We start from the raw sequence: 72,089 nt of genomic DNA, 5'->3' as shown, positions 1-72,089 counted from the left end.
TTCTCTGCAGATTCTCACTTTCGCTTCCCTTGGGCAGAGAAGAAGGCCCATTAACATCTTTGCACAGGGGTAAACCTGTCGTTGGAGAGATCTGGACTGAAGCACAGGACTCAAGGGGAAAGGTTGAACGTTTCTCCATTACAGTCCAATTTACGGTAAATTACTATACATTACGGTAACTGAAAAGCACAGAACCGTTCATGTTCTATGTCTCATGTCAGAAGCATACGGAAGAGGACTAGGGCCACCATAAAAATATTATTTGAATTCTGACTTTAATCTCAGAATTCTGACTTTTTTCTCAGAATTCTGACTTTAATCTCAGAATTCTGACTTTAGAAAAAAAAATCAGAATTCTGAGATTAAAGTCAGAATTCTGAAGTCAGAATTCAAATAATATTTTCATAGTGGCCCTAATCCTCTTCCGTAGAAGCAGAACTCTATACAGCTTGCGTTTTTTTTCCGACGTGAATAATGCGCTTGTAGAACGTTGTTGTGGAAAAGCGCCCCACCTTGTGGCCACCACACAACAGCGCAGCATAAATAATAATGACATTGCCCGTTCAAATTTGTCAGGATTTTCAATACCTAACTATGTGTAACCAATGAAAATACTGGCTTATGTTATCAGCCATACTCAAAATTAATTAAAGGTAGCTGGGCTGTGACTAATTATTGTTTTAGGGATCATCTGACCCTGATTCTCAATTACACTGCTTTGGATAAAAGTGTCTCATAAAAATGTACTGTGGACATGTAATGTGACATACTGAGGGTAGGGCTGCATTCAAAATGCATTGTGTATAGCGGGGGGATGCCTTAAAACTTAGCATATAGTAAACATGATACTTCAGGAACATTATACACTAAACAGCATCTGAAGCTTGTTTACAGGGACTGGATCTCACATCTTTTTTCCCGCTTGGCTGGAGCTAAAGCAGTGCTGAATTACGTGAACTTTGAAGGCTGCTAGCTCAAGTTTCAGGAAGAGCCTTGTTGTTGCCTCCTCGGGCTACGTACTTAACCCAAATGGCTCTGCTAAAATATCCAGTTATATAAATGGAGAAATATATGTAATTCACTGAGGACAAAGAGATACACAAAGCAGATAAATACTTCCTGTATTGCAAGGAAAGCCATTCAGTGACAGTATCCATGGTGACAAGTAGATGTCTGTGAAGAAGGTCTGAGATCTTCTGGATCTGCATCCAGGCCGGCTGTGTGTCAGTGGACCAGGCAGTGAGTGTAGGCGGTCTGTGCAGAGATACAAACAGCCTTCTTGAGGATGGATGTCTTTGGTACATCTGGAAACTTAAACCTAAACCTTGGTGCTAACCAAGACAAAATTGACCCCTCGTAAGATCAGACAGCTCACCGAGCAGTTGCTGCTGGTGGGGAAGTATTTTACTGGTTGGTTGCGTAATTGCCTTAAAAAAAATCCACGAGTGTCCTTTAGGGGGCGATATGTCCTCACATTTCTTTCTTGGCTTTCCTTATGTAGGTCAGTTTGGCTCAGGAGGCAACATTAATTTCCTGCTGCAAATTCATAAATAATTGGGCAGACTCCACGGAGTATTTTGGGATTATATCCACAAGAATCAACATTCCTTGAAGTCCTTAAAACCTGGACTCGGGGAAAATAAAGTTTGCATGTTGTCTGCTGCACAAGACGGCTGCAGCTGAGAAACAGAGCGAAGTTTAAAGCATCACACCGTACTTTTGTTGCAGGATGTCTCCATTCAGTTATTAGATGAAAATATGAGCTTTCAAAATGGATTGTAGATAAAAGGAAATTCATGAGAAGTACTTGTTAGGGAGAAGTATTTTATGTGTTGTAACATCTGTAACATTTATGATGCTTTGTGATATTGGACTGCTTGGTTTTGTTCTTTTACGTGACACACATTGACTTGCTGTTGGCAGCGTCAAACCTCCGCCTGACGGATCCACTTTGTACTGATGGGTTTTAGCACAAAAAAGCCTTTAAGGAACACCCGCTGTGAGTTACCATCACTGGAGTTTGAGCCAATGGCGATTGTCCTGGTGACATCCAATAATACTCTAAACCGAAATGTCCACAGAATCTGAGGAGATTCGAGGATAGATCCAGCACAGCCTGATACTTTCCAGAACAGCGGCGGCATGAAGAACAATGGCTAACAAAGACCAACCACAGTCACTATGCTGACAACGAAGCTGCATAAAGAGGCTTCCGGGCTTCTTGATAGTCAAACTCAAATCTGAGCAGTGTTGAACTACAATATTTTGATATAAGACAAAATAGAGCCTAAGAGACCTGATTTTTTTTTATCAAATTTACAGATACTCTGTTTAGCCTCCTTTCAGCAGACAGCAAGTTACTGCAAACTCACTTCACGTTTGACTCATCTGATCTCTGCGTTACGTTTTCCTGAGACTGACAAACTATGTACAGTATAATGTGCTCGAGATCTGAGTGACGATTCGATGTTTTCACACGCGAAATACAGACAGGATAGCAATTTTCAGTTTACATGCAACATTTGCTGTAGTGAGGTTAACTTTCACACCCTGTTACAGAAACACTTGATAGCTCAGTGTAATGAAGACGAGTGACCACACACCTGTTTACACTTTATTTACTCTGTACTTACAAAACGCCTTTACCATTTTTATGCAGTCATTACGAATAATCTTCAAACGAGATGATACTTTTAGCTCAAAAGCTAGTAAATTGCAATGTTGCTCTTGGTTTCTGAAGATTAAGTTGTTTTTTTGTACTAAACTTGGTCTCAAACCATTTTTCTTCGCTTGTGGTCAGTTGTGTTCAAATAAAATGCTGCACGCACAAGAAGCAAAGACCCCAGACGTGTCAAATGGAATCTCACTCTCGATTTCCAGTAGAGGTTGTGGACATGTCGTTGGACCGGATGTCAGACACGGTGCTCCCAAAGCCAACTTCCACACATGCCGGGGGTCTTGATGGAAAAAGCTTGATGGTCTTGGCAAAAAGGTGGCGGATCAGACACTGGAGCAGTGCTGGCAGAAATTCCAGTGCTTTCTTTTTAAAGGTCACCATTACAGTCATCATAAATAGTAATCCATAAACAGTTAGTAACTATTGGCTGTGTCGTTTATTAAACGTGATGAAATGGTCTGGGGCAATTTTTTTGTGCGATAAAAATTTCTTAAGCAAAGTGTTCCTTGTTTCTACGGTCAGTACTTTGGAAATGATTAAGCCTGTTATTAAATTGCTTAGTTATTAGGTCATAAGGCCGTTAGTCATCGTTGAGTCTTCAGTCAAGGGTTAGGAGCTCCTGATTAGGTCACTGACCATACAACAGACGACCTGCAGACCCACAGAAGGTCCTTTGTAATCTGATGAGTGCCGAGAGGGTCTCGCGTCAATATTAGAGGCGAAACGGGCCCAAGGGTGACGGAATGCGCAGATCTGCAGAACCGGAGTCCTGTGTTGGTTTTTATCCCTGACAGAGGATCGCGTGAGCCTGTGTTCCAGAACACGGCGTCAAAGTAAACGCAGCATTTTCAAAAGAAAGACCAGTTTATGATTCTGCGGAATCCGTCCTCCCAGTCCTGCCTCAGTGGCTTCTTGAACATTTGTATCTTTTACATATATACACGTCCAATATATTTATATTATAAACATGCAGTTTTGTTTGTTCAGAAGATACCACTACCCATGCTGTGAGAGCCATTGTGTCATCCTGGAACTGTGATATTCAAAAGACCTAAGAATTTATCACCAACAAGTATTTAACAAGGAATAAGGCCACCTGTTACCATCTGAACACCTTCAGTCCTACCTGCAATTCTGATATGTAAGTCCTGATCTGTGTGTCATGGGACATTGGGACATAGCAGCTATACTGTGAAAGGTACATCTAACCCAGAAGGTGAGCATCAACTTGTGACCACTGTTCCTCTATGTTCATGCTGTTCGCACATGAATGCTGTTATTTTTCAGACTGTTCCTCCTGACAGATAATTGTACAGTTTTTGTGACTGAGGAACCTGCAAGCCAAGCACTGATTGCATGGCCTATCTAGAGCTCTGTTAGTTGTCTCAAGTGCTGATTGTCAGACATTTAGATTGTCTGACAGATATTGCTAATTGGCAATCAATCTAACATGACTCTGCTTTGTAGCTTTTTATCTCTGATTTTGTCACTGGTAAGTTGAAGTTGCTTTAATGTGCTGTCTTCATTATCTTGTCCACCCTCTGTATGTGTGTGTGTGTGTGTGTGGTCCAGGTATATCTTACCTTATGGGGACTAGTTTCCTGGTTATGGACCAGTTTCCTGGCCCCCATAAGGGAAAACTCCATTTTATAAAAATCCATCACTGCAATGACAAAACTAAAAATGCAAAAACTCTCGTATTTTGTTTGGTTACTTATGGTCATGGTTATGGCTGGGTGGGGGTTAAGGTTGTCATAGTTAGCGTTAGCATTTTTCCCATAGAAATGAATGAGCGGCCCCCATAAAGATATGATTACACGACTGTTTGTGTGTGTGTGTGTGTGTGTGTGTGTATATATATGATTAATGTTCACGTTTTGCTGTTCCATTTTTCTTGTTCACAGTGATGGGTCTTGGCAGTGCTTTGTCCCCAGAGTAAACGATGCTGAAAAGCAGCCACCCCTGACCTTATTGAAACTGACTCATAAATCTACAGGCACAAATTAAGAGGGCATCCCATGCTACTTGATCTTCACCCATAACCTCCTGGGCTATTTATTTTCATCAAACGGCCACTGGAACGTTAACTCCATAATCTGGCGGTTAGGATGAGCAGGCCGAACTCCACTAAAGCATAAATGAATGGAAACAGTAACAGTAAAAGTGTGCGCAAAGTAACTAATTCATCCCCAAAACATTTTTAAAGCATCACTATCCTAAAACCCACCACAGAAAAAAAATTAACAGCAAAGATGCATGTTAATTATGACATGAGGTTGTTGCTTGTGATGGTGATTCTGATGATATTATTCAGTACACGTTTTTTACTATTTATGTAAAAGCAGATTAACAAAAAAAGTCAATCTTAAGAAGACTGTAAGACAGACCGGGGGTGGGGGGGGCAGTCCCTCAGGACATGACTTCTTTCACTGATGTTCCAAGAGGGCAACTATCAATTATGTGGGTCAAAGAAGACCTACAGTGAGACTAATGATGTCATTTCCTTTAGGCTGCTGACCCCTGATGACCTCTGACCCCTAATTACATTGCTCCCCAATGCGGCTGTAGTGTGCACGGCAGCGCATGGCCCTACTGGGGTGATGGGTGGGGACGAAATCCAGCTGGGTTTTGGGGGGGGAGGATCTCCGGGGGGGGGGGGGGGGGGGGGCTGCGAGCCCCCGTACCACCTCATTCTGTTCAGCTGAAGTGAGGACACAGCGTCACTCCCCTCAATCGATAAACTCCGCAGTACTCAACAAGGATGACATCAGGCTAAAGGAGGGGAAGCATTAGTGCAGACAGAAGGAGTAATGTTAACACTGTGCAATGGTGAGTAATGTTAACACTGTGCAATGGTGAGTAATGTTAACACTGTGCAATGGTGAGTAATGTTAACACTGTGCAATGGTGAGTAATGTTAACACTGTGCAATGGTGAGTAATGTTAACACTGTGCAATGGTATGGGCATCGCTCGACCTGTATTACCCCAAGCAGGGATCCACTGCCTTTGTCCAGGTGCTGAAGTATGAGTACAATGGAATTCATACACGGTTCAGTTAAAGTTTAAAACAACAACAATGAAAACTACGATATATAAAAGATGCATCAGAGTTATTACTATAATATTAAATAAGCATGAATAAATGAAAAGATAAACAAGATGCTTGGAGGAGAGTTAAAGAAGGTGCCGCAAGTGTGAGAGACGTTTAAGAGACCGGGAGAGGTGACGATGTTCATAATAGGATGACAGTAAAGTGTCCTGAATGTAAATTCCGCTCTTTTAAGGGACTTTTTTGTTATCTGAAAGGCATTATTTTAACTGATCTGATGGTTTGCCCTATATATTGCCATATAATTTCATATTATATTTTCATATCTTTTACTTGGATGTTTGTTCATTTTTTGATTTGTATGATAAAACTCTGTTTGTAGATACGTATGACTACTGTATGAATAAGTCGTTTGAGAACAAAGAATTAACTGATACTGCCATAAGCCAATCACCCATTAGTTTAATTATACTCATTAGAGTTTAATGACAATATTAATTAGTCAGCAGTTTTAGATACCATGAGACAAAATTTGGAGTGATTGTCCATTAAAAATGTAGACTTTGCAGTCCAGTATCTGTCATCTTAAGCTTTAACCTGCCTAAAAACTTAACTGGTTCAGTGTAAACAGTGAAACAAATCAGTAAGATACAGGGTTTCTGAACAGAAATTACTGCTTGAGTGGAAATCCTAAAATAGTACCTTTGGATTACTCACACAGAGACTGATAACATCTGTTTTCACTTTCCCTCTTCCATTAAAAAAAAAAAAAAACACAGCATCCACGTTATTTCACAAGCCAGGATTTCGCCTGTAATCTGACCCCCTCTTTGCGCCAGCGGCCCAAAACACGCAGACCAACTAATCATTGTAATACGGCCACTGGCCATCAGGGGGCAGTACTGAGACAGCAGTGCTTAGTCTGGAACTTCACAGTCGTGCCTATCCTAAACTAATACAGCTGTCTCTGTCTGGTACAATTGTAATTATAATTATAGTTTATAAATCTGCAGCAGCCTGGCACTGTCCATTCTATACTGGGGAGAAGCCGATGCGATTTGCGGCGAATGTTTCCTGCGGCCTGCCACGTTTGGGAGGTAATCCTGTGACGTCTCTGTTTATTTTACATGTGTCACCCGGGATGAGCAAGCTTGATCCACATCCTTAAAATGTACATGCGAGATGGGGAATAGGGATTCCTTTTAAAGTGAGGTTTCACAATTTAGTCTGCTATTTGATTGCAAGGAACAGGAAATCGTACTATGAATTTCTGCCAAACAATCCATGGGAAGCGGTTTATAGGCGTAGTCTTCAATTTATTTATTTTCAAGCTGCATTTGATATTTTTTTTTTATGTTCAGGAGAAGTATATTAGGCCCAGGATGGTACAGTGTCTGAGGCCCAAAACCTTCCGGCCCGATTCAATTCTGCGGACTCAGGTTCTGGAAAGTGGGCATCAGGTCACGGTGCACAAAACAGTCCGTGTCAATATTGCCTGACTCCACCAATTAGGATAAAGCAGTTGAGCACGCTCAGAGAATCCGCCCTGCTGATTGGCTGTGTGGGACGGGTGGGTGGGGAAGCGAAGCGTCCTATTTACTCCACGGTGTCATCTCACAGGTTTCCGCACGGCGGGTCATCTCAGCCTAACGCGGGCTCCACACGCGAGGACTGACAGGCTCTATGCGGGAACCGTGGTCTGATAACACATCCTGTCACTCCCTCGCTACACTAAAACAGGGACGGGCTTTTATACATGCCCTTTGATGTGTGTTCTAGCAGGCAAATGGCTCCCGTTTCCTTCCTCGGAGAAAGACGCGTGCGGCAGCCAAGACATTGTCTTCATTTCATACTTTCCTCCTGAATACTCAATCGCCATTTCGTTTCATTTCTATTTTCAATTTTTTTTGCTCCCCCAAAGAGAAAATAAAAACCTTATACGCACACAGGCTCACTGAGATTATTATTATATAGTTTACCTGTTGCTTTTTCACAGTAATTCTTGCCACTGAATGCAGACACAATAGAGGAGCCCAAAAATGTAAATGCGAGTAGGATGAGATGAATCCATTTATTCTGGAACTATTCTAGTATCAGTGTGCTCTAAGATCAAAGTCACACTTGGTACATACAGCATCATGCTGGACACTGCATCTCTAACTTTGAAAAAGGGTTATTATTAGCCAGAGTGAAAGACCAAAAGGAAAACTCAGAGACGAGTGAAGGAAAGAATTATTACTGGTTTAAAGTAGCGGCTAAGTGTCTTATCGAGGCTAAAGTGGCAGGAAATGATGGTTATCAGTCCACCTCTAAGGCACGTAATACTTGTTTTCAGACACGGAGATGGAGGCGATAGTGGCAGCGAACTGCCCAGCAAGGTGTCATTTAGCCCCAGCAGGTTCTGTTCGTGTCGGGGCATGACTCCCCGCCGCTGTCTTCTGAAGGGCCCGCCGGAACACAACAAACAAGGAAACTTAAGTGCTTTCACACGACGACATTTCATCAAGCGCGGAAGAGATCACAGCCCGACCATTAAAGCGGCTTTTGTGCAAAGCGACCGGCTATCCAGATAACATGCTTCCAGGTCTGCTGAAGCAACACATGGTCCAGATTTCAGTCCCGATTGCTAACCTCTTCCTATTACCTGCATGTGCTTAAAGGAGGCCGGTTTTAGCACGGCATTGTCTAATCTCATTACACCAGTGCAGTGTCAGACAACTGGGTTTTGCCCAAACAGAACACGTCTTAACAATCGAACACTCCTGGAGGTCACAGTGGCTGAAACACCAGTTCGTTATGTGTTTCAGATTCTGGGTAAACTCTATCTAACGATTTAAGTCAATTTACATTTCATTTATTTAGTTAATGCTTTTATCCAAAGCGACGTGCAATTGAAAAGTCAAGATCAGACAGTCATTGAAGCAATTGGGCCGTATTCAGGGGCCCAACAGTGAAGTCAATCTGCCGACCCTGGGATTCGAACCAACAACCTTCCGACCACAGGTACAGAATCCTAACCCGCTGAGCCTCACGCTGCCCCCATTTAAATATGGTCTTTCACTCCACTGCCTTACTGCTAATAAGATTCTATTTTGCTGATAAAATGCACCCAGACCATAATACTTCACACCATGCTGCACCCTGTTCCACGATTTGCTGCTTGTTTGTGTCTCCGCTTGTTTTTGGCTGCCTCCTGTTTTCATGCCTTCCTGCTATTTTTGTTAATCCTCTCCCCTCTCCACATACAGCCGCCATCCCAGCATCATGCGGCTCTGCTCGCCACATTGCCAGGGGCCACACCAAGCGTTACAGCTACCGTATTTTACTGCATTTCATGTCATCCTGCACCTAGTTACAACTTCAAAAAGCCGCACGTGCTGCAAAGCGCTGAATATATTACAGCGCGTACAGCGGCATTACTATAAGAGCAGTGTGTAATTTTGACAGGAAGATAAATGTTTGTACGCAAACGCTAAGATAAATATCTCGGCCATTTTGGAAAACCACTTCCGCTTGGCCGACGTCATGTTTCCGAGGTGCAGCCGTGCCAGTCGAGCCGCGCTGGAGTTTTCCTGGAGGATTTAAGTGCTTCTCCGCATGATTTGTGGGAGGGGCGGCGGCTGGGAATCAGAGGCGCCCTGCCTACGATGGAAGCTTCGGAATTAGCCATAGATTCCATGCCCCTGGCAGGAAAAAGATGAGATGTGCTGTTGTTAATGATGCATATGGCTACCATATATTTTAAACGCGCTGTCCAGAGCGACCACATGTGCCAGTCAGTGAGGCCTCCACGGAAATCCACTCTTCCCCCCCCCCCCCATCCATTACGTCCCACTGTTGGAACTGGGCCAAGGATGAAGTTCATGGAAAGAAAACAAACATTGGGACGGATGCTATGGACGGACAATTGTGGCCTCGCATGTGGGCAGTCGGCAGGAACGTCTGCTAAGGCTATAACCGATGGCCCTCAGCAGCCAGAGCCTGCACCCCCACCTCCAGCACAGGGCAGCCGCACGGCACCACAAGCACCTTACGCAGTCCCGTCCTACAAATAGACCCGTCCTGACATTTTCCGGATCTTTCCGCATCTTCCGGGAGCCCTCGGTTTTATACTTCGGTCTGTTTTCTGAATAAAGTCGGCAGCATCCTCTGTACCACAACCGCTCGGCAGAACTTGGCAGCGTCTCCTAGATGCCATTCCAACTCTCTTTGGTGACCCGACGCAGGGCTAATTAGAATTTTGGCACGATGTCGGTTTCGGAAATAGTAACCGAATTTTCTGATATTTTGGCTGTGTTTTGCAACATGAAAGTGCAAGTTTTCCTAGAATATGGATTCAGTCCGGATAATATTTTTAAGTCTTTCAATCTCTCGAACAGCTACCTAGCTTGGTGAGGTAGCATTAAAAGCCAGAGGTGATCGCTGTCCAGATTGCACCCATGTGAAAATCTAAGGCTCACGGCAGGTGGGGGGAAATGTCAGCAGACTCAGGTCTCGTGAGCCGAGTTGAAAAAGTCACCACAGAAAGGTTTATGCTGCAAGTCTGCATTATCCTGCACTGCACTACTCCCTTCATAGCTGCTTCCAAAGCCTCCATATCTGTTTCTCCAGTCCATCCGTCAACAACGTTCCAGCATCAGTCATGCACTTTAAAAAGCATCAGAAAAGGATTTCGACCTACTCATAATGCCTGAAATGTCGACATCAAAAAAGGACTTTGGGGTGTATGATATAGTGGGCTGGAAACCACAAAGCCTTCTGGGATACTGGAGCACCACAGGACTGCTGGGGAAGCCTTCGCATTCCCAGCTGGAGAGATGCAACAAACCAGTAATGCAAGGCAATGTCATTAACCCCCTCACTTTGAAAGGCACATGTAAATGTTTTTATGAGGACAATACCAAGGAACAATATTATACTTGGGATCGCATGGAAAACATTTTAGAGGCTTATATGACAATTTAATTTAGCACAAAAGGCTTAGAGTAAAAGTCCACTCTACTGCAAAATCCTGCACGAATCCCTTAAGCTCTTCCCCTGGACCCAAGGTTTCCTCGATGTTTTTACAGCACGACCAACGTACCATAGCAGCAACAATCATCAAACTCGAGCAGAGGACAATCGTGTGCAGTCTCTGTCACTGATTAAATTAATATTGTCCCCGGTTCCCAATGAGGTCGGCAGCGAATGGCCAGGGCCTGCTTCTGAGAGAAGATGACTTGCCTGAGTTCTGGAGCAAATTCAGAGCCTGCAGAGAAAGGAACACTATGGACTCTCTGCTTCGACTCATTGATAATGGAACTGGGGGGCGAAGAAAAGATGCTTGGCTGGATTTTGCATGAACTGACAGGCAAAGAGGATAAGTCCAGGGGGTATAAAAGGTGGACAGAGGGTTCTTGGGGCATTTGCAGCAATGCCAATGGGCTGCTTCAATCCCCTCATGGTGCAAGCTTTGGCTGAACCGCTGCTTCCCTCTAACCAATCACAGATGGCTCTCAGTGTTCAAGCCTACTGGCACAATGTGCATTGGTTAGGATGTGTTAGGCTTATTTGTGAGTGGTTATCGGGAAGGGGGGGTGGGGTTCTGTAGCTCATGCACGCATGCTTCATGACTTCAGAGACTTTGATGAAGTGTGGAAGGTTTTAATTAACCCTTGGAATGAAGAAGAAGGCATTCTCTAGAAAGGAGAACGTTTATTTGGGCTATAAAATAAGGAGCCCATTGTTCCCCGTGTTGAATCGGAATATCCTATTAAACGGCCTGACTCAGTCCGTGTTTCACAACACGACTGCCACCCGAGGAGTAGCCTGGACCGGCTGTGCCGCCTGCTTGTTTTGGCGCCGGCCACGGGTCCGGTCTGCGAGGGGAGCCAGCGCCATCAGCGTTCAGGAGGTCAGGTGATGACCACATGCAGACCGCCATCAAATCAAAAGGCGGCTCCGGCTTGGGTGTTAAATTAAGGGAAGCGGACATGTTTGTTAAAAACGCGGGGCCTCGTGCCGTTCTCCAGCTGCGGACGGCGTGCCCGGGAAGCCGACCGTGACACCGGGCGCAGGTGAAGGAGTCCAGCCGCTCCGTCGTCAGCCCACCGCTCCCCCCATCTTTTGACAGAGTAAAAAAAACACATAGAGACCCCCCAGTTGCAAGGGTGCTGAGTTCATCCTGGATAACACTAAGTCCCTTTCTGCCAGTAATGTATTCTCCTAGACCATGTCCAACGTCCAGTCCTTTCTGGTCTGTTAATGGCCGTCTGCACTGGCTGGGAAGAGTGATATTTGATTGGAGACAGATGACTTTCTTCTGCTTCTGTTTCCTGCTTGTCCTTTCCTGGAGATCTTGTCTTCAAGCACAATATTGCAAATACATCCCAAGTGACTTCAGATAAATAATGGGGATTCATTCCCTAACGTGGCCTTTTAAAAATGAATACATGACATAGTATAACCTTCACCGGAGACCGGTCCTCGACATGATCCCTGAACAAAAACTGTCGGCAGTGATATTTAAGCAGGTGAGCTCATGAGTCTGCACTGCCCACGCGAGCTGCACAGCTGCGAAACATGCGACCGGCCAGATGGAGGATTACGCCCCCCCACTCGCTGTGCCACTGCGCGACGCTGCGCAGGTGCGGCGCTGATCGTGCGCCGGTCGGCGGTCGGGGAGGGTGACTCGATTCCGGCTCCGTAGCCGTGGGTCAGGGACTTACAGGGACTGGAAGCTGGCGGAAGCATCACGAAGCACTTAGCAAGGAATGCTAAAGAGCCGCGTAACCAAATGGAAATTTCAGAAGGGAGGTCTTGGATGATACTTAAACTATATATAAACAACTTAGTACATATAATAGAAGTCCTTTTAAGACTCATCTTAACTACATTTAAGGGCCAGTATATATCCAAGGGATAGCAGTAATTCTTTTAGGCATCCCAAAAATTGTGTTTTGAACAGATCTGGAATGATTATCTTTAAACACCTCCTCATTCCAAGCAGAAGACTTATTGAGGAGCAGGTGCCTGACTGGAGGTGGGGTGATTGTTGTTAAGGAGGGAACACCCAAGATGAGCTGGCAGCGCATTGCAGGCCAAAGACACAATAATACACTAAGGACAATGCAGAATTGCCCTAACCAGTACTCATGAGCAAGGGATAGGAATTGTTTCTGACTCCCTGGAGGTGTGAGGCCACAACTCTAACCACTGAGTCGCAACCCTACCCCCTCTGAGGTTTACTCAATAACATCGTGGTGGGGTCCCCTTCCTGAGCTCGTCGGACGTTGGATGTAGGGGAATGAAAGGTGGCGTTTCAAAGTTTGTGCTAGCAATTAGCAACCGTCAGTGCCTCCCAGGAGTGAGCTGTGCCCCCCAGGACCCGTCAGAGCTTCCCAGGAGCGAGCTGTGCTCCCCAGGACCCGTCAGTGCCTCCCAGGCGCGAGCTGAGCTCCCCGGGACCCGTCAGTGCCTCCAAGCAGCAAGCTGTGCTCCCCAGGATCCGTCAGTGCCTCCCAGGAGTGAGCTGTGCCCCCCAGGACCCGTCAGTGCCTCCCAGGAGCGAGCTGTGCTCCCCAGGATCCGTCAGAGCTTCCCAGGAGCGAGCTTTGCTCCCCAGGACCCGTCAGTGCCCCCGAGGAGCGAGCTGTGCTCCCCGGGACCCGTCAGTGCCTCCCAGGAGCGAGCTGTGCTCCCCGGGACCCGTCAGTGCCTCCCAGGAGCGAGCTGTGCTCCCCGGGACCCGTCAGTGCCTCCCAGGAGTGAGCTGTGCCCCCCGGGACCCGTCAGTGCCTCCCAGGAGCGAGCTGTGCTCCCCGGGACCCGTCAGTGACTCCCAGGAGCGAGCTGTGCTCCCCGGGACCCGTCAGTGCCTCCCAGGAGCGAGCTGTGCTCCCCAGAGCCCCAAGGGGACTTTGATGCTCTGCTTCAACAAATACATGACCGGCAACACATCACCAAAGGCATGGCTGGCAGCACTCTCTGCCTGGCAGGCAAAGCTAATGCACCATGCTGGGAATACAGACCAAGCTCTCCGCTATAGTTATTGTCAAATAAAATGGAAAAAGAAAATTAAAGCTTCACCAAATTTTACTTTATCCAAATTGTTGTCCTTGGGATGGGGCGGGGGGGGGGGGGTACTGATGAACGCAGTCAGGACGAGGGAGGATGAAAATTGCAGCGTAAACCACTGAGCGGAATTTCAGGTTCTGTGGAAGCACTGTTAAACATAAAAGGGTGTTTTGTCATGAGGTGGTTTGAATGTGAAATCCAATAATACAGGCAGAAAATCACTTCGAGGCAGGAGGGGGAGGGGTATTTAAAATAAGGCAATAAAATGATCTGAACCATTAGACTGTAGAATATTACTAGGGAGGGGTGTTGGGGGGGGGGGCTTCGATTTGATTTGTACCTCCTTGGTTCTCCTGAGTTTAACATTCTAATCGGCTGCAGATGAAGCAGTAGCAAACTGAGGGGCGGGTCCACCGGGGCACAGGCTCCCTGACCTGACCTGTAATCACAGCTGGTTCTGTAACCTGGTTGCATCTAACTAAGCGATCCGCCCATAATTATCTATGATTTTAAAATGAACATTAAGGGAGCCATTAGGTTTGACGTCATCGTGGAAAACTGCAACCCCAATCCGAATCATAAATTCAGTTATCTTTTTCTATACTGCCTTTTCCAGCATTTTGGGGGCTTAACGACCACCGAACAGTAAGAAGAGCACCACAGATTGGCGTAACAGCAGTTAATGTAATACAGCAGTAAGCATCTGATTGTTATGAAGCCAGATGTCGACGCAGGAGAGCAAACTGAAACCCCTCTAGTTTTTATGGGAGAAAATAGCTAGGCATAGAATCCTGCCAAATGGATGCTGAACCGCGGTGGGGTGTCCATTCATCTATCATGTAACAACTTATCCTAGACCATAGTCACAGGGGGCCTGGAGCCTGTCCCAGGCAGCAGGGGGCACAGGGATGGGGTTCTCCATGGACGGGACGCTCTTCCATTGCAGGCCATATACATTCACACATAATCACACTCTGTGGTCAATTTAGAGACACCAATTAGCTTAAATGCATGTATTTGGACTGTGAGAGGGAACTGGAGGGAACCTGCATGAAATGTGGAGGACATGCAAACTCAAAATACACTATGTTCCTGTGGCCCTTCTCTTGTATATACTGCTGCTTCATCTGCAGCTCACTGGAATGCAACTGACAGTTGTGTATGTCTTATTTGAATAGGGGTGTATAAAGGGGCGGGGTCACTGGCCCCAAGTGAAAGCTGATTGGCCACTCCCCTGTCACTGACCAGTTCAGAACATATCATTGGCTAATCCTAGAATCGCCCCTCTGTTTGAATAGAGGTTAGCAGTGGAGCATTGGCCTTCTGTCCAACCCGGTCACGCTAGCAGACACCCCACAGGGTAGCCGACGCTCGTCTCGCTAATCGTGTTCCGTATTTGTCCACCATAGGATAGATGAGAGTAAGAGTGCATGATGGGTAATAAGGTCGAGGACTATGTCAGCATGAGGGGCAGCGGTATTTGCAGCAATGCAACCGAAAAACAGTGCAGGGAAGGTTTGAGAAAACTCACAGCAAGTATCCCTACCATTGGCCTAATGCTTAAAACACATAAATCTTGGCAATGCTGATCAAAGACGGTCCAGTCAGCCGATATTTGAACACACTGTGAAATTCATAGGGGATAGAACAGAACATAGGTTATTCTTTCTGAGAAAACCACTGCGATTTTTCTTTATTATTGATATTGACAGTTGATAGCTATGTTGTCAACCCCTCTAGGATTTACACAAGATTCACCTCATGGCTACAATATGAAGTCGTCTGTCCTCCTGCCCACCTCCCTCATTGTTTTCCTCCAAGGCCCTCGGATTATTCCCGGAAGGTGGAAAAGCCATCAGTAATACAAACCGCTCCTGAGTTACATGCCTCCAGACGCCGCGGAGGCTGAAGTGCGAGGCCGAGCCAGCAGACCGATGGACGCATCCCAGCCACCTACTTAAAGTAAGTAAAGATATGGCTGCAGCTACAGCCAATAACAAGACGCAACAAGGCCAAGCCCCGCCCACTGTCTATTGTGATGACGGCCACTGCAAAAAGGCCACTGGACGACCGGAGGTCAAAGTTCATCACCTGTTACATTGTCCCATCTTTGCCAATGCATTCTAAATGCAGCAAGGAACCAATAATACAGCAAATGCAACCTTTATTTGCATCTGTATCCCTACATATTAATTCATCAGACTCAAAAATCTACATTTAGACTCAAAATGTAATTCTTTCACAGCATACACACTACTATTAAATTAATGGATGGATATCTAGTTTATATTTCAAGAATTCTATGTAAACTTTCTGCTTCCACCTCAGGATTAGCGTACCTTCTTGACAGAGGAAGCTCACCGATGCATATAAGATGAAGCATCCGTACAGAGTGGCAGCGCAAGCATACAACACAACGGAAGCTCTCAGAGAATGGCGGGTCAGAACCGCGACCTCATAAACAGAAAATCCTCTCACATCAACACAGTGGGCGAGCTCACAAACAGGGACTTGTGTTCGCTAAGGTGAGAGACGAGGGCACTGATACAAGGATCAACACAGGCTTCAACAAAGAGCTTATTATCCTGCTGGGGAGTTCAGTTGGGCACCGTTTTGTGATTCTGACAAATTCAAATACAGACCTCTTGGCCTGACGAATGAAGAGGTGGACGTATTTACCTTTTGTAGGCGTCTGCTATGCTAGCCTAGGGGCTTGAAGCATTAAGAACCCACGGTATTATGGGAAGGAAAGGCAACTCTTGGCAAACGACTAGGAAATTTTTGTAATTTTTTGTGCCAAGACCGAGAAGTTTTGAAGAATCCTTCAAACCCACTGAAATCCAGTTTAGCATAACTTGAAGCAACTGGCACCTCATCCAGGGTGTCTGCTGTCTCATGCCCCGTTCTTCCCGGGATCAGCTCCAGACTCACCGTGACCCGGCAGTGTTAAGCAATTATGGAAGATGGATGGAAGAATAACTTTCCCCTGTGGGTGAAACTCTTTAATACTGGAAAGTGTTTACCAAGTTTTCTCTTCGTATTCTTCAGACCTCTGTCAAAACAGAGAATTAACACGTGTTTCTGTCACTTGTTTCTTGAGTTATTAAGCGACGGGCCTGTAATTTTGGCCACTTTAAGGGGTGCAAAACACTCACCTCGGTACGAAAAGCCCTGTAAAGGCATTAGCTCACAGGGAGCCCATTGAAATGCTCCAGTTCCCAGCCTTGTGAGCTAACTGACGGAGACGTCCTGGCTTCGTACCCATTTACAAGCAATGTAAACGAGGGGGAACTGTAGGACGTTTCTGCCAAATGTTTGTACAGTGTCTACTGCCCTGAGCCTGTCACTCACCAGCATGAAAGTCACCCTCCAAACGCAAGTAACGTCACCTCGAGGTGCCCAAGTAGCCCATGGAACTTACTGACAGGTGTCACCATGTCCAAAATGGTGTGACACATCCCTCCCATGGATTAATGCTATTTAGCCGTAGTTGCCTTTTCATCGAGAGGCCCTGTCTCACTAAGCAATCTATGAATCAGAAATCACTGAGGAGAACAGACGTATTACAAACTGGGGAACCACACAAAACATCAGTGGAGCGAAGAGAGAAAAGATCGTTTATCACTTAAAAAATATTTTTTAGATCTTTGCTATATCATTTCACTGAGCTTCTGTAAACTCACATCTGTGTTATGAGTAAAAACAACGGTCCGGTGAATGGATGAAATTTGCATTTCATTATTTAACATTTCAGCTCGCACAATAGTGCAAGTTTAATCTGTTGCTATGGGATACGGCTAAACGAAAGACTTACAGAAACTTGAAGGGCACTATTTAAGATTTGCACAGAGCCTGTTCATATACCCACAGATAGTGGACACACCGTATAATGGGCTGATATTTAGAATAGGTGAATTCTAATACCCAACAACTACTGAATGGTTCATGCAGAAATATATAGCTGCACAAACTTCAAATAATTTCAGTTTGTTTTGCCCAAAATCTCAGCTTTAAGAATAAAACCAAAAAATATAGTCCAAAAATAACGGATGATGATTCACCTTCATTGGAGGTCAAAGCAATAATGTTTACATAGTGATGCAGAATGTGTTTGTGTGGTATGCAGGGGACCACGTCTGGCTAAATGAGGCTCTCTGAAGTACAGGATCTGCTTGAGGATGCAGGGGATTGTACAATATGGTGAGTCCTTTGAAGGGAGGACAATGACAATCAGAAGAGGTTAGCAGGATGACATCAGCATCTTGCCACTCCATTCCAGTGGTTAGATAAGCACTGCAGTCCGTATCATATTAGTTTGCTATAAAGATTCTTTTCAATGTTCTTTATTTTCATATTGCACAAAATAATTTACATACTGCTGTCTTAATCTTTTCTTTTTCTTTTCATTACTTCCCCTCAACTTTATCACATCTGTCCACATCTGCGCCATCCTCTGCAGTGCCAGTGACTCTGGACCCAAACACTGCAAACCCCAAGCTTATCTCGTCTGAAGGTCTGACCAGCCTGAGAGCACGTGGTGAGAGTCGGCAGCTCCCTGACAACCCAGAAAGGATTAACGGCTATGAAGGGGTCCCGGACTCGTAGGGATTCAGCTCTGGGAAACGTCCGTGGGATGTTGAAGTTGGACTTAACAATGATTGGGTTGTGGGTGTGGCCAAGGAATCGGCCAGGAGAAAAGAGGAGTATGAATTATCTCAGGAGAATGGATTCTGGGCAGTATGGAGGGATAATGGTTACATAAAGACTTCAGGAAAGAAAATAAAACATCTCCACAATAAGCAATTGCAGAAAATCTCAACTGTCAGAAGGGGAAAGTGTCATTCTTTGACCTGACTAACAACACCACTATCCACACTTTCACAAACAAATTCAATGAGAGAGTGTTCCCATCTTTCTATAAATATGGACAAAATCCTCTTATAATTATTATAGTTGCTATCAGGGGTTGCATGACTTAAGATTTTTTAAAGTTGACAGGTACGTCATGAAAGTAGAACCAACGGGTTGCAACTCAGCAGCAGCAATTTATGCAAGAAATACCACTTGTATGTTATAACTTCCATTTAAGTGCAAAAGAAGGAAGATTGAAATGTCGGTGTAACACATGGGGAGGAAAACCAAACTCACGCAAGTTTTTCTTGAGAGCAGCGGGCCAGAGAGCGGCGGGCCTGAGAATGGTGGCAGGCCTGAAAGCGGCCGGCCTGAGATCAGCAGGGCCTGAGAATGGTGGCGGGCCTGAAAGCGGCCGGCCTGAGATCAGCAGGGCCTGAGAATGGTGGCGGGCCTGAAAGCGGCCGGCCTGAGATCAGCGGGGCCTGAGGGTGGCAGGCCTGAGAGCAGCGTTGAGACTGGCAGTCAAAGATTATTGCACTTCTGCATAACTCAGGAGAATCTGGCTGCAGAACACTGGGTGACCTCCTCTAGGTGGAATTCAACTGAGAGGCCAGAAATCACATGACCTCCACACCTGACGCAGATGTGACGTCAGGCAAACTTCAGGAACTAAGGTAGTGCCTCTACTAGGAGGCTCCAAATCACATGACCTCCACAACAGCACTAGAAATGAGGTTAGTGCAACACCAGGAACTGAGTATAATCGTCTCTTTTAAGGTTAATGTTTTGCTATTGTATAGCCATTCAAAGATTCCAAACGTAATGGTTACCATAAATTAAACAGCCATAAAAAATGAATAGTGCTGTTTAAGCTCGAGAGCATAACAGACTAGGTACAGTTTTCTCCTGGAGCAATTCAGAGGTCATATACCTTGTTAAAGGTTACCCAAGACTTTAAACCACAACTTCAACCATCTGTATTTGGATTATATGCTTTACTCCTCAGGCATAATTCTGTTTGCTACTTAGTTTTATTGGTTGCCTTTACCCTACAGTGTACTGTATATGAAACTAAATGCACAACACAAAAAAAAAAATCAACATTAACAATGGGAATGACCATAGCAAATTTAAAAACACTGCAAAAAATTCTTGTAATACTTTACTTAAAGCAGTCATCATAATGCATTATAGATACCTTCATAATGCATTAAAATATATTTATAAGGTAATATAAACACAGCTAAAACTATCTATAAAAAGGCATAACATTATAGCCATGTTTATTATTCATTATGAATGCTCTATGAAGCTATCATCTATAATGCACTATAGATACTGTAGCTTCATAATGCATTATAATGGTCAGTATAAGTCATTGTAATGCATCATAAATGTATTTATTGTGCATTATAAAAATTACTCAACCAATGACACAGAGGATAGGTTAAGATTATGCTGTGAACTGAGATTTTTGAACAGAGGTATGATCCGAGTTCCATCTCAGGTATGTTAGTGAAGATATTATTCAGTTTCAGAGTCAAATAACCTTTTGTATCTGGATGGTTCTCAGGATTTTAGTTTACACAACCCTTCTTTAAAGCATATTTATACTGATAAGGCTTCTCTCCTTTTACAATTATTTACATTTTTATGGTGGAAAAACTGAAAAATGTACCAAATCGTGACATAACCAATTGATGATGCCAGAAATCGTGGTTCACTTTTCTTTTCTCCAAATCACTTATTATCGCAGGTATGTGTTGGATTGTAGGATAAATATTATGATTGGTCTAAGTAATAATAATAAAAAAACAGATAACCAATCATCAAACCCTGAGTTTTATTCAACAACAGACTGCAGACTCACTGGTTCAGAGGAGGTGACACAGCGATACCTGTCGTATCACAACTCAAGATCGATCGACTCCTCTGCCTTCAAAGAAATGCAGAGAGTGGAACTTACAGCTGTATAAAACCAGTGCACCACCCTCATAGCAAAAGCCTGTAATCCCTCCCAACCGCAGGGAGCGAGAGACTGCCAGTGCTTCCCTTTTACAGTAACGCTTTATGTAAGACCAGTTAATGCCAAACAATGTGTAATATCAGTGGAATTGGCCCCGTACTTTTACCATCCGGCCTTACGGTCTACTGCTTAATTCCAGCTTGAGCTTAGCCTTTGCGCTGCAATAAAACAGTACATAAAAAGGATTTGGAGAAGACCAAGAAAAGATCAAAGGAGGGCAGATTTTGACTTTTGAGGTGAACGCGTCTGTGTAGAGGGGCTAATGTAAATCTAGCGGTTTATGGCAAAGTCTCCTAAGACTTCATTCAGACATCAGGCTTCCCCCAGACTTAATGTGACGTGTGGGCCGGCACTGAATGCTGAGGGAATTAGGCGTGAGGTAACGCAATCTAAATGCATTTTACGGTCATCATGCAAAACATCAAAGGTAAAGAGAAGAGGAATCATTTATCGTTTAAGATGAGAAAATGCTCCTGTTTCACACTCGGTATTTGGGCGTTGGTTGCGTGCTGTAGTTGTCGTGTTCCATTATCGTTTATGTTTTTATACAAAGGCTTCTGTCATTTGTGCATTTCTATGTATATGGTGTCTAGTTCATATGATTGAATTTTCTATGTATATTTTCTGCAGACTTGCATTCCCTTTCAGCTTTATCTTTATCTGCATTTGTTCACACAGCCACACACCTTCTGTGTTTGCCACATGTGTAAGGAATTTGCACGAGGGCCAACCAAGTGACAGAGGTCTAAGGGCACCGTCTGATTAGGGGCCACAAAAGAGTGATTAAAAAAAAATCAGAAGGAAAACCTCTGGTCGCATACTGTGACATTGCAGTTATTTACACTAACTTTAATATTTCACTGCCTTTCTTGGGACACAGATGCTAATTAGCTAGTTAACAGCCAGGTACCCTGCGCTACTGAAATGTTTTTAATAGGCCTATAAGTGAATTGACAAAATTTGTTTTTTTGCTGCTCTGGGGAGTTTGGGGAGCTCAGCAGAATCTCCTCTAGGGCTCCAAAACAGCCAGGACCAGCCCAGGCTTGAACCTACCTCCTACAGTCCAGAGCCGTGTGGTTAGATGAATTGCTGACTCTAAATTGCCCATAGCGTGTGTGTACTGTATGTGTGTGTGTGTGTGTGTGTGCACATGTGCACTATGACAGACTTCCATCCCCTGCTGGGTTTTCCCCATTCCTTGGTTAAGCTCCAGCTTCCCTGTGGACGTGGACTAGATCAGCACTGATGAAAAATGGGTGAATTTTTAAATTCCCTTCGGAACATCACCGTCATTCCCTGTAATGACATTCCACTACCACCCCTGAAAATGTCCTGTGCTACACTCTATTTTATTGATATATGAGGTGATACATATATCAAGGGGTACACAGTATGTACTACAAGAACAGTATATGTAGGATAATTTTGTGTATATCACCATGAACATTTTCATGGCCCTGGTGGTTAATAAACCCCGTTTTCTTGTGAGTCTCTCTGTGGATTGTTCCTGTCCTCCCTTATTCACCAGGCCTCGCCATAACAGTCCTTTAGAAGAATTTGAAACTTTATAAAGTTTTTTTCATGATTCAAGATTTGATTTGTCACATACGCAGTTACACAGGTACCACTTTCAGGGAGAAATGTAAAATGTTTTAATGAGATAAATGTATCAGAACATTAACTGTTCACTCTTCAAGAATTGGCCGAAGTACAAGGAAGAATGAACAATTCCTGGTAGCCGTAGCAAAGTTCTTTAAGATGTTTAAGATAAGATAAACTTATCTTAGTCGCAGGGGAACTTCACAAAAATAAAACATTTATGAAACCAGTCTCCACCCATTATGAACCAGGAAATTTGCTGTTCTTTAAAAATCGATCATCCAGCTTTCGCTTTTAGTGTTTGTTTGTCGGTTTCCGGATTCTCCTTCTTGGTTAAAAGCCCAGAATCAGAAAATTCAAGGTGTATTTACGCTTAATTCTTAAAAAAAAAATAAAAAATAGAGTACATAGCTGAAAGAAGGAGCAACGACATTGATGAAATGGCATACAGATACCATCTTCCCGAGCAGGACCTAGTGTGTCCTATTTGCTTCGACATCTACACGGATCCAGTCGTCTTGTCCTGCAGCCATAGTTTTTGCAGAGTTTGTACAGAGCAATTCTGGGACGGTAATGGATGTCAGCAATGTCCAGTCTGTATGCAAAGGCTCATTAACTGCGACTTGCTCTGTAACCGAGCTCTGAAGAACCTCTGCGAGGCTTTCAAAAGTCAGAGATCCCAAATAACGGAAGACTCTCAAGGACTTTGCCTTTTACATGGGGAGCAGCTTAAGGTCTTCTGCCTTGTAGAGAAAGAGGCCATATGTGTTGACTGTCTCACACAAACGCATAAAGGTCACAAGATCTGTTCAACAGGAGAGGCTGTCCGGCACTATAAGGTGAGAGTATTAGGAATAGTAACTATGGTGGAGCACAACACAGACAACTGCTGAACTATTTTCATTTTCCTTTATGCAAAATGTAGAAAAATTACAGTACTGTGCAAAGGTTTTAGGCAGCCAAAGAAAATGATGTTTGAATGATCTTCATGTTCATGTAAAATTGTGCTATTATGCCTGTCAAAGTGTGTTAGTTTAGCCATCTCAAAACTTCTGCTAAAATCACCCCAGTATTTGTAGCGAACCATACAGTACTGCCATGACTCGACCACTAGCAGACCTCGTGTAACTAATCAATATATCACTGACTTTTTTTTAGCTAATTAAATTAATTAATGAAGTGAGCTGGGGGTGAGATTTAATAAATACGTGTAATAGCTGGGGTGCTACTGAGGAGAGATGATCATCTAGTCATGCAATCAGATATTAGAAGCTTTTTGCGATGGTGGTGCAGGAGGTAGTGCTACCGTTCGGCAACCGGAGGGTTGCAGGTTCAAGCCCCGGGTCCTCCTGACCCCATCGAAGTGTCCTTGAGCAAGACACTGAACCCCAAATTGCTCCTGGTGAGCTGGTTGGCACCTTGCATGGCAGCCTCCGCCACCGGTGTGTGAATGTGAGTGTGGATGGGTGAATGTGAGGCATACATTGTAAAGCGCTATATAAATGCAGTCCATTTACCATTTTTGGAGCTTTTTTTCTAGTTTGTATTGTGTTATTCTTAATTTGCATTTCTTCTAATGCTAAATTGTGTTTTTTGTCTTGAGCAAAAGTGCACTTACTACACAGATAGATAGCTTTAGGCATTGCTTTTGACTGCCTATGACTTTTGCACAGTAATTTGCATGATGGATAAAGCATTTTTTCCTTTCAAAGTAAAGTTGCACCAGTTTGCTAACCATCAGTAGTGTTAGAGGGAATCTAAATTATGCAACAAGATTACTGCAATCGTTCAAACAACTGACCCCGTTCAACAATTGTTCCCGGACTCCCCCTATTTCATTTGGTTTATTCCAATGGAATGGGTGTGGAGCTATTGTAGTCAATGATAAAAACATCAGTGAATTTTACTATGTATTTAACTCTAGTGATGAATTACAAGGTTCTAGTCCTTTAGCTGTCAACATAAGCATTATGGCATTCCGAAAAACATTTGTTTTTAAACCACATACTTTTCGCACAGTATGAGCATGGTAGCAGAATCCATCTATCTTAGCCACATAATCAGTATTGGGTCACATGGGGTGGGAGCCCACTCCAGGCAGGAAATGATGTAATCGCAAGTCAAACGCCAGTTCGACGAACACCATGGCTGTGTCCAAAAAGGCTGCTTTGGAAAACTGACTGCCTCACAGCGGCGTGACAAGGCTGTCCGATTTCGAATTTCAAGTCGCGGCGGATCCATCCCATAGATCTTTCACAGCCCAATGTATCCCAACATTCCTTGCAAAGTGGGCGTGTTCCGGCAGTAGGACCAGCGCTTTGTGACTCAAGGGTAAGGGGCGGGAACGGCTGGTGACTCAAATAGGAAATTATCCGTAGGCCAGTCTGTTCCAAAGGCTATGCCTTCCTAGACTGCGTCCTTCGCAGGTTGCGGCCCCTGGATTGTAGGAGAAAACCCACACAAAGGAGTTAGTATACAAACTCCACATCGAGAACCCAGGGGGGAATCAAAACCTAGCCTAAAATATGGGGGTGGTGTGTGGCTCAGCTAAGCCTCTGTGCCTGTGACCAGAAGGTTGCTAGTTCAAGCCCCAGCCTTGATGAGATAGATTCATGCATGTGGGCCCACGAATAAGACCCTTAACCACCAGTTCCCAAGGTGCTGCAGGATGACTGGTCTCCCAAGCTTTGCTCTCACCTACCATTAGGAAGGAGACTCTGTGTGCCCAAGCAAATCACTTAAAATTATGATTTGTCCCAGACTCATATTTATAGACGCCCAAGCTGATGAACAATGTGTATGAGAACAATGTGCAATAAATATGCTAGCACTTTACAACAATGCTTGCACTTGTGATTTTCTGCAGTGAGCTTCAGTATAAAGCAACCATACATATGTCCAAGCAAAATTTCCCCATGGGGAAAATAAAGTTTAACCTAAGCTAAGCTAAGCGGAGCTAAGCTAACCTAACCTAAGCTAACCTAAGCTAACCTAGCCTAAGCTAACCTAGCCTAAGCTAACCTAACCTAAGCTAACCTAACCTGCATGTGTGTCTCATGGAGAGCATGGTGGGGTACAGAGAATTTCCTCGCAGCAATTAATAAAATACCACTGTTCTGTTCTTCTGTGATGCCCGTTGAGATAGCGTGCCAACCAGAACTATCAATGTTAAAATCAGAAAACCTTTGGTTTATTTCAGGGGGAACTCCGGAATGTACTGAAGAACATCCAGGAAAGGAAACAGCTTTTCCACAAAGTAAAATCTACATTTCAAAATACAGTGAAGCATATAGAGGTACTGTCTTAATGCAAAGTTCACTGTACATGAATTATTCCATTGCGCACGTGTGCAGAGATTAATAAGCAGCCCTCTGCAGGTACAAACCAGGCACACAGAGCAACAGATACAAAGGGAATTTCAGGACCTTCATCAGCTTCTACTAGACCAGGAGGCGGTCAGGATTCTAGAGCTGCGTGAGGAGGCAGAGAAGAAGAGAACTGCAATGAATGAAAAGATTCAAGAGCTGACCGAAGAGATTTCCTCTCTCTCAGATACTATTTGTACCATAAAGCCACTGTTTACGAGTGATAGCATCTCAGTCCTGCAGGTAATAGCCATGCCCTTGTCATACTGTGCTTCAAAATCATGTAAATATATGTTTCGATGTTTAATTTAGTCTCACAACACATCCAGCTTGCCCACTCCAGAATCATTTTCTCTTAGGTTAGATTTTTTCCACATAAACTGCTTGCGTGTTTAAATAAAGTTTGTTATCATGTATTCAAGAGCTGTTGGGTTCGAGCCCACTGCAGTGTTTAGGATTTTAAACTTCAATAATTATTTTGCTTCTCTTTATAATATGAATACTCTTTTTTTCTCATTTACAGGAGCATTTTACCATAGCAAAAAAGTACGTAAAGCACTTCACTCTCTATCCATCTCTGATGATCGACGGTGCCTTATAACGTTTGTCTTCTCAACGTCACTGCAGATCCAGTCATGAAATACAGAATTTAGAGGTGGGTCCGAGAGCTTTGATCAATGTGGCCCAGTACCTGAACTCTCTGAAGTACAAGGTCTGGATGACGATGATGCAGACTGTACAACATGGTGAGTCCTGGGGCAAAATGGCAAGTGGGGAGGAAGTCGGGAGGCTGGAGTAAACACCTTGTAGCTACTGCATATTGCTAACTGGCCTGTTTTACGTTTTATTTATTTAGTCCAGGAGTCTCCAACTCCGGTCCTGGAGAGCTGCTATCCAGTAGGGTTTCTGTCCCACTTGGCTTCTGATGAGCCACACCTGCTCCTGGTATTTACCTGAGAACAGGTGTGGCTCATCAGATGCCAGGTAGGATAGAAAACCTACTGGATAGTAGCCCTCCAGGACTGGAGTTGGAGACCCCTGCTTTAGTAGATGCTTTTATCTAAAGCAGTGTACAACTGAGAAAGCATGGTCAGACAGTCCCCGGAGCAATTATGGTAAAGGACCCACCCAAGGGTAAAATCAAACTCTGGGATTTGAACCAACAACCTTCTGATTACAGACATCTAAACTGTTAGGCCACACAACACCCACCGTTTATAAGGTACCACAGGGTGAAGCAGGGGGTGTTTCTGGCCAGTTTACATTGCCAGCAGACAGTCTCCCCTTAATTTTCAGAGAATTTGGACATGTTTTTGTGAAGATATACGGCGAAAAGCATTTTTTTGCAGCGTGAAAGTAAATTTCTTTATTGTACTTCTTTTTCATTTACTGAGCTGTGTGTGTCAGTCACCAAATCCAATGTGGACAGTCATAGACGAAAAAAATACAGCTGACCATCTAATTGGTGGGGGAAGAGAGAAGTTTGGCAAGGAAGCAGAATGTGCAATTAATAAATAGATTAGTATCAGAGTTATGCATACAGAGTCATTAGTCCTTCTAACAGACCCAGTATCAGGCTGGGAAAATGTTCAGCAGTCATACAGTCTGTGGAGTAAAGCTGTGTTAAGCCCCACTGTCCTGGCTTTGGGGCTCTTCACTCACAACGCGCACCCCCTTCCTCTACAGTGCCCGTGACTCTCGACCCAAACACTGCAGCCCCTCAACTCATCTTGTCTGAAGATCTGACCGGCCTGAGAGCGACCGGTGAGAATCAGCAGCTCCCGAACAACCCAGAGAGGATTATCGGCTACGAAGGGGTCCTGGGCTCCGAGGGATTCAGCTTCGGGAAACACAGTTGGGTGGTTGATGTCGGGAGTAACACCGAATGGGCTCTGGGTGTGGCGAGAGAATCCATAAAGAGGAAGGAAGTGATTGCAGCATCTCCAGAAGAGGGATTCTGGGCTATAGGGTGGTCTTCTGGTAAATGTTTAACCGCAACCTCACCACCAACATGTCTTACGAAGCAAAGACTTGAGAGAATCAGGATTAAGCTGAACTTGGAAAAGAGGACTTTGAAATTCTATGACCACACCAAAAATACCCCTCTGCACACCTTTACACCTAAATTCACTGGCAAACTTTTTCCTTATTTCTTCACAAACCAAGGCCACCCTCTCATAATTCAGCCAGAAAATGTATCTGTCACGTCACAATAGCTTACGGGATAATGCATCCATCTTCTGACTTGCACTGGATCTATGGGCTTTGGCGGGGCCTGGAGAATCGCGCAAGCAGCATACAGTGCAAGGAAGAGGTACACTCTGGATGGGGTGCAAACCCATAGCAGGCAGTATGTACCATTTAGGAAAAATAACAAACCTAACTGCAGGTGTTTGGACCATTGTAAACAAAGAGCAGGGTATAATCTGAATCCCCGAACCTGAATGTATGATGCAGTAGTGCTTTCCACTACCTTATTGAATGACAGTCTCTCTTATAGAAATTCTCAGTAAAATGTAAAGAATTGCTGAACCATGACACAACATTTGAATGCATAGTTAATAAACAGCTAGTGAAAGCTGTTCAAGCAACAATTCAAGTATCCAATGCCATAGGATAGTGTTTGAAGATGGGAGGAAAAGAACTTAGTGATGTAAATACAAAGGTCTGTTTACTGGGGGATAAATTAAGCCGAATTAAATACTTGGGGGGGGGGACCCATCAACATGTTCTCTTGTTGAATTATATTTTCAGTTTCCAATTCTCCTGCATCCTGCACCGACCTTTATGTCTCACGGCATCAGTGCGAAAGATCAAACTGTATTTAAAATATATAATATCACTGGAATTAGCTCTAGGTTTTATACATTTGCAACAGACATGCTGTTTTTTTTTTTTTTTTTTTAAAGTGAATTCATGAAGTTTTTGACAAGACATTAAGACAACTTCTTGACGTTAAGGGTTTATTAGATATACACGAGGTTACCCCCCCCTTCCCTCTGGAGAAAGCACCTGTCAAATTAATTCATGTAACAGCGAAATGTAAAATGGAATAATGACACTCAGTCTGTTTTTTTAAGGGAATTCATTAAATGATTTGACCTTTTTTGTTGGCCAGACTCGGCTGTTTGTTGTGTAAAGTATCTCTGAACCAGCAGATGAGTGACCTTAGTTTCATTCTCCACAACTCAATGAATCAAAGTCCTTCCCTCTCCTACATTTCTAAACGTGACAAGTTTAAATATTTCACTCTAAACCCTAAAGTTGCGTGCGCCTTCATGTGGAAAAAAATAACATTGTTGGATTTGTGCACAGCGACATTAAATGCATGTGCCGCAGGATCTGAGATGCATTCATGCAGTCTCACGCACACTTTCAGTGAAAAACACCACCAAATGCTTCAGGGTTCTAGATTGCAGGTTGTTACTCCGCGTTCATTATCCGAAACATGCTTTCAGCCACATCAAACAAGCACCACGCCCTTCACATGACACGCTCGCTTCCCTGACCAGACCTCCGTACGAAATGGCCTGTTGCTCTGCAAAACACGTCACCCCGCCCTTGCACCCGCAGGCCGCGGGGTGTGACGGGTTATTTACTGGCCCCGTTTATTGATTCCAGTCGTCTACAAAAGAAAATGCTAATTTGTGAAGTAAAGAAAATCCGGCACTTAAATTCACGTGACCATGTCACGGAGATGCCAAAGATCGTCACTATGAATGGGCCTGGAGGGCGGGACTCATTCACAAGACTCTGTTCAAATTCCTTCCACAGTTTGTGTGGGAAAAAATACAAAATTGACAGTTACTGCAGTGACAGGTATGACAATGACAATGTTGTGGTTTTGATTCATAGATCACTGTCTCATTTCACACAGGATACTTTCCTACACTTTGACTAGTGCTAGTGAATATATTTATGCTGGTACCACTACCATAATTGTATATGAATATTTGTTATAAACTGTAGTGCTGTTCACAGGACCAAGGTACCTAATTCCGTTCCCTAACATGACAACATGACAATGAACCATCTTGAATCTTGAGAACACTGATTTTAATTTACATTAACTATATATGAAGGTGAACATTCTCATCTCATCCTGTGATTCAGGATTTGTGGGCTATGTATCAGCAAACCAGTGTCCGTTACCCTGAGTCCGTTTGCCTGCTTCCATTCCAGCCAATTGCGCGTCGCTGTTCTCATTTAAACACACGGAGTGATTCGGCGCCAGCAAAGACATTAAAACCAGCATAGACATTAAAACCAGCAGAGATATTAAAGCCATAACTCTCATAAAACCTTATGAAGTCATGCAAGCGAGTTATTGAGGGTCAAACTTTATTGCACCTTCATGATATAGGAAGAGGCCGTCAGTGTCGTCCTGCAGATTAGTCTTTCCTGGGGAAGGGTGCTGCCTCGCCTTGCTGACATTTGGCAGATGCTATTGTCCAAGTTTCTGATGATGGGGTAATGCTCTAGTAAAAAAATTTCCCCCTCTAGGGTTTTTGGTCTCTGCTCACTGGGCGATTTACAATGATTGAGGGAAATCAGATGTTGGCTTTTAACATATAACGACCTTGACTCTCCTCCATGAGAATGAATTGTTACGATACTAATGATACTGCGGCGAATGGAATAATACACACGGCACTGTGTGACCAATTAAAACTTTAATATTTCTCCAGGTGCCACTATCCATTGTGGTAAATGGTGGGCAGGATTCCGATTGGCTGATTGAGGATGCCTGTAGGGGGCGTCGTCTGCAAGCCTGCACCAGCGTCCAAATCCAGCCAGGCAGAGAAATAACACAGTTAAATCCATCCCATCCTACCCCCCTCACACCATAAATCACACCAAATAGGTCTCAGGCCAATATCATGCAATGCTAAAAAAAAAATGTACTGATAACATGGGATATATTTCATTTTGATTGAAATATCAATGCAGTTTCAATATCATCGCATACATTGGACCGCAGAAGGAAAATGTGTTTATACAAGAGGACAAAGTTTGTAGCTCTAGACTGAAGAAAAAAGGCAGAGTGATATAAAGTATATGGAAGATACAGCCGATCCTCTCATAAGAGCCAAGGTAGCTTCTTCTTAGAAAATGTACTAAGGCAACAACGAATGAGCACCACTTGGACAAACATCAGTCTGTTCATCACCTCATAAGCCTGTCTGCTGCTTCCTGGGCCAGTTCATCTTCCTGCAGCAGCTGGCAAACTCCGAGGCCAGAACACCCTCAATCCCTTCCTCTGCTCGACGGTAATCGACAGTAAACAAGCCTGAGAGTCACGGCCCAAAGTACCAAACGAGTACTTCAGCTGATACTGGTACTCGACCGGAAGTCAATGGAAAAAGGGTAATACTGAGTGTTCAGTACCTGGTATAATGGAAAAACAAGCTTAGGTGTGTGTGGGGGGGGGGGGGGGGCACAGAGAAATCCGAAAAACACAGGTGTGTTGTGCCACCTGGGTTGCCATAGAAACCACCACAGCTGCGGGTCCTGATGAGTGAGACTCCTGCCGGATGAATGACAGACAGACAGACACTTTATTAATCCTAAAGGAAACTGCAGTTTCACTGTAGCACAAATTCACACCTTCAGAAAGGTAAAAAGAGACACTGCAATAAACAGTAGCAAAAAATACCAGACAACATTAAACAGTAACAGTGCAAAGAATGTCACGGAAAGAATGACATGGAATTCCATCGTTATGGATCAGAAATAAATAGCACTACACAGTGTGTTTTACAGTGAGGAAATGAATGTTCTGTGAATGTTACTAAGCAGTTCTGGTCCATTAAGATGGCTGGCCGTCCCCACATAGGGTGACTCATTGTGAAGCCTAATGGCCGAGACTGACTAAAGCTACCTGATATCTCCTAAAAACAAGAAAACAATTACCTTAAACGCAGCTCTCGCTGTCATATTTGTACAGCCGATTCGGGCCGAGGCAGAGGGTTCTCCGTCTGCAGTCCTGCAGTAGATGGGTTACCGCAAACCACCAGGTCCCTCAGGATTAACTCTCCTACTCGCAACCCAACCTATATGCCTGCGAGGCACGTGATGACAAGCAAGCTGCTTCTCCTTAAGCCCATTACAGACAGCAAAAGCATTCCGCTCACATATGTTCCTGCTTGCGGTCGTAGCCGCCTTTCATGCCCGCGATCTTTCCGACGCAGCCGTCTGAAGGGGTCGGGGATGACGGCGGGTCAGCTTCCAAGCCAGCGATACGGTAAAATCACGGGCCGGCTGAACGCGAGGTGTGGGTCCGTTCCACGGCAGTGCAGGAAATTATGTGAGGCCATATTATAAGGGCCAGAACAAACACTGGATACAAAGAAATAAAGGAAATGACTCAATGATAATAGCTCACTTCGCTTCATTTTCCATATGGGAGAAGCACTAAGGAGTCTTCATCTTCATCTTCACACTCATTTTTATAGTAGCAAGTGGGAGGACTGGACGCCCATGTCACTCAGCCTCTTTACAGTCTGACAGCGTAAGAATTTATTGGCCATTAACCTCAGCAGCGCTCGCTAATTCTTCAAATGCGAGGAGAGCAAGCCAAACTTTTATGAACGCTGGACTGTGACGGGAAAACAAAGGTAGAATTACACGGTGGTTTCCCCGTCCTTCTTGAGATGGTTTGCTGTGTCCATGAGAGCGGCCGTTTTCCCCCGAAACCCGGTCCTCAGGGGACCCCAAGACACACGGACTGTCTGGGGCTCCCCAAGGACTGGGGGTCAGGAAACAGTGAGGAGGCTGAAACAGGCATCGCATGTGAAGCTGAACCGGATGCAATTAAGATTCTGCTGCTGAAAATGGCGATTAAAAAGAGGTAGTAATCTGTAAAAAAAAAGAATCCTACCTCAGGCTGATGACAATGAAGGGATGTGATATTATAACCCTATACATGTACTGTGGCTGTAATTGTATCAATTTATTAACATACTGTAACAGAGAGAGAAAAGTAGCTGCATTATCAAATGTTGAGGTAGAGTTACCCACATTTTCTCAATATAAAAAGCATCATATGAGGGAATGCATTGTATACAGCACACAACACACACACACAAAAAAAACAAAGTTAATTCCCCGTTAATACATTCTCCTATCATACTCTATGGCTGTCCTGACATTCTTTTTCTCCTTCCACACATTATTCAGTTCTTGCGGTTTGCTGCCATCAAAAGGTCACATAAAGACTTTAATATCTTATCATCCACCGGCTAATATTAAAAGGGACCCGTTTCCTAAGCTCTCACCCATTTCTGCCAGCTGCGAAAATTCCGCGATTTCCATATTATGCGTATCCCGTGCTGCATAAGGCACAAAAGCGAAATTGGATCATCATATTTTGCATTGTTTGATGCGTCCATTTGGTGGCAGAGGTCGGCAAATCGATCCATCAAAGTTTTGTTTCACGTGCCACATTTTCACGAGCAATTCGCGGTGATTTATGCTGTGTATTATTTCGTAGCTTTTGATTCTGGAGGGAGTTAAAAGGTAGCAGTGGATAATGTGATACATAAAAACAGTACAAAGAACGATATTAAGCAATGATGCCTGTACAACCACGAAAGCCTTTACGGTTGAATTTAATGACCGGCTATACTACTTTGGACGAATTTTGTGATAACTACATAGATTTCATGATAACTGCATAGGTGGACCAGGGGCAGGCGTTTTGGCAGAGCCTGTCTGGCAAGGATGACCGAACGAAGTCATGTTAATTTAGCCTTTGGACGATGGATCTCATGCAAGTCTGCTGCTGCATTAGAAGCGCAGTGAATCATACTGACAAAGTGCATGTACCGCTGGAGTCTTCCTTCCCCAGCATTCCTGTTAACCACAAAATGCTCCATCTTTGTTTTTTATTGGTTTTCCCATCCAGAACAGCTAGTTACGGCCAGGAATACCAGGATGCCGGGTGGCCGGCCCTGAAATACAGCCCCGCAAGGCATATCCAAGCCTCCGGGTCCTGGAAGTGGAAGCAACTATCGCAGATCAGCCTAAGTAAACAATCTCCTTGGCTCCGGATATTAGCAGAAATAATGCGCCATAAAGTTATGAATGGCTATCCACTCCTGAGCGAGCGAGCGGCGGGATGCGGGGGCAGCACGGTCCCTTCTCAGTCCCGTCTCAGTCCCGGAAACATACGGCTAAGGAATACTGAGCAGTGGCAGCACGCACAACACACACTGGCAAAGGCAGAGGGGCAAATGGCAAGGAATTAAATTAGGAGATATTTCGCAGTTAAACAAATACTTTCCACGTGTTTCGAATATATTAACCAATCGGAAAGGCAAACAGATGGAGCAATACCGGTTAGAGGGAGCGGTCTCAGTCATCTTCTGGATGCGTGCTGTCATGTTATTGTAACATAATCTCCCTGCTCCGTGCCAGAAGCCGATTCCTCTTCATTTTCCAGAGACTTCGCCGATCTCTAACCAGCACCTGCAAAATGGCACTTGAATTTAATGATTTGGGATATCGTTCAATAATAATAAAAATATATTGTATACTTTACTGAACTTAAGCGTTCCAAATTGTCATCACTCCCCATCTAGCTGTATGTTTAAACATTTAAAGACATCTCGACGTTTTTAAGGATATGTAAACTGTTTCTAAGCAATCTACGAAATGACTTTCTATGTGTTAGAATAGGTCTGTAAGTCATTTGGAGACGTACAGTATACGGAAATCACTTCTAAACGGATGAGTCTTGTATGTCCTTATCAATAACCAGCGTGTTATTATACCCTATTCCAGCGACTTGGACGGTACCCAGACCTTCGTGAAACGGGTCGGTGCAGCCTGAGTGCTGAGAGGAGCTGGCTAAATGGCTGTATTATCACTCTTATTTTTCGATATGTTACATACATTTAGAGTTAATATAATTATGTGCATCTTTCTATCAATTCATTTTTATTTTTTAATTAAGTCAAGTATTTTTGAATGATCTTTTGGCTCTCCGTTAAGCGTTCCTGTCTGCTCCGTCTGGAAATTCCTGTAAAGCACAGATGACGATTAACACATTAAAAGTGTTCTGTCTGATAGATAGAAAATTTATTTGGTGCTAACAGGTTTGGGATGGATTGCGCCAAGAAATGTTTCATATAATAAAATAGTTGATTTTTATGTGAGATATTTCATATATTTTCCAGAATATTTGAACTGTTTTTTTCTAACTAACATTTCAGACTTACATAAGGATTAGTATTAGGCCTAGTGGAAATATTTGTAAACTTTTGAAGAAGAAAAAAAACCTACATATTAAATATCACAGAGATTTTATTTTGAGAATACCTACTTACAAAACAAGACCAGAGTGAAATTTCGGAGACACTCGACACCATAAAATTCTAAACTTTACAGTATTACATACATTATTTAGTGCGCATTGCAGTTTTCACATGAAGCATTATCTAGTTAAAAAGGCCTTCATTATTATAAATTTAAGTGTCTAGCAGAAAGGTATCCAACCGGCATAATCTGGTCAAGCAAGTAAGGTAGCTTTGGAAAGCTTGGCATTATTATTAGGAAATTTACGACAATTAAACTGGTTTAACTCCAGCTCCCTTCAAACGATGTCCTGGCAACAAAGGCTCGTAAATACACCTCTAAACACTTCATTAAACTAACACATTTAACCACTCATTGGTTTTCTGATGTATTATCAGCTGGGTGTTGATTACACTACCTAGCAGCTTATATGTTAAAAGTAATGGGTTCTCTCTCACTGCCTACACCTATAAGATGGCTTGATGCCTGCTGAAATGTATCTCAGCCAGCAAGAACTGCCTCTCAGCTATTGGCTTATACATCCTAGGTCGCTTTACAAATCCTACTTCCCTTGTTTTGTTCATTTAAAACAACAACAAAAAAAAAATGTGTCGTTTATTTAATTATTTGTTCAGCAAAAACGAGTTATGATTAACCTATAATTGCATCGTAAAATATGAATGGATATTGCACAGACAGGTTGGTAATCAGTTTGATGTGATTTAGATTTGAAAACAAATGTTTCTTTTATGAATTTATATACACGCATCTGTTTCCTTCCTGCAATGCAGACCAAGGCCAAGTAGTTAGAAGATGAATGGATGGATGGATAAAAGGATGGATGGAAATATTCATTCTTCCTTGTTAAGATTTGCATGGCGTTTTATAGGGTGTGTATAACTAATCCTGGAAAAGGCGGAAATCACATCCGGTGCTCGATGCTGGACATTCCAAAACCAAAAGCACTTGGAATCAATGTCTCCTGCTTCAAAGCTTCCATTGAGGCAGAATTTTCCATGTTTCTTGGCTCTGAAATCATATTTTTGCGGAATACCTCTCTCTGCACTATCCTTTCCATCATACCTGCCTCCGAAACGCTTAACGGAGATTTACGTGAGCATCACTGATGAACACGCAGGCAGAAAAGCAGTTCATTTTTCCTAGTAGAAAAAAAAGGAAAATTCTGGACGAATGCAGCAAATACTTAGGAGCTGAAGGGAGGAAGGTACCAAAAAGGGCTGCCTGACACCTCATGAGCATGACAACATCAGTCAGCAAACAGTTTTCAGATGTTAAATGTAGAATGATCTTCTTCCTATTCAGGCAGCCTTTAAGGCAGCAAGTAAAGTTCTGATTATTGTGTGAATAGATCCACAGAGTCCTTTGACTCCTTCATCTTATCTGCTTATCTTGGAAGCAGGAGAGCACGCATTTACATTACATTTACATTCATTTATTTAGCAAAATGCTTTTGTCCAAAATGACGAATAAATCAGGATCAGAGAGCAGGGCAGTGAAAGCGTCCCTGGAGCGATTAGGGTGAAGGGCTTTGCTCGTGGGCCCGGCAGTGACATCACTCTACCATGAAACAGGATTTGAATCGGCGTCCAAACCCACAGAGACGCACTCCGCCCCAGCAAATACCCAGCCAGCTGAACTGTCAAAGACGACAACGTACCGTTCCTGAAATACTGTCTTCGGGTGCAGTACTAGTGACGGCGGGCGCTCTCTGATTGTTAGTCCCAGTGGCGTCCTCTGATGATGTCACGTGGGTCAGATATTAGGAATTCAGCCTATGCAGTCGGGCCGGTCCTGATGAAAGACTTACTAGGTAATTAGGCCTCAAATGCCCATCTTTCACCACGAGACACACTGTGTTTATCATCTGCTTCAAAACCACTCAGTACCAACATGACAAAGGCCGTTTACAGTGTTGTCACGAAGACACTGATGGAAAACACCAATTTATTAGATAACACCTTTGGTCGAGCGTTACAGTGGATGGGAGTGCATTCCGGTTATAATGGAATGTAAACTGGAATAAGAGCATAAGCGAAGTTCTGAATAAGTGTGAATGAAGGAGCTTTGACTTCCAGAAGGTGGTGGATATATCATGGTGGTTTTCAACCTCTACTTCTGTCTGCTCTGTCAGTCTCCCTCAAAGTGGATAGATATTGCACACTTGTCCGGTTGAAGGAGCCCATCCATCGCCATGTTTCCTGTCAGCCTGCATTATGCACGAACCTTAGTATGGGCTACATCAACCTCCATGTGACGGGTTTGTCTGGTACCACTGGAGACCGCGGCAAACGGAGCAGCGATCCAAAAGCCCACCTCGGGCCGCGGCCAAATTATGTGTCTCGCTCCCTCGTGTTGCGATCTTGTTGTGATCATTACGATTATTGATGTTGTTGCCTCCGTGATGAATACGGCTGCGTTTCAACACTGGCAGGTCTTCAGTTGTTCCTGGAACGTTCCGGAGTCCCTCAGACTGAGCCTCATGCAGCGTGTGAATGTGCTGTTCTGGACCGGTTCTGGTTAGACTCACCGGGCTGTTCTCCCCAAGCAGGTCTCTTTGAATTGCTGTTGGTTGAAAAAACTTTTTTTTGTATATTATTATAGTTATTATTATTTTGAGTGCTTTAAGATGGCTATTAATGGCATGATTTTTTTTTTTGTTTGCATTCCCCGTCAGGAATGCAGCCCAGGACTTGACGGCTGTGCCGTAATTGTCGACCTTGTTTGCTGCAGTCTTTGCCGAAACTCCATTTAGCTACGAGAGCAGTCTGTAATTTGTGGAGGTCTGTGATTATACTGCATCCAGTCCCTTCTCCCGGGGGGCATAGAGGGTGGGGGGTGGGGTAGTGGGGTGGGGGTGTACAAAGTGTTTGCGCCTGTTCCTTTGGCCTCTTTCCTCGTCCACCGAGACTTGCCAGAGAACTTTGGGCAGGAGATGAATGTGTCGACCCAGAGCGGGCACATTGCACGCGTGTGATGGATCGCAGGAGTCGAGTGATCGGCTCGGTCCTCACCCTGCACACTTACGTTTATTGTACTTATGAGTTCTGTCCTAATGAGAAGTGAATTTCTGGCCTGGGTGTTTGGGTGCTGGTGAACAACATGTGTGATTTATTATTATTTTGTGTGTGAACATCCTAACATAATGTTTCATGACCTTTCACTCTGCTGCCTTCTCTACAAGAGTTTGGGGATTTTTTTTGTTTTTTTGCTTAAATTAATTTAAATACAGTTGAATCTATAAAATCACATAAAAATACAGATTGGTTGGGCAGTCGCTGAATATTCCAGTGGAATATTTTATGAGTTTATAGAGGTTGTGGAGAACGTTCTGGGCTCACTTTTAAACAAACGAAGAAGAAGTTTTACAACAAAATATCAGCAGAAAGAAGAGACGTGTATATCTGTGTTCAATGATATGGCTGTCTTCAAAAACTGAAGCTATTTCATCTTCTGCTTTTTATTGTAAGGAAATCATCAAGATATTTCATGTCGGCAATCTTGTAACGATGTATTAGAGTCTTGATGTTTACTTAACTATAATTATTATGAAGGGTTTAAGTCAGTATTTTGATGGGATTTGGTTATGTTCATTTTCGGCTAAATTTACTCAACTTTTATTTAAAATAAAGCTTAATATACAAAACTTCTCAAACAGAACTATAGCTGTTCTGCTTATTCAGTGAGTTGGAAAACGTAGCTTATTTTAAAATGAAATCCCCAATAAAGAACTTACAGAGAAGTGTGAGAAAGGGAATTAATGAGCTCGTCTGGCAGAACATATGCAGGATACAAAAAGAATGGCGGGTGATTGATGTCATCTGCTGCAATTTTCAGAGCAAAAATGACTATTTGATTGCAGCTAGCTCGTTTAAGTTCTTGTGCTACGTGCAGCCAAACTCTCATTTTCATTCCTCCGAAATAATATTATTCCCCGTGTTTTTCTTAATGCCGTCTGGATATCTGGAAAGGGAATGCGTCGTTGTCGCAAACCCCCAGCCCCGTATCTTACCTCTTTCCCGAACACATGGTGCCGCTTTATGCAACCGATCTGACTCCGGAGCTGAAAGGAGAGCGTTCGCTCTGATGTCCTGGGGCTGTTCTTCACGTGCGTGTTACCTCCGCAAGGTGTGCCTAACAGTTTGGCTCGCTGCTGCTCTTTGGCACGCACCCCCCCCCCCCAGCGCTCCCCTTGACATGTTTACCTGCCGATTAAAGTCACATAAGACAGGGCCAGCAAATTCGTGACTATTCCACAGGATTCTTTTACCCAAAAGGCAGCCTGAACCAGTCCTCCCAGTTAGCGCTATGTGTTTTTGTAATATATCAAAAAAAAATCTGTCATGCGACGACAGCCTCAAGTAACGCCAAAGAGTTCACTGCAGATTCTGACGTTTCATTGGCTGTACGCATGTTTGAAATTTAACTAGGTAATCTCTTGTAAGAGAAACAGATAGAAATCCAAATTCATACTGAGAACTTCAATGAAAGGGAATAATTTTGCTCAGTCTGTTCAAAATATGAAGGTGCACAACAATATTAAACAGCAAGATTACTAAAAATGAACTGGTTTCAGTAGAAGCTGGATTTGCTTGACCTTAAGGACATTGAGGATCACTGGGTGATCAGGTGGCTGGGTCTGTTTCAAAGGATTGTGGGATAGGAGGAGGAACAAGCTTCTGATTTTACATCTGAGCACTTCTAATGCTGTTAATTCATCTTAAAAGCAGTAGGTGACCTTTCTGTTCCCCTGCAGCATCTCTTAGACGTTCCCCAGTATCACATACGTGTTTTTAGGAGAAAGAGCTATTTCCATCGATGGCAGTTTAATTTCTCAGTAGTACAAAACATGGATAAAACGTCGTCTGCGGGAGTTTGTTTAATGTCAACATCACAGCACCAGAGTAACGCGTGTGTTTACGCTTGCCAGTGAGATATGTCAGGTCCTGATTTATAAAATGATGCAGAAATGGAGTCTTCAGAGGGGTTGTGTTGGAGAGGTCATCCGTGCAGCTGCCTGGGCTGCATGCACGCAGATCTGTGAGGAGGAGCTTGCAGATTGAAACGGGCGGCATTACAAGGCAGCGACCTGTCCGGGCAACGTCAAGGGGTGGAGGAAGATGGTGCCCCGGCCATCGCGTGTGTCGGGGCACGATAGTGACTCGCAATCAGGTCGCCGGGGACTCGTTAGCTAACACTGTCTGACAGCTGCGCAGGTAGGCCCGGCAGAACGCTGTCAGGTGACGTGTGGCCCATGCAAGGTGCCATTGCCCTGACATCACAGGGACAGACAACCGGTCACCTCTTTGCTATCAAAGAGGCTTTTTTTGGGGACAGATCCTGTCACACAAAGTCCCCCGTCATGGAAACCAGCCCTCCGGCAACCTGCTCCCTGACATGCAGTGACAGATTGGGGGGGGGGCAGCTGGCAGGCAGCGCCGTGACTGAATTTACTCGGAAAGGGTGAGTCATTCATCGTGTCACCGGCAGACACAAGATGGAAGGCGAGAGGTGTGATCAAGGACCATTAGAGCTTGTGTGATCCTCCTCCTTATAGTAGAGACGCTTGTTGATGTGTGTCCCCTACCTGGCACTCCGAGTTCACCCCCACCCCCTTCCAGCAAAGATATTCAGGAAAAACAGGCATAACCCAGTACTCTTGCACCAGATGGGTCACAAGTTCAAAAGTAGAGAGTAATAACAGAGCAGGCTGGTGGATTGAGGTTATAAACTGTGATGTAACTTCTCAAGGTTTTCTTTCGTGTAGGACAAACGTTTCAGGGTTCCAGTACAGTCACCAGTGTCTGTAGCTTTTAGCAGGAAGTAACAGGACCCATTCCATGGGGAACATCCAGACGGTCCACGTTTTCGTTCCCTCCAAGCTCCCTGAGAACCGGTTCGAGGAACACTGCTGTGGATTTCACTGAGAAATAGAAAATCCAAACATGATTATGCTTGTTCCAGCTGTAACAGCTGAAGCAGTGGGGGTTGGGAGGGGGGGGGTAAGTAACTAAGTAAAATTTATTTATTAAGCACTTTTCACAGACACAAGTCACAAAGTGCTGTACAAAAAAATGTAACAATAAAAATAAGCATACTAAATCCATCCTAATTTTTTTATGGAGCTGATTTCTTTTCATCAACATTCATTGCTGAATTTAAAAGAAATAGTTTCACTTCTTTTTGAAGAGAGGGCAAGGCAATTTCTTCCATTTTTATTAAAAGCCTGTTAGAATCACATTGTCGCTCCATGAAAATAGTTAGTATTACAGTACTGACACGAGTTTTGTGCATCCCTCAACGCCCCAGGTAAATGAATGTCTTCAATTTATACAATTTAATAACCCTATAACTAAACACTAAAAACTAAAAAGTCCATTATTTCCTTAAGTCCTGGTGCCACAAAACCTTAACCTCACCACACTCCAGGATGTAAGATAAGACAGTGCCCATGTTCGGCTGTCCCCATTGGACATTTGAGATCGGTGGGATGTGTAATCAGCTCCCACTATAGACCTGAGTGATGTGTCTCCTGCTGTTCACTCCATTCATGGCGCCTCGTGATTGGGTCCAGGAGGTGAGCAGTTGCGTCTGGTACTGCTTGGCAGAACCTGGGGGCCCCGGGGCTGGATGGCTGGTCTGCTGCTGTGTTCTGGTCTGGTAGCTATTTCCAGGACTTTGGGGCTGATTCGGAAGCACGGGGAACATCCCCGGAGCGCTGAGGTACCGATGAAACGGTCGCCTCGCAGCTCTTCCTCGCCAGTCGCCTGCCAGTAATTGTTTGCAGGCTCTCGTGTGGAAGTCGTCTGGGTCCCTTTGATTCTCTCAATTTAAGCTGTGAATAAGCGCAGGGCTGGGGGGGCGGGAGGCAGGGGGGGGGACACGAAAGCCCACGAGGGTCCCAGCTGAGGAGAAGCAGCCAGAGCAGATGGACTCTTGTTTTCTCTATAACTTCTTCCGCTTCTACATGGAAATAAGCAGATCTCTGGCTATATCTGAAAGTCAGGGAGCATTCGCTTGAAACTCTAGCAACCACAATCCACATCCTACTATGATTCTCTTATACTCTTCCACCAAAAACCCATTGCGTCGCTTGCATAGTCATCATGAACGATGCTGTCCACTGACATGAAAATGCCATGCAGGTCTTACAGAAACTCACACCTTCAGATGGGGATAAATAACAAGTCCTTGTGTAGGCCTGTAGGCTTCTGTTTGAGCCAGGAGGTAGTGATGATGGTGCCCAGCAGTGGGTAGGACAAGGCAAAGGGCAGCAATAAGCCTAAGTCTAATGTCCATGGTCTTCTTAGAGCTATTCCTGATTCATAAAGGAGACAAACTGAATATAAAGGCTTCATAAAGTCGACCTATGTGGATTTTCCTCAGTTTGTTTTAGTTGAAAATCTTTTAACAAGAACTCGAATGGAGAGTGGCCAACATCTCAGTCTGTCACGGTTCCTCAGGAACCTCCTCACACGTTGTTGGCTTCTCGTTTTTCACGTTTGGGAAGCACAACCTTTGGTGTCCTACACTGCCATCGTTCACCTTCTGTTTCTCACACTGAACTGGCTTCACATGGGACCGAATGCACTTGCCTGTATTTTTTTTGTTTCTCTTGGGTTGATGATGCAGATCAGATTTTTAATTACTATTCTTCATTCTTCTTAAGGCATTTACAGTCCTGCCCTCTCTGCACGTCTCCCTTTGTCCCTTGTCTACTGGGCACCGTTGTCGTGGGAGACTCACGTTGGCGGACATAGATTACAAAGTGGGGTAACCAAATTACAGGGGGGGGGGGAGGGGCATGGCACACCATAGGCGCTGTGTGTGTCCGTGGTGGACCAGATGTCTGAAGTGAGTGAGTTATATGGGATCAGGTGAATATCCTCCATTCAGGTTACATGCTGAGTGTAAGGAGGACCTGAGAATATATACTCTCCTCCTCTCTTGAGGCTTAGTGACACAAACAAAGAATTTCCACTGTTTGGACAAGTGAATGCAGATCTATACATTTTCCTTGTCTAAATGTTAATTACAGTTATCTGCTAACACGCCTGCTGGCCGCTAGCTACTGCAAATAGCCTGAGTGTTTTCCTCTGAATCTTCCCCTCTTTTCACTCCCCCCGGCCTGATGCCTTTGTTGGTGGTGTAATCTGAGGGTCTGGTATGCTTCCGAGGATTTTAATGTTTGAATTTCAACTTTGGACTGCACACCATATCGGTTATGGCCGTGTTTCCCAACCATGGTGCTCAGGGACCCACAGGCAGTCCATATTTTTGCTCCCTCCCTGCTCCCGGCAGGGAGGAAAAATGTGGAATGTCTGGCAGGGAGGTGGGAGAGAGCAGAATGGTGGACTGTCTGTGGGTACCTGAAGACCTGGTTGGGAAATACTTGCTGGGGCAAATTCGGTCCCCCCCCAATGTCAAACTCCTTCCGAACACCACTAAGCACTGGGCTGGAAGAAGCAACCTAGTTGGAATCCATTGTGGGTTAGTTCTGTGCAATAGTGAAATCTGACGTAAGGTGGCCCCCATGTCTTATGTGCCATGACACCTACAAAGTTTAGCTTAGCTTTATTTTTGCATCAACTTTTTACATTCCATTAGAGACATTTAAAAGCTTAGGCAAATGTCTCTTTTCGTGAAAGAAGATCTGGTCACAAATAAGTTGTCAGAGTAACATAAACGTACGGGCCGGAGTTGGGAGGCTTTGTGTGTTTCAGGCATGGAGGCCGAGGGTTTGGGGGGGTGGGGGGGGGGGGGAGATAACGCCACAGTGGATGGTTCTCCCATCCTGCTAGGTCTGCATATCTGCAAAGTTTTTGTTCCACCCGAGCACTTAAACACCTGATTGAACTCATAGTGAACATACACACATAGACCGTTGTTATCAGTGCAAACTGTGCACTCTGCAAACTGTTTAGAGAGCAGAGGCTGAAACGATCAATCGTCATATCAATGGCACCCCTGAAGAAAAAAACACAGCAGTCCTCATTAACAAGACCCTCAATATGCTGGGGTTAGCGAGAGCCTGGGAAGACTGGGAAAGAATGTGCCCTATTAAGTACAAATGGCGTGTTTATGCTGAAGTGCTAGATAGGGATGTCATTTAGCGTGGGGCTGTGTGAGACGCTGGTCTGTTTGGACGAGATATCAGCAGCAGGGAGCGTTATTGGTTCACTTTAACTGCTGAGATGAATGTCCACATAGTGTTTCAATGGAGCAGATCCCCTCTGGATAAACAATGTTGGACTTCTCAAAGCGCAATAAAGTCCGTCGGTCCCCGTAATCTAGCCAGACCCTCCAAACCGGGGGTCTCCTTCAAATGTATTAATAGTGGAGGTCAAATCCAGAGAGCAGCCTGTGATTGGATGCAACAGCTTAAGTCACATGGTCACACGATCCGAACGCCATCCCGGCTGCAAAAGAATTCCAGACGTGGGCCGGGGATTGAGGGAGTTAAGGGTGATAGAGTAAAAGCCAAGTGATGTGGTACTAATTAGCTAATGATTATGAGGAAGGTTTAGCACCGCTGCACCCCTGTGACCCTTTTAACAGATTTACATGCTGCCAGGGGGCTTTTAAAGCAAGGAGGAGGCTTGGAAACTGTACAGTGCTGAGATGTCGTGTGTGGTACTCGAGTGTGTTTAGCTCTGGGCAGTCCTCTATCTCTGCGCTAATGGCCTTTTAGTTCGTTAGAGGCTAGCCTAATTGGCAACTCGGCCGGTGTTGTTTGGAAGAGGCGCGGCTGCGAAATGTGACGGGGCTGCGAAATGTGACAGACCAATCTGTGGCAGCGGAGGCTCTCGTCGCACAGTCTGACACCGACGCCACCTTTCAAACAATCTGCCGGCAGCCGGCTACGTTCCCCTCGCAGTCGCGGCGGGCCGTGTTTTAAGCCTGTGTCATCGCGGTGCGGGTCCGGGTGAAAAGCGCCTTTCCGTGCCCGTGATCGATCACCTGCCTGTCAGCTTTTAGCATCAGCTGAAGGCGGAATGGGAAATGGACGTGCCAACACCTTGCTGATGTGCTGCAACTGGACAAGGGACTCTCTGAACTCTCTCTGTCTCTCTCTCTCTCTTGTTTTCTTTGCTGAGGTTCAAGACTCGCTCATGATAATGCCTGTATCTAATTTCATTGTTGGGATAGAGAGGTCTTAAGTCACAAAGTTTAGTAGTTCGGTGGAGAAACACTGCACAAAGTCAGTGGAAGTTGACCACAAAAATGGACACTTCTTGTTTCCTAACTTCGTTATGTTTCCAGTTAAAGGACACATCTGAAGCTGATTGTTAAATTCAGTCATTTAGCCTTGTCATCTTTTTTTAATTTCATGGGGGAGGATTTCTTGAAAAGCGCTGAGATGGGTAGGACTCAGCATGTCTTTCCTGTGACAGGAAAGGGGTCCAGCATCATTCTGGTAATTCCCAGTAGAAAGAGATTAAACAGAGAAGGCAACACTGCCAGGCTTTTATTTACAAGACCCAGCTTTAAGTTCCTCCACAAATGGTTTTGAATCATGTTGCAGTCATAGCCAGAGTCTGTGTTTGCATATGTAAGAGTCTTAAATTGCCAGGCAATCTCTCAAATGTTCCCCAGACTTGCAATGATTGCATTTTTATTTTTGTTTCTTCCATTTCTCTGCATCTGCAGCCTGTTACACACCCTGGTCCTAAACGGAGCCTGTGGATTTCCAGGAGTCTAACGATTGTTCCATCGACCTCTTGTTCACCTGCCCCACACCTGCTTTTATCTGTGTCAGCCACGCTCAGGACCTCTGTGTATCATACAGGAAATACTGATCTGAAAAAAGCGACACCCCGTTTACCTACTGGATGGAATTCGAGCTGCCCCCATATGGGTGCACAATGAGATAGAGGGATCAGTGCGATTCCACTAAAGCCTTAAGTGACTTTGTTGCTCTAGGGTAATCCAGGGTAATCCTGCAGGATTTGGGCAATGACGATCTAGGGGTACCTGACCCGGGGCGGGGGATGAGGATGGGAGGCGAACAGGCACATCTCACGGACCCCCTGAGCATTTATTCCGACACCTGGATTCGTGTGTGTGTTTATCTGCGGTGGTATGATGGCGTTCTGTGGTAAATCCCTGTTAAGTGTTACACCTGCAGTCTCCATACTACAGGAAGCTTTAAGTCCACGTGGTCTCACAGCACACAGTAAATCATAAATTTAAATCACTACCTTTAACTTAAAAGGTATAGTCTTTTTTTGTTACTGATTTATTCTCTTAATGCTGTCGGTTCCCATCACTCCTACAAAATAATAATAATAATAATAATAATAATAATAATAGATAGATAGATAGATAGATAGATAGATAGATAGATAGATAGATAGATAGATAGAATCTGAAACTGGAAATTCATATTTATGTGTAATAGTGTAATACGGAATTTCTGTCATATAATAGTATGTAAATATGTAAGACGCGATGATAATTTAAGTCGTTTTGTTAAGTAGTCTTCGCTTGTTTCACTCTTATTATGCTTCCTATATTCTTGGTCAACCACTAACGTTACGGAAGTAATTGCTTTTTCTGAGCTATCAAATACACATTGCGGTGGTAATCAGGAAGTTATACAACACTGCTGGAAAGCTGAAGCTACTTAACCACGATTGGTTCCTTTAATCGATTAAGAAAAATTGAAACACGTTTCATATTAAACTGGATGATAGATCGCAGAAGTGTTTCGACAAAATATTCTATTAAAATGCATTGACTTTGAAAGTTTTAAAACTATCACATTGTTAATTACGTATAACCTTTTCCATGCATGAGTAAATGAGTTTGTGTAGTAGATATATAGTACAGTACCGTATAGCCTAACCTAGCCTATAGCGTTGTAATGTTTTAAAAAATCTTTTATTCATAGGAACGTGTTATTCAAGAACGCATAGGTATAGACTGCGAGTGTATTTTTGCTTGTTAGCTATTATTTTGTTAAGAAAGCGATCAAAACGGGCGTTAATAATATCGTTGTAAAACTGGTGGGGCTGGACGGGAAATGTGACATGCGTTAATAGGTAAGCAGCAGAGTCCCCCACCGTGCGTCACAATATCACTGGGAGTGATGGGTGAGCGCTGCTCCAAAGCCAGGGGTCAGTCGTAACTACGAGGGGATTTACTGACATCTGCCGGGATCGTGTCTGATCCTCTCTGCGTCGTGCCTTGTGACAGTGACGATTGTCCGCGCCTCACCCCTCTGAAAGAGGACTTTCACTATTGTTTCCAAACATATATTCTAATGCAAATTTTCCTGACACTCGAGGACTTGCAAACAGATGTGCGCCATTCATTTACGTTGTATCCTACTTCATTTGTTAGCGGATGTCTAAGAGGACGTTTTGAGAAATAATTAAGCATGTCTTTGAGTTCAATGTGGACTAAGTTACAAACACTCGGACATATCTACATATAAATGATGAAAAATATATATGAATTCGGAATAATACCATATGAGCGAGAATACGTATTGGAATTTATTCACTGCTTGTTTTAATAATACGACTTCTTTAATAATTGCAACTTCTGAACGACCAAAAAGTCGCTTTCCAGCGAAGATGCCGAGTACGGGACCATTGCACTGCATGACGCGCATCCAAAACCAGCAAGATTATTTTCATTAATTAATTGATTTATATTTTATGCCTGATTCCTTTATAAAAGTAGAACATTATTAAAGAATATTCAAAATACATTTTTGTTACTTTATGAAAGGTTGTTGCTAAATATTATGTATTTATCTTCAGAATAGCACTTCATAACATTCAGAGTCAACAATAGGCTAGTAAAATATTTACAAAATGTATCCCTTTAAAATGGTCTGGGTTAGTTAAATCCTACATTAAAAGCATTTTATTTGAAGAGTCCATCCATAATCAAACTATGTAATTACGACTACAGGTATAGAAGCGAGATGATAAAACTGATATGATGAATTTCATTTTTCGATTAATTAACAGATAAAGTAAGACGATTTAATGGCATTAAATAGCATATAATGGAACTCTGAAACTGAATCATTAGGCAAGTCAAGTTTATTTATAGAGCACAATTCAGACGGAAGGCAATTCAAAATGCTTTACAAAGGCAAAAGGATACATTTAGCCTAAATAAAAGACTTTAAAATCACATTTAAATGACAAAAAGCCTAAAAGCCAAACAAACAAATAAATAGTTAACTGAAAACATTGTAGCGACAATGAATGACTAAACTGATTTAATTTAAAAGCTGCAACAAACTAACGTCTTAAGTCCTGAAAAGCATTTAAACTGCATGGCTACTTGTTGCTGGTGCTGTGTTTTATCTCGAGGCCAGTTTTTTACTTCTTTGCCCGGAACTGTACTGCTGTTTTGTTGTGCAACAATAAAAAAAATACAACAGCATTTGAGTGACCTGTTATTTCTAATAACGGTCTTTAAATTAAAGAAAAAAAATGAATGTTATCAAACTTTTTGCTGCTTTAACGTTACCTTTATTTAGGCTGACAGAATTATAGCACAACGTTTGCAGCATAGTTAATTAGAGATCTAACCTAATAAAAACAACAGGCCTTTTATGCGAATAATAATAAATCGGTATGTGAACTGCCGTTTTCCGTATTTGGAACATTAGTAGGCTATTAGGAGAGTAGTAAGTTTAATTTTAAGACTGAAATATGCGTACTACACCGTGGACAACCCAAATAAAAACGAGGACTACTAAAAGGAAATCTGTATAAATACACGTAATACGTGGTGATCACTTTTCAGTAAAACATTTTATTCGCTCAGTAATTTTTTCACCTCTGAAAATGATTTTTTTCCCCCTCTCTTTTCTGATAGGTCAGTATATATACATGGGCGATTTATCAACTGTCGGCTGCTGCCATAGGCTGGATCCGCTGTCAATCACACGCCTGCGGCTCGCCGCGTTACCCCGGCGCCGCGCAGGTTTTGCGCAGTGGCTTGGCTGATTGGCGACGGAGATGCGCCCGGAGAGAGCAGAAGCGCGAGGATTTAGAGGGACCCCGGAGTGCACCGGTTAATAATAAAAATACTAATTTAAATCATTATGTATATATGGCGATAGACATAGTCAGGTACAGAATCAGTTTCACACTCCGTAACACTATCCTCTTAAGTGCACTTTTTCTCTCTTTTTTGCACTTGCCGAATCTTTTAGCGATGTCTTTTGCTTTTTCTTCCAGGAATGAATAACTTTGCCAGTATGTCTGGCAGGACTGAAATTCTCATCCGAGAGTCTTATGGAATATAGCTTGGTTTGTCATAGTCTATATGTGGTCTTATTAAGCCCCGTGAAAAATAAACTCTTAATTTTGTGCATCATGTTTTTATTGTGGGTCTACATGCTATATTGCTGCGTCGGCTACAGTTCCACGATGCCAAGTTTTATGATGGACTCTGACCAAGGGAAGGACGGAGGTTTTGTCAGTGAAAATAAAGATGCACCGGGTAAAGACCTTGTGTCCAAATTGCTGCTAAGACCCAAGAGCCCACCGGCTCTGGATCCCGATTACAATTCACCTTCCGTCAGGACGGCTTCTCGGGAATTGTTGAATAATGATCTGGAAGCGGAGAAATCGGACGTTTGGGATGAAATCGGAGGGGAGCGGAGTTCCCTGGAACCGTGCGGCTTGTCGAGTTTCTCCAACGGGTCGGAGAGTAAAAAGCTGCCACAGGCGATCATCATCGGGGTGAAGAAGGGGGGCACGCGCGCGCTGCTGGAGTTTCTCCGCGTGCACCCGGACATCAGGGCCGTGGGAGCCGAGCCGCACTTCTTCGACAGGAACTACAATAACGGGCTCGACTGGTACAGGTAAGGCTTTCCTGCAGAATATCATCATCAGAAAAAAGTCACCTCACAGACTACTACAGCTAAGCCGGAAATTGTACTTAAATTTTATCTGAGGCTTTATAGGCAACCTGTTACAGTGTTCTGCTTTATAAAGTTAAAGGAGTTTGTGCCTGAGATAATTTGAACTCCACTTTAATTTTTTTCGAAGTAATGCAATTACAAATGTTATCCTCCTCAATATAAATTCTCTTCATTTTATATGCGCACTACCATAGAAATAATATACACACAGGCCTATATGGCTTTTCGTGTTATATGTGGGGAAAAGCAAATAAACAAATTCTTGTGGTAACTCGTTTAGACAACTTTACTGTATTGTTTAGTCTTTGGGGAAATAGATTTTCTAATTATTTGCATTCTAGTCACCTTTTCATTCAAAAAGTAATGTACAAAGTATTATAATATTATACAGGCCTAAATATGTACAATCAAAATATGTTTAAAATGTTATATATACCGCTTTGATTACCGCGGTATTAGGCAACTCGATCTTAATAGGCATTTTGCTTTGCCCAAAGATGTGTAACGAACTCCGGGTTGATTACAGACTGTTTAAGACATTTTAAAATAATAATTTTAAAATAATGTCACTGTTGCATATTTTGGCCTGGAGGTGTTTTTTTCCGAGGAATCAGCACTGTACACTGTGAACTAATCATAATGCCATAAACAATTAATAATTAAACACTTATTTTTGTTGCAATGGGTGAAGACAGCTTTTGTATTTTAACTCTAAGTTATATGTTGAAAAGCCACATTGATAAAGATAAATGAACGTGCATAAATCACGAATAAATCTTCACGCCTTGTTATATTGAGGGACACAGGAGCCATGGAAATAAAATAAAAAAATCTTTATCATTGTGACATTTTAAGAATTCTGTGATGAAAAATCACCAAGAGACTATAGCACCGACCGGTATTCTACGACAAATTCAATAAAAAACGGAAGATATGTAGGCTTATACGTTTATTCCAAAGGGGGAGAGACAACTCGGCGGGTTTCTGAATGAAATAAGATTAGGGTATAATAATCATTTTTATCTTCGAGTCTCTGGCACGGGTAATGTTCAGGACGATCATTTTAAAACCTCCATGTTTAATGATAAAAACAATTAAATTTTTATTTTAGTCAAATTGGAGAACTGTTTTCAAAACCTTTTAAAATTACGTGTTAAAATAGAGATCTTACAAGCGCAGATACTGATACTTTGCCAAGAGTTTCCAAAGAATTCATTATGGCGTTTCTGCGGTGTTCATTACAAGAGAAACAGCCACGATAACTGTGAAACGGGTCCACTGTTGGGAATCTAACGTGGTTGTTTTTGTTGTCGGCCTTGTTCTTAAAAGCTTTGGGTCATTTTAAGCTTTGTTTTGTCTCCCAAGTTAACCTGCTGAAGTCTAAACTGCGGCCACCGGTATTACTTTCTTATCACTTAATCGCTAATGGCATAACTGACAACGTCAATATGTTTCACTAGGAAATACAAACGAATAGGTCTATCTAAAGCGACGTTGTTTTTTTTCCCGGCCAAATCAGGGACATGGCCCACAGTTAAATAATTACAGATGGGGATTAAGCAGGGTCTGTTGGAGATAAGGATGTCTTATAAAAATGGCAGACAAACAACATATGGCTGTAGTGCTAAACTGCAGTTAGAGGGTTCTATGTCAGTCAGGTTTAAGTGTGGACAGGCCGCTTCCAGTCACAGAACCGAGGTCTGCTGTGATCTGCCACGTGTATTAGGTTATATATATATACATGGACAAGCTGGATAGTCACATGGTTCTGAAGGAGGTGGAAACAGGGTCCGGTGGCCTAGTGTCTGTCTACGGCCAGTACATCCACATTTTAGGCCAGCTCGCCTGCAGCGCGGGACCAGGGATTCGAGAGATGAGCGCAGAACTCCCCTGAATCGCACCTCTGAGGTCCTGCGGCTCTGCTCACCACATGCAGGCCTCGTTCCGCGAGCGTCGGCAGACAGGGCTTGAGACGCTGGCTGGGAGAGTCTGCTCTGCTTTCGGAGAACCCACTTTACAGTAATGCCCCCGAATCATGCTAATCTCAAAGCTGCCTAGCATGGGGGCCATTTACTGATCTCTCCGACATAATCCTTTGCTGTAACATTACTACAGTCAGTTTCCTTTGAACGTACTATATTATTCGTTTCTTAAGTTACTTTACATTTATTGTGTTTTGTCATCTTCATTATACACGTAATCTAACTGCCGCTATACTTAAGAACATAAGAACTATACAAACGAGAGGAGGCCATTCGGCCCATCGAGCTCGCTTGGGGAGAACTTAACTAATAGCTCAGAGTTGTTAAAATCTCATCTAGCTCTGATTTAAAGGAACCCAAGGATCCAGCTTGCACTACGTTATCAGGAACAACGTACATAACAGTCGTTAGCGTCGCTTTTTGCGTTTTCGGTGGGGCTCCGCAGGTTAAGCCGGCGTGCCTGTAATCGGAAGGTCGCCGGTTCATGCCCCGGCAGAATAGCCACGTCTTACCCCCCCCCCCCAGCTCCTTGGGCGCGGCTGCAGACGGCTGCCCTTCGTTGCCAAGCTCGCTCTCACCTGCATGTGAGTCTTTGTGTCACGGAGAGCAAGATGGGGTTGGCAAAAAATGAATCTCCCCAAAGGAATCAACAAAGTGTCATTATTATTATTATTATTATTATTATTATTATTATTAACTCACTAGAGACACACCCGAGAATTCTTACATTTGTATAAGTATGGAATTATAAAAGTACAAAATTTCTTATATACATTTCTTATTAAAATGTGTTTATAAGGCAGGAGGCCATCCTTAACTCTAAAAAATAAATGCCATCAAAGAAACATTAAGATTAATGTGTGTGAGTATAAGTGAGGGAAATAAAGAATGAGAAATGAGTGTTTTTTATTATTGCAAACAGTTTCTCTGTTAAAACACACCGGCGACTCCCTAAAAGAGAGATTGCCCAAAAATGGTTAATCATTGGCCTAATCCTTAAGCACACTCAGCGAGGAGAGACAGCGCTTTCTTCAAAGACTGGACCCGTGAGACTGACACGGCCGTAAATGTGCGCGGGTCTGCTGGCCGTCCTGGTGGGGGCGGGTAGTTAATGCTGATAGGGCCAGCGGGTCGTTAAGAGCGCGTTAAAAAACAGCTAATGGGTCTTTTATTAGGCAGGAGCTTCAGTCAGCGATTTGCAAATTGAGCAAAAAGCAAATGGATGCTTTACGATCTTCTTTATCAAGAACGGTTTCTCAGGATGCTGCATATTTGCAGAGCTTGCCGCAGGGATAGCCCACCGCCAGGTTCTGTGCCAAAGTCAGCGCGGTGTGGAAACTAAATCGCCGAGTCTCTCCCTTTGTTGTGAAATTGACATTGTCTGCATTCTGCTCTCGGCCGAGAGGGACAGGCTCTCGGAACCGACTCGAGTCTCGCGAGCGGGAGTTCATTCGTTACTGGCAGGCAGCTGGCTCACTTCTCGCCCCGTGGAAAGTTTAGATAAGCGATTCTTTTAGGGAAGATAAACAGACGACCAGCAGGACTTCTTCAGAGGAGAGGAAACCATATTTCATCATTAATATCCCAAGCCCTTCTATAAATGTCAGACACTAACAGTCAGCGATGAGACGAGCGGTTAATGAGTGAGGCTTACAGGGCAGTGCTGGGGTGGGGGGGGGGGGGGGGCGGGGGGGCGTTGTTGATTACTTATAGACGGAGCAGTTTGCAGGCCTTGAACTACAATGTGAGACAAGTCCTGGTATGCGAGCCCCCTCTGTTTGAACTGCCGGCGGTTGTGTAATGCTCTCTGCGGTTTGGTTGATTTTCACAAGGCCGGCAATCACTGGAAGTGCGTCTAACCTTCCCCACTATCTCCCTAGGAGTCTAAGGGGCATCTGAGTGTAAGTCAATGATGTTCGTGCGTGTCGAGAGAAATGGATACAGGAGAGAGGATAAACAAGACAGATTACAGAAAGCGGACCTGAATACTTCACCGCATGTGAAAGTTGAGTTTGTCCCCCGGGTATGAAAGCAATAGAATGCAGAGTTCCTGGCATTTCTGTAATCCTGAGTGCCTGTAATGGCAGAGTTGTGAAAAACAAGAATATGCCCCTAACTTTTACATTAAGTGAACCGCAAATTTCTGACGGCGGGGCTTTGATCTGGAAACAACCCGCTTTGTCTTCCGGAGGCGATCGGTGTCCTTCTGAAGGGTGACTGACCTGTAGGATGACTCAGAAGTGCAGTTACAGCTCCGTGGCTAAATATCCCAGCATGCATTGCGGTTGCCGCAGCATTCTAAACACCGCCAGTCTTTCGTCAAGTATCCCCAGCATGTATTGGTTCTAGCACTACTCTGTTAAGGTTCGATTGGAGTAAACATAAAACTGAATGTAAGAGGAAGCTTTGCTCATGCCAGTAAGCACTAGTTTGGCCGCCAGTCCGAGATAATTAGCCCAAAGATACAGGTCAGCTCTGACAACAAAATGGCCTCAGGTCTGAATTCTTTGTGACTCGAGCATCACCTCCTGGCAACAAATGCGAGGTGCCTGCACCTGCACTACAGAAATCGCCACGGAAACAAGTCACATGACCCAATCTGAGACGTATCACATTGCAGATGGCCCTTGGGTTCTTGCTCTTTGGCAGATAAATGATGTCTGTGCTTGTGTTTTAAATTTATAAAGCTGGAGATTTACTAGATATTTACTGAAAAAGGTCTTTGCCCCAATTTTTAAAGCAGCCCGGCTACATGAGGAACATCGGAGTTGGCGTCCTGTGCTGCGCTTGCATTTGGGAGCGTGTTCCCCCAGATTTGTAGGGCAAGAGAGAAGTAGTGGGGTAATTGACCACTGACTACTCCAGTGTCCTGGTCCTCAGTGGGAGGCCACTGGGCCCCGCCCACAAACATGACATTTAGCCCCTTGTAGTCCGGCCCCTCCCTCCGGAGCCAAACACAATGGAGTTGGAGCTTGGCAGGAGCCAATGGCAGGAGCCAATGCGTGTCAAAAAAACCTCCTGTCGCCAGAAGAAAGGGGACATTTGGCAAGCAGTTCGAACCCCATTCATTATAACCCAAAGAAGAAGACATTTGTTATTCTGGGGGTGGGGGGGGGGCTTCCTTTTTTTCCTCTCCAGAAATCATTTGTTGTTATTCTCTTCGACTGAAGACACATGGGAGAGCATAATGCGAGAAGGAACTGAAAGGGACTCCTGGGAACTGGAGATATGGTTTATGCCATGTTGTTTTGTTCGGTCCTGTGTTACCCACCGACCCCCCATTTTTTTTTTGGCCCTGTGTGCACCCCTCCCCGTGCCAGTGAAGCTGGAAGTCCATTCCCCCAAACGGTTGACCATTCATCACCGCTCAGCAAACAGTTGCTCAGTTGGAATGGGCCCCATTTTTCCGCAGAGAATGACATTGGCCAATAGTGGTTAATTGTCGATCGAATCCTTAAGCGTGCTCTGCAAGAAGCGGCAGAACTCCCCTCAACGGCTGGACCCGTGAGCCTGACGTGGCCAGAAATTCCTGCAGGTTCTCTGGGCGTCCTGTGGTGAGCACATATTCAGTGCAGATAGGGTCATTAGTTTGGTACAAGAACACTTTTCACACCCCCTAAGCCTGTAGGGGGCCCTGGAAAACACATCTCCAACTTTCAAACCAAGCACACGGTTATAATATGCACTGTGAGATGAAGTCTTTTAGAAGGATATATATTAGATCCTAGAATCTATGAGTACATTAGCTTTTTACTGCTATGAGTTGTTTTGGAACAACAGAGTGAGTGTTCTCTGTTCTCTTCAGAGGAACCTTAAGGAGATAGGGAACCCTGTCATATTTCCCGGGTACAAATGCAACACAGATGCACTGCATTACAATGCAGTTTCCCATAAGATAATGCATGTTCAACACTGTCCCATCAGTATTGAAAGTAAACATTATAGCAAATCTGATGTCCTTATTCTCCTGTGAATGCCATGGTGCTACCCCAACCCATACTAACTACAGGAACCTTTTCATTTGATCATGACAGGACTGCAGTGCCCCCTGTAAGCATGGAGGATAAAAAATTGAAACTGTACTAAAAACTCTGCAATACCTTTTAGTAAAATCCTTGGGCTTCTAACTACACACCCCTGGGGAGCATATAGTCATATTTTAAAGAGCTAGAAAAGTTGAACATAAACCAAAATGTTTCTTAAATTGTGTCGAACATATGCTGAATTAGCTCAAATGGATTTATTTAGCTGGGCGATAGAGTCTTAAAAGAAAATTGTTTTCCAAATACTGTCATTTCAGTTTTACTGTTTTGAGTATGAAATAAACAGCATATGGCGAATGCAGCTCTTTGGTAATGTGCTTCTGACTCGTCTCCTAGACACAGACCAGCTCCATGTGCAGTCAGACCTGCCTCTCAGTCCAGACGCAGCCGTCAGCTTAATCCCAGGGAACCGCATCAATATCCTGTGGCCTCTGCTCCCTAAAAATGAAATGAGGCAAACGCAGGACAGAAATGTGCTTCTTTTGACTTTTAATTCCCTGTTTAGCCTCGATTTTTTTCGCTGCAAGGCCGCTGCCTTTCAGGAAGTCCTCAGTGGGGCGGGCAAACGCAGAGATGGTGCAACGTTCCCTCAGTGTTGCCGTTGGCATAAACATGTAGATGCTGGAGCGGGTTTATAGAAGCCTGTCACTGTTAAACTGTTGCATCAGGTGTTTACCTTAACAGTCACACTTATTCATTGCAGATGCCTATTAGGCGATGGTGTCTACATGTAAGCTGTGTTCCCATTGGACGCTCATATCTCCCAGAGAGCTGTGCTCCCATTGGCCTTCGGGCTCATCCAGAGGAATGGGCTCACATGGCTGGCACCGGGCTGAATACGTTTCTCGCCCCTGGCATTGCATGTGTGGAGTCTGTATGTCATAACCATGTTGGCATGGGTGTCCCCCCACAGTCCAAAAAATGCAGGCAGAATCTGTCTCTCAGAATTCCCCTTAGTGTGATTGTGTGCGTGACTGCCTGCCCTGTGATGGACTGGCATCCCGCCCGGGGTGTCCCTCGCCTCGTGCCCTCTGCTGCCTGGGATGGCGTCCAAACTCCCCAGGAGCCTGTATTGCATAAGTGGTTATGGAAGATGGATGGGTAAAAGGTTACTCAGAGTGGCGTTACCTTCCAGCTTCCAGTTTAAAGAAGGCTTTCTTGAACAGATCCAGTTTAAGAACCTTAGTTTAATGGTTCTGCTGCAGAACCTTTAAAACTGTGGTCTTTCTCAAGACACACCGCTAGAATAAGTATTCCGTAGACATAAATAGGGGATCTTATGTTCCTGTCTAAATCCCAGAGCAGATGCTTCAGGGCGGAAACGTGCTTTGACAGAGCAAGCAGTGCTAAACGGTCATGTATTGCAAGCCCCAGTGAACTCAAGGTCCAAGGACATGTTCTCCACCCAGTGGAGACCTGGAGACTGGTCTGCACCCACTACACCTGTCAGGCATAGAGGGAGGAGAGGACTGAGAAGAATGAAACGCTTAACTCACTTAACATGCTTTCTGTGTTCTGCTCTGCAGCCGGAGGGGGGGGGGGGTAATCAGCGTTGGTCTACATCCTGGTCAGCTGAGAGGGGCCTGTGAATGTGACCGAGGGCAGTAGGGGCCAGGAGGGGGTCCATCGATTCACAGCGGGGCCACGTCCTTCACGGTCATTAGCTCATGTGCGAGTCGCAGGCTCAGTAGTGTGTCGCAATGTGTAATGGAGACGAATCCATTTACGTACTTAATTTTTTTTTTACATTAATTACAATGTCCTGTGTTAAACATCTCCATTGTTTTGGAAAGTCTGAGAGATCATGGTAATGGCTTTCTGTTCACAATCCCTGTAATTGGCTGCACGGCGCTCTGATTTATGACTCTGCCGCGGAACACAAAAGACACAACAGGACGTTTGTTTCGGGTGGATTAAATATTGAACATTTTGTGTTATTGCTTTCTAGGAAAAAGATGAATAAGAAACGCGACTCCCAGGCAGCCCAAAAGCTTTTCCATGATTGCTTTTAAATGGCACCGATTTGATTTTTCAGGGATCGAGAATCACAGGGTTTAGTATCCGATTCTAAACGCAAACGCATGTTTTTATATGGGATGAAATAGGGGGGGAATCGTAGTAACAATCTACGGAGCTGAATTGCTGGTAATTGAATTTCAGCATCATTTTAACCTTTGAGAACGCTGATCTTCTGTCGGTGATTTAACAAAAACAATGCATCCCATAATCCATCAATGGCTTCTGCTGCCGCTGATCTTGGCAGCATCTAACGCTGGAAAAACCACCCCTGAAATTCAACATCTGTAAAGGGGGAACACAGGTTAGGAAACGTCGCACGTGAGCTGGGGACGGATTCAAACCCACAACTTTTTGATTGATTTAAAAAGACGGCAAAAATATATATTTTTTCTAACATTCCTGTATCCCTAAGCAAGTCTTTACGGGGAAAACCGAGGTCCCGCAGAGATGGCTGAATCCCCTGCTGAAGCGGCCGTGCGAATGGCAGGCCGCCGTGCAAAAGGCAGGCCGCCGTGTGTCTCAGCACTGCTTTCTGGCATCCGTTTCTCTCCCGTACACGAGCCTTGAGAGACCTACTGGAAACACTCAGAACCAGAACCATTTAGTAAGGCGAATACCTGCCTTTGATCGCACTCCTTGGCACCAGAGAAACATCGACACACGTACTAACTGAGAAGTCTTTGCGGCCATTTTGACTTCTGTGTGTTATTTCCGTTTCGGGGAGAATGGGGATACGTCATAATGACAGAACAGTCAGCCATTGTTCATTCTTGGTAACTGTTTTCTGGTAGGAAGTCTAGTAAGGTCTAGCAATGCCAGCGAGGAATGATCTGTATGTGACGTTACTGTTGTACCTCTGAGCCGACTAAATTCTAAAAATAAATTTGTGTATGTGTTCTATTGAGGGAATTCATTCATTAAAAATAGCACGCAGGCAGAGACAGGAGAGAGAAAGGAAATTATTATTATTATTATTTTTGTCTCATTGGCTCCTCCCACATTGGTCACCTGACCTACCCCAGAAATGACAGCATACTGCTTCACATTCCGAGACGTAAAAAATTCCCGCAGTCCGTGGCCCCGCCTCCTTTGTACCGCTAGCCCTCTGCCGGGTGACAACCTTTTAACAATGACAAAGAGATCTTGGTGTCAGAGTCATTTAAAAAGATATCTCATAAATCATATCAGGATAATAGGCATCTTTCCTCTAAAAGCCACTGGCCCTTTAATGGCTCTGCCATCTTCCTTCCTTTTTTCACTCTCATTCCATCCATTCTTCTACCACTTCATTGATAAGAAGAAATAGCCCAGTAGGGGGTTGTGGTTTTGAATCCCTGATGAGAGTCTCTGATTGGATCCTCTAAGTAGGAACAGTTTAATCTGTTCCACAGATGCTTGTTATTAATGCGGAAGAAGAAAATGTTAAATACAAAGGGCCTTATTCGGGCCCTGGAGGGGGACATAGCACAGACACAGAGCACAGACTAAGGTACCTCCCCCCCCCCCCCCCCGCCCCATGAAGCCTTCACTGATGTTTAGTTACTTCCTGTTCCCAAGATTGTTTCTTTAATCTTGAGTTAAATACAGACAATGGATTTTAAGTTTTCGGATGTTGGGTCTTCTGGTGGCATCTCGGTCAGCCTTTCAAAGATATGGACTATGCAAGATCCATAAAGCACCTGGAGATCCCAGGAACCCCAGGAGCACACATAAATTGTAGCCCTTCCCTCTACTGTAAGTCAGAAAAATGCATAAATGTAATATTAAATGTAATTCAAAGATATTTGGAAGAGGCATACTTCTACCCAGAGCACTCCTACACAGATTCTCCTTTCCCAAATGGATTAGTGGGTTTTTTGCACTATATAACAATAGCAGATCCCAAAGAAGGACATGCTGTAGGATTGGGTAAGAAAGAGACCAACAGCACCAGGTAATTAGTGGGGTTTACACTCCCAGACCATGCTATGGGTCTCCTGAAGCGGCAGTAATCAGGGAGGCGTGATGAAACCCAGGCCACTCGGTCCTCGGGGAAACCGTAAAATGTAGAGACATCCTCAGCAAAGAGTCTGCAAAGCCAGCCTTTTGTTGCCAGTGAATGAGCCGCTCTTGGGTCTCCTTATTCCCCCACTTGAGAATCATTGCCAGACATTGGCTGCTCGCAAATAAAAGAGCATTTGTTTATCTTGTGGCTTTAGGTAGGAATCCAGTCCCGTGTCTCTGTTTGTGGAAATTACTTCCTGCCATACATCGACCATTTCTCTCCAAAATAGAGAAGCTACCACCTGAGAGAATCCTTAGTCTAATGACAAAAGGTATCTGGGGCACAAATCTCCATCCTGGGCTGTGAACCTGTAAGCTTCTGGCTGGAAATCCTCTTCTGCTGCCTGCAGGAGCCCAGCCCAGTGTTGGGCTGTAGTTAAAAGATAGGATTTCAGCATGGCCTGAAGACACCAAGAAAATATTGTACCCTTTAGCAGGTAGTAAAGATCTATGGCTCCGAAGCATCCTGAAAAAATCTCACCCTTTGGTAGTCATCTTCTCACATTTCCATAAGCATTCTTATCACTTCCACGTAATCCGCTTTCGTCAGGGCTGCTTTTCTGACATTTAACACCGCATTCCCATGGAATAGAATATGTTTGCCTAAACACAAACAACCGTGTTTTCAGAATACCTACTTGATTACGGGTCTGCAGGTAAACGATCTCCTTCCTTACCCAGGTTCCTTTTGGAAATTGAAAAGCGATCCGTAAGTCGCCACAGGTGAGACTTTGGCCTCAGCAAGCACGTTCCTGTCTAAATCCCTTTCTTTAAGTTCACCACATGTGCTTAAATAGGGTCCACCTGTCCCTACTGCCAGGGACCTCCTCTATAAAGGAGATTAGTCTTGACTCGTTCCCCAAGGTGGACAGTGCTTACAGGTCAAGATGAGGTAAGGATCTCTCAAGTTTTAAGCACGGAGGATGTAAAGGGTTAAAGTTTGCAAGGGCTGAAACTTTTCCACAACATCTGATGCAACTATATTATTAATTCCATTCTTCTATCCACAGGGACCTGATGCCGAAAACTCTTGAGGGTCAGATTACCATGGAGAAGACCCCCAGTTACTTCGTGACCCGGGAGGCCCCGGCCCGGATCTACGCCATGTCCCGGGACACCAAGCTGATCGTGGTGGTGCGGGACCCCGTCACCCGAGCCATCTCCGACTACACCCAGACACTGTCCAAGAAGCCCGACATCCCCACCTTTGAGAGCTTGACCTTCAAGAACCGGAGCACAGGCCTCATCGACACCTCCTGGAGCGCCATCCAGATCGGGCTCTACGCCAAGCACCTGGACAGCTGGCTGCGCTTCTTCCCCTTGGGCCAGATGCTGTTCGTGAGCGGCGAGCGGCTGATCCGCGACCCGGCGGGCGAGATGGCCCGCGTGCAGGACTTTCTGGGCCTCAAGCGCATCGTCACGGACAAGCACTTCTACTTCAACCACACCAAGGGCTTTCCCTGCTTGAAGAAGGCAGAGGGCAGTAGTAAACCCCACTGCCTGGGCAAGACTAAGGGCAGGACCCATCCCAACATCAACCCAGATGTAGTGAGACGACTGCGGGACTTCTATAGGCCATTTAACATGAAGTTCTATCAAATGACCGGACAAGACTTCGGTTGGGAATAAAGGACACCTAGTTTGGATGGGAATCAAGGACACCTAGTTTGGATGGGAATCAAGAATTTTTCTTAATAAACAAAAGGTGAAGATATTGTCACTTGTGTAAACTGTACAGAAATCTATTCTATGGTAATTTATTTTGACTTTCCAAGCAATCGTCTCACTAAGCTGCCTAGTCACTTTCGTGCATCGTGGGTCCCATCCAGGCCTCACTGTTGGTAATTCTGCATTCGCTCGTGAGTTTTTCTTCCTTCATCTGAGTCGAAGGTGCTCCCCGGCACCGGGAATCAAGCAGGAACGAGGAAAATGGAACGGGCGACTTCATAAACAGACAAGACACTCAAAAAGGAACCAAAAATGCTGTGTTACGGGTATTTCAACCACAGGGCAGGGAAAACATTATATTTATCTGATGTGTAAAGTTCTTCTGTTCCCTTGGTTTTTTTTTAACTGTCATTGTCATATATGGTTTTTTTTTTAGATCTATAGTGGAAGTTCTACTTGATTGGAGATGTCCCATAATTCAGCTTTAACACTGGCGTGACCTCCCCAGAGGTACATTGCCCACTTAGCCGAACCAGGATGCGTCTCCAGTAATGTAAGGTAATGCTTATTAGATAGTAGGTAAATTGATAGACTAATCCATACTCATGGCAGTAATTACATGGAAAGAACATCTTAGCTTCTCAGCCTTTGCCCACAAATAGCTGATCCATCACGGAATAAATGATCTGGGAGTGACAGCAAGGTCTAATTTGATAAAGAGACCCAGGCCTTAGGTCCAGACCCTGTCTCGTATTCCATTGTCTGGTCGAAATGACTCCCTCTTACTGGAAAATGAGCAGATTCATCAGAAACAGGCCACCACTGGGTCACGGTGCCAAGGTCTCGGCGTGGTGGATGGATCTCCTGTAAGTCCAACGTTAGAGCCTATCTCTGCGGCGCACCTTCAGCTGGTTTGGGAACCGACTCAATTACATTCGGAGCTTGAATGTGAACGTGCTTGAGACTGAGTAGCTCAATAGCTGTAGACCAAGCCTCAAGTGGCCATGCTTGGCTTTTGTCTTCGACCCTGGATGACAGGGCGGTATGTATTTCAGCAGTTTAGGCCTCTGTGACGGCTGCTGGTTCAAATCCGAGGTTTGCCTGGTTGGTTTCTCCATTGGCCCCTTGAGCAAGGCCTTTAACTCCCAATTGCTTCAGGAACTGTCTCACCCAGTCTTCTCAACTGGATAAAAGTCTCTGCTAAATAATGGTAAATGTAGTGGGTAGTGGGAGAATGCTGTTGAAGTTTCCACTCATCTCTGTGGTCACTGAGATCTTTGTGTGGACATCAGCCCCGATCACATACAGGGAACCACCGTAAGTGTGCATTCTGTGCAATTCAACGTAAAGCGTAGAAGTTCTGCGTGGTGGCTTATCTCCATGAACTAAAGTGCCTCAAGTATTGGTGCAACGGAAATTAAACAACGGTTGGGCTTCTGTACGCACTTCACCCATGTGGATGGTTAGGGGACTGTGTCATTCTCCTGTGGAGCGCACAGCAGTTGACAGTTAACATTTTGGTGTTGGAACAGAGGCTTTCTCGGGGTGTAAATCAGAAGCAGACAGGCAAACACCCACATTATTTTTATGTCTAGCCTACAAACACTTCCTGTTCTGCACTTCCTGTTTCTTTTTTTTTATTTTCTATTTCTGAGTGGAAGCATAGCTGCCATGCAGAAACTAACCCTGGAAATGCAGACTTTTAAAAGATGTTAGAAATAGTAATAATGGTAATAAATAAACAGGTGCAAGCAGTGGAGTTTGAATGGATCACTGCTCTGGTTTACGGTTGAGTTTTATTCAGCCCTAGAGATATGCAAATGTTACGTTATTTTTTTTTTGTTTGGTACTGTTTGACTAAAAATGTTATTTCATACTGCAAATGTGTACATATATAGAAATGTTATTCAAGTATTTTGTGGTGTGTACATTTACAAAAAAGAAAGAAAAAACTTTTTACGCAATCAAAAGACAAAACTTTTCTAGAGTACCGAGCATTTATGTCTTCTTATGAATTAATAAAGTATATTTTATCAAAACCACACTGTTTTTTCTTTAACCTCCTGCAGTTTGTTTGTGGTCTGGAAATGAACATGTTTGTCTCCGAGGGAGATTGAGATTGCACAGATAGACGGAGTAGCATGTTCTTTCCTCGGTGATCTGTTTTACCGATTTCTTGTAGGCCTGTCTGCAAATGCCATGGCAACACAGCAGCCATTCTGTCGCCGATGCAAGGATCCTTTCACTGCTCAAAGGATTATGGGTGTTTAGACACAACCACCGACTTGAGGAGCCGCGAATGTCCCAAACGAGAAAATCTGAGCTTCTTCTTCTTTTTCCTTTCAAATCTAGGCCCTTAGGGTTATAGCTGCATTTCTTACGCTCGGAATGTACCTCTGTTTCCGAGTTCTGAATTCTGTCTACAAGTTTTCCAGCGCAAAATGGCTGCGGCAGAGGCTTCCTGTCAACACGTCATCCTCGATGTGCGGAGGATGTAGCAAACCGCCTTTGGGGGTGAAGAGATCTTCGCGTCAGAGAGATCAGGGCTTTGATGCATGCAACCCAGACTACAACAGTGCCCTAGGTTAGCTAATTCCTATACTCTGTCAAATTTCTTTGGCAGTATGTTAACTTGTGCACAGACAAACGTACCTGAGGGTGAGATTATCCCTGTTTGTCTCTCACACCTTTTTCTGTTGTTTTTTTGTTTTTTGCTACATTCAGCTAGTGCAAATTATCATGCTGCCCTTTTTCCACAACAATTTACCCATAGTGCAGCAGTACAGCATACGTTTTATGAACGTTCTGTGGCCTCTTACCGTACAGCAGGGGTGCCCAACTCCAGTCCTGGGGGGCCGGAGCCCTGCACATTTTTGGGTTTCCCCTCATTTAACACACCTGATTCAACTCCTTATGCTAATTACCACACAGCTCTTGAGCTGAATCATTTATGGTGGAACAGGGAAAGAACTAAGCTACACAGGGCTCCGGCCCCCCAGGACTGGAGTTGGGCACCCCTGCCGTACAGCCTTACAGTGAAGCTGTCAGAGTGTCATGAACAGCGGTGCCTGCAGAAAAACTTACTGACGGGGGGGGTGGGCAGTGGGGGGGTGCGGACTTATTGACCAGTGGAATATTTCCTTGGATGGCCGCGGGCCGGCAATACGGAGACTGGGGAGGGCTGTAGCCTGCATGAGGGTGAATGTACATTTTACATGAGCTCATATTCACTAAAACCAAGTGAGCACCCACACATACATGTATTTATTAGCATTTATACACACATCCTTTTCACCAGATTCTTTTGAGTCTAAAAATGTCTGAAATGTGAAAGGCAGGAGCATCGTCCGTCTCCCAAAAACTGCTTATCCAGTATGAGCTCATGCTGAGTCTGGAGGCTGTCCCAGTAGGCGCAGGACACGAAGCAGGGAGCGCACTGGATGGCACGCCAGACCACACACACACACACACACACACACACACACGCAGACCGGCCAGTTCAGGAGGAAATGGGAGTACCTGACGGAAACCTACACAGACACGGGGAGAACATGCTAACTCCACACACACACACACACACACACACACACACACACAGAGCCCACAACACTCACAACCACGACCCCATAGGCTGCTGACCACTGTGGGCAGGTCATTTGCTGAATATTTAGCCAAACTAAAAGTATTAAACATATTGAAATGAAATACAAGCAGACTTTTTAAGAAGCTGCTGAATGTTAGACTAACACACATTAGACTCATGAAGTCATTCAAGAAAGGGGGGGCGGGGCACTCTGGGTAATGCAGTGCATGCTGGGGACACAGTAAACACATATGGAGGTAAACGCCAGACAGGTGCCTCCCCTCAGAGACACCCAGGACACTTGGGAAGCCACCTTGCCTCACTAATGCCCCCCTGGGACTGTCACGTCGGTGGTGTCACCTCCCATCCCCGGCAACAGCGTGTGGCATGAGCCCAGAGGAGTCAGCGTGAGGGAAGGGTTGGGAGATGCCCCAAAACCACCAGTGAAATCAGCCCCGCCATTAGGGGGCGGCACTACCCAGGGGGGGGGGGCTACACGGAGACAACAGGAAGTCATACCAGTAACGTCAACGCTGTGTAACAGCTAGTGCACCACACGCAGCCTGATTTTAGCCATTTATGGGAGTAAATAAGACTCAAATAACGCAATCCCTTAAAATTCAAATCTCGTTACTTTCATGGCTGCAGGGCAAAATTCATCCCATGTGCGATTGGGGCTGTTTTTTGTTTTCTTTCCCTTTGCTCGCAGTAATATCTCGGCCTTGGCACAGCGCTGCCTCTTGTGTCAACAAGCCTGGAATAATTGCTCCCTTCAGAAGCGGGGCTGACTGGTGAACAACGTAACGAAACATGTGCGTTTGAGGAAGAAAAAAAATAGAATAATAATAATACCCACCTGAATGTCTGGCTCAGCTTGCTTTGTGCAGCCTGGTTGTAAATCATCACCTCAATCTATTAACAAATAACCTTTATTTACCTGAGGCAGGTGATAAAATCAGCCTCTCAGCCAGCTGCAAGCTGGGTGCCAGGCCTGCAGGAAGTGGCCCCTCAGCGATTGACCGGGGGGGGGGGAATGAATGCTTGATTGCCGCCTTTCCAGCTGTGGGCTCGTTGTTTCTGCTGATGTCCTCTGGGGGTAGCTGTGACAGGGGTTCACACAGCCTTGACATGTCCGTCTCTCTCTCTCTCTCTCTCTCTCCCCTTGTCTCTCTTCTTTTATTCTCTCAGTCTGTTATCTGTATCACTCTCTCAGCTCACACTTCTCCTTCCCTATCTCTCTATATGTCTCCTTTTAAAAGTTACCTATCTCTTCTCATCTTCAACACTGTCGCAAAAAAAAATTAACCCAGGCTGCTGGTTCTTATATTGGCAGGTAGCACTTAATGTACTATTTGTGAGTCACATTGGACAAAAGCTTATGCTATATAAATATGTGAATGTAAATATATTGGTGAATATTTTACAAGCATGATTCATCTGACAGGTTTGCGAATGTGTTTCTGTTGTGCTCAGGCTCTCCAGTTTTTATTCAGCGACCTGTGAGTGGCACCCCCACTAACACCCCCCACCCCAACCCCCCATAAGGGTCCGATCGATCTTGAACCAGATATCCCTCAGTGGAAGGCAGGACTGGACCAGCAATGGGTGGACGGTTAATGAACCGGAACCTAGACCTGCCAGTGACTCACAGATCACAGAGAGGCCTTGAATGTAATGTATTACTCAAATTAATCTGCCACATGCTGTGCGACACCCAGAATCATGGGTCAAGCTGTAGGTCACTAAGGGAAAAAAACTATATCTTCTGTACCACTATACTATAATAAGGACCTCATTGTGATAGAAGCAATGCATGAAAGCAGGCAGGGAGATGACATTAGCTCAGTAAGTATAGCGAGATAATGAGACTCACCTGAGTCGCCGCACGCAGTTTACAAACTGGGTAATTGCTAATTAACCTGAGGGGAAATCACAGTGATAGGTACAGTGCAGTTGGAATACAGGGGCTTATTGTTTTCAGCAACGCCCGTCATCTGGTGCTGTGCACATGTCACGTCCTTTTCCTGTGAAGGACACTGTGAAGGACACCAACGGTGACCCTAGAAGCAGCACATTCCTGCCGCCTTTACTGCCACTCCGAGCTCTGAGCCAGAGACGGAGAGTAAACACGCTCCAGTGATACGGACCCAGGTGAGCAGGAATCTACTTCTGCCAGGGGTGGAGGAATCACCCCCCCAGGCACGAAACATCAAATAAGCACAAGATTACAAATGCCGATGGCTTGGGCTACCCTATAGGCCGAATGGCGCCCCCATGGACTCTAACGACCAATCATTAGGCAAAATGAGTCGGTACAACAGCTGAGGTATTATGGGTATTTTTGATTAAAGAAAAACTCAGATGAATCATGCAGCTGTGAAATATCAACCTTAAATCAATTGTAAAAATAGTATGGTGCAACAGAAACACCATAATTATGAAAATTACTAGCAAAGCATATTTCTGAATAATTGCATTAACTTTGATTCAGAATTTTATGTCATAATTTAAGCAAGCATTTTTGCCATGAAATCATCCAAACTGACTCAAATCATATTCCAATATAGGTAAAGCTATAAGTTATCAATTAACTGTGGAGTAATTTTCCTGGAAAACAGCATCCATGAATAAACACATGAGGGCTTCTTTATCATGGATAACAGCGCATTGAGGTCAGTGTGGAAATAATCCAGATGTTCAGCAGGATGGATAACTTTTATACACAATAAATCTATTTGCAACGCTACAAACTTTGACTTTACTTGCGGGATATTTAAAATTCAATTCCATTCTAAATGGCAAAATGACGTTACATTAATACCCCGTTATTTAGAAACTGAGAATTAAGAAGGTGAGTAGGGAAAAAACACATTATTCAGTCTGGATGCTACGTATGTTACATTTTAACCTAACAAATCAGCTCCTTCAGTAAAATAGTCAATAAAAGGGAGCTATTCAGAACCAAGTCATAAAATATGTGTGGGTGAAAATTTCATTGCAGTCATAAAATATAATGACTGCATTTCTAAACTGCCTTTTCACGGGTAAGCCTCTCATGCACAAATTGTTATTTATCGCACAATGTGCCTTTCGCCTCGGAAAACACAGAGGGTCCTTTTATCCTCAGGGCTGCCAGGTTCACAGAGCTTACAGGCTCATATCTAAACCTCTCTTTTGTGGAGGAGGTTCGGGTTCAAGCGGAGAGTTGTCAGGCATGCTGAGAATTAATGTCAAGCTCTTAGATCTTTATACGTAAGCAGCAAAGCAATGGATCTTTTTTTTTACGGTTTAATTTTTGGATGATTTTGCATATGAAAGTCAGTTTTGCCTGATTCCTGTAAATGTTCTTTACTCTCTCTCTCTCTCTCTTAATGGAGTAAAAAGCAAAAATTTTAATTAAAACCACGAACTGTTTTTCTTTGCTTCTAGTTCCATTATGTGTAATTTTATCTGGAGTCCTTTAGAGAGATCCATAGTATTGTTTTTAAAAGTAGGTGCAAATCTTGCACTGGTTGGCATCCTGCAAATGTTTGGCAGAACAAGCCCTAAATGTTCACGTCAGAGACTCTCAGTCTCTATCCGCTTGCTCTCTCATTTTTAGTTGCTCCATATGTGTGTATCATGGAAAATCCCAGCTGCACTTCTGGAATCTTTTATATCGAGGGGAATGCGGGGGGATTCAGCATCTCTAAGACCCTTAGATCGTCAATGAGGAGAAGCCAGTGGGTAGGGAGGGTGTAGGGGACTGAAATCTGAATGAGGCCATATGGGCCCACAAACAACCAGGTCAGCTCCTGGTCCTGATGCAAGACCTCTGACACATTGCTAGAAGATGTCAATAAATCATTAGCAAGCACTTGTTGCCCAGGCTGGATCTACAGTATGACTCAGCTGTTGGGTGTGATTGCTCAGGTAAGAGAAATTGCAATACTCCCTAGATCTTAGACCTATGTGAGTCAGTGAATGCTTGATTTATGGTCATTCTGTCCTATTTGCCTTCTTTGATCTTGAGTTGGGTTGGTTTCATTTTTTTTGTGGTTCCGCCTATAAGGATAATCAACCGACAGGCAATGGGAACACTGACAAACACACACAAAAGTCTGTCCAATCAGAGCTGGCTATAGAGGCCTGAAATCTGAGAGGAGCACAATGCCACACCGGGATGCTAAGCAGGATCTCCTGGGTGTACACAGAGTAATGATTCTGGACCTTTCTTCCTCTATGGGTCAAGTGACCACACTTGCCCCCGCTGGCCCTCTGCCACGCTCCCAATCTATCACGTCCGGAACATGCGCTTTCTGTTCATTTCCCCAGTGACAGGCGGACCCTTTGGGAGCTGCCCCAAAGCCCGGCCCGGCCAGGTCCGGCGAGCGGGGCGCTGTCCAAGCAGCTTCCTGGAAGGGGATATGATGGCGAGGATTCCCCTCTGTGGAATTCCCCCGACGACGCGCAGTAGCGGCTCACTGGTGTGGCCGAGAGCGGCCGAGAAGCTTTGAGTAACTGATAAACAGATGTCAGCATCCCTACTCTGCCCGGGGGGTGGGGTGGGGGGGGGGGGTTGACCGGAACCCTAGGGAGGCAATGGCACAGGCTTGTCGACAGCTGTAGGAAAGGTGTTGTTTCTATCTAAACAAAGGAAAGCTCTGGTGGCCTGTTAGTGACGGAGGGGTGTGTGTGAGTGGGGGGGGTTGTGAAAATGGCTGAGCTATGAATCGGTGTATGACTGCTGCCTGTTTTTGGCATGCCGGCCCTTGCAGCTCCCCTGATAGGAAAAGGCGTTTGGCTGTCTGGTTTTGAATACAGCGTTTAAACGAGCTGCACGCTTGGAAGTGCATTACACTCTGGCTGCTAGTTGTAGGGAATTAATTTCTTAATGTCTTCTGTGCAACGTTGCTCCCGTCCTCTGGGACCCATGTCCCCTATCCACTGGCCAGTGACGTGGTTTGTTGTCAGGGAGGAGGGCATCTCAGCCTCCCTCAGCGCTGATTGTCTCCAGACCTGGCGGGCAAATGCTCAGCTGCAGATATCCCTCACTGGGACCAGGATGAAACAGCTAGGGAAATGGGAGGAGACTTAGACTTACAGCAACAATGGGTTTCACCTCACTGACTAGCTCTTAACTCGTTGTTATGAAACTGGCATCTTTATTCACCTGGATGCTAAACGTCTTATCGCATTTTGCTGCAACGAAGAAGACTAATGGCACAGCCACAGCTACCCCGTTTGCCACAAGTTCTCACTCAGGACTAAGTAATCGCTAAACCATAAACAACTTTGAGTTACCACCCCCTATTTCACCTACCTAATTCTTCTGTCCTTCCAATTTACACAGCCAGGCCATGAGTAACTTTCACAGTGATTAATGTAGGATCTGAGTAGCAGCGAATTAAAACTGAGGGCTTGGGACACGTCCATCACACAAAGCCAGACTCTCCCAGTCTCCCCCCCCCCCCCCTCTCAGCTCCTATTCTGGGGTGATCAGGGCAGGGAAGGGGGGTACAATGGACACAGCAGGCTATGCAGTCATGGTTGAGAGGGGCAGCTTTTAGTGAGTAAAAAAACCTGGGTAGAAGGTTTTTGCATGACAGGCTTTGAATTTGCCCCCGACTCTTGGGAAACCCCAAACGTCAATGGAAAAGATGCTAAGGACTGTTTTTTAGAGTGGAAAAAAACAGGGGTGGGGGAGGATCCTGTCTGTGAACCACTTATCATAATATTACACCTGTGCCAAGTAGGCACACAGTTCAGACGTACCACAAAGGGACATTAAACGCCACGTTGGATGCTTCTCGTGGCGTCAATGCCACATCATAGCGACGGGGGGGGGTTATTTATTAATTACAGGGTCATGGTTGAGGCTGGCAGGGGTGATTCACAGGAAACGGGCCATTTTCTAAGTTGAACAAGCACATTCAGAAAAGTTTCTATTTAAAGGAGTGCCATTCGGACTGAGTGCAGACCCCATTCTGCAGACGCCTTGTGACGAGTCTGCGATAATGTCCCCCTTTAAGTGGCCAAGTCAATGTTTCCCTCTGTGTAAATGGTCACTGTTTACACTCGACCCCTAATTTCTGTCTGTGATCTACTAAAGATGCGGGGGGCGGGGGGCACGGGTAAGAATTCATTAAAAAGGCTTATGAACTAAGGCATGTCAAATGGAATGACAAGACTATCTCTTGTGCTTTCTTCCTTTTCTTTTTGATTTCCTGTGTCCGGCCCCTCCCACACTTTGTCATTATTAGCTTTGAATGGAAACGAGGGAATTTTTGGATCACGTACCTGATAAGCAGCAGAATGTCTTCCTCCTTGGGTCTCAAGTGTCTTCTGCTGGCCGCCAAACGCATCATATGCTTCCAATTACGACCGAGGATCCGCTAGATGTATGCGAGGAGGTGAAGTAGCACAGCACGACGTCCAACGTCAACATTTCTGAGCAGGAGAACGTGTGCATTAAGGGGGGATATATATCACAGTATATGCATATCGGCCAAATATGTTCCATAATCATTTATGCGGAGTCATGGTGATTCTGGAGCCCGTTCCAGGAATATGACGGGGTCCGGACAGGATGCCAGCCCACTGCAGGGTATGAGCATGATTTAAGGGGATTCACCCCATCTGCATGTCTTTGGATGATTGGGGGAAACCCAGGCAAGTTTGGGGAGAAGATGTGAACTGGACACAAGCCCAGGGAGCCCCGGACGGGATTGAAAGCTGCCGAGCCGCCGCGTGGTCCTACACGTATCGTCCTACACATGCGGCACCAGGGAAATGGTTGCTATAAAGAGGCTTTCAGGAGACAGTCTGAATACTGAGCCTGTTCTTTAGATGGGAGGAAAGGCGACCACTGCTGCATTGTTCATGGGTAAATGGTAATCTGTGAAGAGGAGGCTGTGCATTAATCTGTCTC

General features: G+C 44.5%; 2 protein-coding genes across 3 annotated transcripts; both read left to right on the top strand.

Annotated features, from left to right (window-relative positions):
- The first annotated feature begins 22,585 nt into the window (after positions 1 to 22,585).
- Positions 22,586 to 28,332, top strand: LOC111849312 (E3 ubiquitin-protein ligase TRIM35-like). The gene is made up of 6 exons (XM_023822077.2): positions 22,586 to 23,101; positions 25,462 to 25,557; positions 25,640 to 25,870; positions 26,151 to 26,173; positions 26,255 to 26,373; positions 27,314 to 28,332. The coding sequence occupies exons 1-6, from the start codon at positions 22,703 to 22,705 to the stop codon at positions 27,841 to 27,843; spliced, it is 1,398 nt and encodes a 465-aa protein (XP_023677845.2). The 5' UTR covers positions 22,586 to 22,702; the 3' UTR covers positions 27,844 to 28,332.
- A 20,580-nt stretch (positions 28,333 to 48,912) lies between these two features.
- On the top strand, positions 48,913 to 63,635 carry LOC111849366 (heparan sulfate glucosamine 3-O-sulfotransferase 3B1-like). Of its 2 annotated transcripts, XM_023822179.2 has the most exons (3): positions 48,913 to 49,044; positions 49,153 to 49,781; positions 60,939 to 63,635. In XM_023822179.2, the coding sequence occupies exons 2-3, from the start codon at positions 49,210 to 49,212 to the stop codon at positions 61,555 to 61,557; spliced, it is 1,191 nt and encodes a 396-aa protein (XP_023677947.1). In that variant the 5' UTR covers positions 48,913 to 49,044; positions 49,153 to 49,209; the 3' UTR covers positions 61,558 to 63,635. The 2 variants fall into 2 exon arrangements, with proteins under 2 accessions (XP_023677947.1, XP_023677946.1); XM_023822178.2 differs by having other exon boundaries at positions 48,919 to 49,781.
- Positions 63,636 to 72,089: the final 8,454 nt, after the last annotated feature.

The sequence above is a fragment of the Paramormyrops kingsleyae genome, chromosome 22 (assembly GCF_048594095.1).
Source record: "Paramormyrops kingsleyae isolate MSU_618 chromosome 22, PKINGS_0.4, whole genome shotgun sequence".
NCBI classification, from domain to species: Eukaryota; Metazoa; Chordata; class Actinopteri; order Osteoglossiformes; family Mormyridae; genus Paramormyrops; species Paramormyrops kingsleyae.
Note: the sequence above shows the minus strand (reverse complement) of the source record. Positions and strands in the feature narration are given on the sequence as shown.

Excerpts from the sequence above, each read along its gene's own strand:
- LOC111849312 (XM_023822077.2), top strand. The coding sequence starts at position 22,703 with ATGGCATACAGATACCATCTTCCCGAGCAGGACCTAGTGTGTCCTATT. Across the intron at positions 25,558-25,639 it reads ATACAGTGAAGCATATAGAG|GTACAAACCAGGCACACAGA; the intron begins GTACTGTCTTAA and ends AGCCCTCTGCAG. Across the intron at positions 26,174-26,254 it reads CATTTTACCATAGCAAAAAA|ATCCAGTCATGAAATACAGA; the intron begins GTACGTAAAGCA and ends ACGTCACTGCAG.
- LOC111849366 (XM_023822179.2), top strand. The coding sequence starts at position 49,210 with ATGGAATATAGCTTGGTTTGTCATAGTCTATATGTGGTCTTATTAAGC. Across the intron at positions 49,782-60,938 it reads AACGGGCTCGACTGGTACAG|GGACCTGATGCCGAAAACTC; the intron begins GTAAGGCTTTCC and ends TTCTATCCACAG.